Source organism: Neoarius graeffei, chromosome 4 (assembly GCF_027579695.1).
Source record: "Neoarius graeffei isolate fNeoGra1 chromosome 4, fNeoGra1.pri, whole genome shotgun sequence".
NCBI lineage: Eukaryota > Metazoa > Chordata > Actinopteri > Siluriformes > Ariidae > Neoarius > Neoarius graeffei.
This window is the reverse complement of record NC_083572.1, coordinates 51,207,261-51,268,309: the sequence shown is the minus strand read 5'-3', so window position 1 is coordinate 51,268,309 and position 61,049 is coordinate 51,207,261. Positions and strand designations below refer to the sequence as shown.

At 41.7% G+C, this 61,049-nt stretch overlaps 1 protein-coding gene across 1 annotated transcript; it reads left to right on the top strand.

Moving 5' to 3' along the window:
* Nucleotides 1–13,030: 13,030 nt before the first annotated feature.
* On the top strand, nucleotides 13,031–59,411 carry tnnt2b (troponin T type 2b (cardiac)). The gene is made up of 13 exons (XM_060919334.1): nucleotides 13,031–13,147; nucleotides 13,404–13,446; nucleotides 13,595–13,605; nucleotides 40,162–40,188; nucleotides 40,290–40,311; nucleotides 40,401–40,461; nucleotides 40,643–40,759; nucleotides 52,976–53,053; nucleotides 53,129–53,236; nucleotides 53,324–53,436; nucleotides 53,627–53,717; nucleotides 54,319–54,359; nucleotides 58,528–59,411. The coding sequence occupies exons 2-13, from the start codon at nucleotides 13,418–13,420 to the stop codon at nucleotides 58,565–58,567; spliced, it is 738 nt and encodes a 245-aa protein (XP_060775317.1). The 5' UTR covers nucleotides 13,031–13,147; nucleotides 13,404–13,417; the 3' UTR covers nucleotides 58,568–59,411.
* The last annotated feature ends 1,638 nt before the right edge of the window (nucleotides 59,412–61,049 follow it).

Below are 61,049 nucleotides of genomic sequence, written 5' to 3'. Positions count from 1 at the left end.
CTTAGAACAGATATATCACTGATCAGCAATCCTCCCTACAATTATTGCACTTTACTTTCAGCATATTGTATTCAGTCTGTATTTTGCATACCAGAAAGAAAGAATTTTAAAGATTCATCAGTTAAACATGACAGATTAGAAAGATAATAATTTTAATGAAAAAAGGCTACTCCATAAAGGATCTTCGTATAGTTAATGGTTCTAACAATCTCCCTGAACCATTTGCAGAAGGAAAATTCCCTGTTGTAGGGTTATTACTGTAAGGGTTATCCCAGATGGGAAAAATAGAAGCATTTATTACATTTATTAAATTTAAAACTTAATCATTTTTAAATTTTCTTCAATTATAAGGACTACTACTTCTTTATTCTTCAGTTGCTTGGTTTATCTTTGTTTGTTTTTACTGTGATTCAGTTCAGACCACTTTTGTAACTTAATGACATAGCAGCCACAGTCATGCAGTAATTTAACCATTCATATGGGGTTTGGTTGCAGTTGTCTAAACAGCCAGAAGGAGAAGAAGACACTTTTGATAAATAAACTGATAGTTTTATGACATGGCAGAGTAGGCTACTTACTTTTTACATGACTTATTGGCCATTATTCACCAGACCTGAAATTTCCTAATTTATCTTTGGCATAATAATATTTTCTAAATTACTAAATCTTTTCTAAACGTCATTGTGAACAGATTATGTAATAACCACAGTAAAGCACACCATTAACAGGTAAGATTTTATCATGAATTTCTTGCAGTAGTAGCATAATACATGATATAAACATCAATAACAATCTCTAAAATTATATGCACACTAAAAAGTACACGAAATAAAAATCTCTCACTTTATATATATGAATAACCTTGGACTACACACACACTTATGCAATTGGATTCTGGACTTTTTTACCGACAGACCACAGATTGTGCGCATGGGTAAACACACCTCCACCTCCATCACTTTGAACACTGGAGTACCACAGGGTTGTGTGCTCAGCCCCCTCTTGTACTCCCTCTTCACAACCGACTGCAAGCCCATACATGATTCCAACATCATTATAAAGTTTGCAGATGATATAACTGTGAAAGGTCTGATCTCAAATAACAATGAGTTAGCTTACAGGGAAGAGGTCGAGAAACTGGAGTGCTGGAGTCGAGACAACAACCTTGTCTTGAACTCCAAAAAGACAAAAGAACTCCTCATGGATTTCAGGAGACAGAAGCATGGAGGCCACCGCTCCATCAGCATCAGTGACAAGAATGTGGAGGTAGTCCAGAATTTCTAATTTCTTGGCATACGCATCAACCAAGACCTGTCATGGACCACAAACACTTCAAAACTGGCTAAAAAAGGTTTTCAGAGGCTCCATTTCCTGAGGACTCTGAGGAAAGCATAACTGCCTCAATAGCTGATAATGAACGTCTACTTCTTGCTCCTCCTACTCAAGCGAGTAGGACGCGTCTTTGCTTTGCTCCTGCTTTCTTGATCTTTATTTCTATACTTTACTTTCTCATTTAATTTCCACTATTTTTTCATTTTATTTTTCATCTTTATCAGCTTTTAATTTAATTTTAATTTAATTTCCACTATTTTTTCATTTTATTTTTCATCTTTATAAGATAAGTTAGCTTTTAAAACAAAATGCCAGGGGGCAAAATATCCTGCAGAAAATGCATGGAACTAGAACAGAGGATTTCTATCCTGAAATCAAAGATTGATGCTCTGCCAAAGACAGACGAATTAAAAGCGATATCTCAGGAAAGGAGTACAGAAACAGTGGCTGAGAATGCAGAGATTGCACTCTGACAGACCGATGGCATTGCAGATCGAGTGTATGAATTCATCGATCAAGCTGGGCAAAATGTGAGTACAGAAAACTGGCAAATGATGGGTGGCAAGCCCAAAAATAAAAACAGAAGAGTAATTACCTCAACACCAGCTCGTTCTACAAATTACAATAGGATTTACAATCCTATGGAAAATTCACAGCCCATAAGGCTTCAGAACAAATTTGAATGCCTCAGGGATGTGGAAGAGGATTTTTCAAGCGGACAAACACATCGTAAAAAGAGATCGCACCAAGATCGAAGAGCTGTGGGAAGAGGCAAAAAGCAGCTTGTTACACCACCTGATCCCACAACCCTTGTTCTTGGTGATTCCACTGTAAAACATTTAAAAGGTCATGGGATGATTATTTGCTGCCTTCCAAATGCATCCATCTCTGACACCAAAGACAGCATTTTGAAACTCGTGTCCGAGCATAAAACTATCAAACTTATTGTTGTGCATGTGGGAGCAAATGATGTTTTCAGAGAACAGCTGTTTGTCCAAGATGATTTCAGAAAACTTTTTTCTGATCTCTATAAGACTGGAATACAATCTTTTATTAGTGGTCCACTCCCAGCGAGAGGAAGTTTTGCATTTTCTCGACTCTTCAGTCTTAACACCTGGCTTGGAAAAACTTGTTTTTCATTTGGTATGAACTTCATAGACAATTTTAACCTTTTCTGGAATCGCAGAGAATTCTTCAAGCCAAATAGCACTGAACTCAGCTGGATTGGAGCCAAGGTCTTAGTAGATCATTACAGACTTGCAATCTTTTCTCAGCCAGCATTGAGGAAAACAGTTGATAAGATGTCGCAGACGGACATAGTTACAAAAAACAATACCTCTGCAAAGACAAAACAATCATCTTTGCAAGTCGTCATCAAGGACACACAGACATCAGATCTGCCAGACTGCCAAGATTCAAAGACAGACTGCCAAAAATCAGAGACAAACTGCCATACAAAGGACTCACCAATTTCTCGCTCTTCTGACTTCACTACGTCATCTTCATCTTCCACACGCATGGATTTCCCAAATAGTATGCAGAGATTGCTCCCAATGGCTACACTCTCTTTTTCCAGCCCAAATCTGTTGCGACAAGCAGTGTACCCAGTTCATCAAAACTGTGTTCGCCCAGGACTTTCAGCTGGCTCACCATCTAAAAGATACATGTCATCTCCAATCCTTTCACCCTCAAACCAAATGGAACATTTAGAAAGTCTTGTTTGATGTACTCTGGGTCCCTGCAAATGGGTGTAGTTTTGAAAACCAGCTGGGACCCAATATGCCTATGCCATTCTCTATTCCTGTGTTGATAAGAAATAGAAAACATAGAGCACATTTAACCCAGGGGGTAAACCAATCTAATCTCCTTCCTGTTTTAAAACAATATCAGAGTGCACAAGCAGATATTACTTCTAGACTTTCTGTAAAGCTAGCTCTTCTGAACGTTAGATCACTTTTAAACAAGTCATTTTTATTTAATGATCTTATCTGCAAACATAATCTTGATTTTTTGCTTCTAACTGAAACTTGACTGGATCAAGCAAATAGTGCTACCACCCTTATTGAAGCAGCTCCCCCAAATTTTAATTTTTTGAATGTTACCCGACAAGGGAAAGGTGGAGGGATCGCAAATATATTCAAAGTCTCTTTTCAATGTAAACAATCCTCACTTGGTGATTTTACATCCTTTGAACACTTATGTGCACTTGTTACATGCTCTCCTAACATATTGTTATTAACTATTTACAGGCCTCTGAGACATTCAGCCAAAGTCTTTCTGGAAGAGTTTGGTGAACTGTTGTCAGTCATTTGCTTAGAGTTTGATTGTCTTATTATATCTGGGGATTTTAACTTGCATGTAGATAATACTGAAAACACTTATGCCAAAGAACTACTTGCACTTATTGACAACTTCAACCTAGTACAACATGTACAGGGGCCGATCCACTCTCGTGGTCATACCCTTGACCTCGTCATCACAAAGGGTCTTACTGTTTCTACTACTGTTGTTGACCTGGCCTTATCTGATCATTTTTGTGTTTTCTCTGATGTTTCTATGTCTCCTCACATTCAGAACAGCTCAACGACTATGGGTAGGAGAGTCATAAAAGACAACACATGTGCTCTCTTTGAGCAAGCTCTCTCTCAGAACTCAACCAAAATGTCAGGCTCTGTAGATGATTTACTGGAAATTTTTATTTTAAATATGACCCAAATTATGGCACGGTGGTGTAGTGGTTAGCGCTGTCGCCTCACAGCAAGAAGGTCCTGGGTTCGAGCCCTGGGGCCGGCGAGGGCCTTTCTGTGTGGAGTTTGCATGTTCTCCCCGTGTCCGCGTGGGTTTCCTCCGGGTGCTCCGGTTTCCCCCACAGTCCAAAGACATGCAGGTTAGGTTAACTGGTGACTCTAAATTGACCGTAGGTGTGAATGGTTGTCTGTGTCTATGTGTCAGCCCTGTGATGACCTGGCGACTTGTCCAGGGTGTACCCCGCCTTTCGCCCATAGTCAGCTGGGATAGGCTCCAGCTTGCCTGCGACCCTGTAGAAGGATAAAGCGGCTAGAGATAATGAGATGAGATGAGATGACCCAAATTATGGATGATATTGCTCCATTCAAAATCAAAAGAGTCAATGATAAGCAGAAAGCACCATGGAAGCAGTACCCAGCTGTTAAACTGCTAAAGAGAGAATGTAGAAAGACTGAAAGAAAATGGCGCAAATCTAAACTTCACATCCATTATCAAATCCATAAAGAGATGCTTTGTAATTATAATTATGAAATTCGTAAAGCAAGACAGTCTTTCTTCTCCAATATCATAAACAGGAATATGAACAATGCCCGTGTGCTATTTTCAACAGTAGAGAAGCTAACTAATCCCCCACCACAATTAGCACCTGAACTTCTCTCAGTTAATAAATGCAATGAGTTTGCATCCTTCTTCAAAGGTAAAATTGATAAAATACGGCAGAATATTGCTCATAATATATCTCAGCTGCAAAAAATTGAAAAACTGCAATCACCAATGACACAAATAGATAACTTCAACACAATGTCAGAATTTTGTTTAATTGATTATGAGACTCTTGAAAAAAACTGTACAAAATCTCAGTTCCTCAACATCTGAATTGGACATTCTACCTACCAACTTTTTTAAGTCTGTTCTTCATCTTATAATTACAGATGTGCTTCAAATTATAAATACATCCCTAGAGACTGGTGTTGTTCCTGTGTCCCTGAAAAAAGCCGTTGTAAAGCCCCTACTTAAAAAAAAATAATCTGGATCCTTCAGTATTAAATAACTACAGGCCAATATCAAATTTACCATTCATCGGGAAAATCCTTGAAAAAATTGTCTTCAATCAATTAACTGCCTTCTTGATATCAAACAGCCGTTTTGATAATTTTCAGTCAGGTTTTCGTGCCAATCATAGCACTGAAACAGCGCTGATTAAAGTTATAAATGACATACGTCTTAATACTGATGCAGGCAAAACATCGGTCCTGGTATTACTGGACCTCAGTGCAGCTTTTGATACTGTTGATCACAACATACTGCTATATCGACTTGAACACTGGGTTGGATTGACTGGTAAAGTTATCAATTGGTTAAATTCATACTTAAAAGATAGAAGCTTCTTTGTTACCATGGGAAATTGTTCCTCAATGTCAATGTCCTTGACCTGTGGTGTCCCCCAGGGGTCGATTCTTGGACCATTACTTTTCAACCTTTATATGCTCCCACTTGGGCAAATTATCAATAACAATTCAATTTTGTATCACTGCTATGCAGATGACACCCAAATTTATTTTGCTTTATCACCTAATGATTATGCCCCCCTTGAATGTCTCTACCAGTGTATCGATCAAATCAACAACTGGATGTCACAAAATTTTCTTCAGCTGAACTCAGATAAAACAGAAGTAATTCTATTTGGGAAAAAAAGATGAAAGACTCAGGATTACCAGTATTCTTGACACAAAAGGGATTAAAACTAAAGAAATGGTTAAAAATCTTGGTGTTTTCATTGACAGCGAGCTAAACTTTGACAGTCACATGAAAGCAATCACTAAAATGGCATTCTATCACCTAAAAAACATTTCCAAACTAAGAGGACTTATGTCAAAAAATGATCTGGAAAAACTGATACATGCCTTCATCTCTAGTAGGGTTGATTACTGCAATGGCCTTTTCACAGGCCTGCCAAAAAAGACCATCAAACGACTTCAGCTGGTGCAAAATGCAGCGGCTAGGGTTCTCACACGAACAAAAAGAACAGAGCACATTACTCCAATTCTAAGGTCCCTTCACTGGCTTCCAGTAAGCTACAGAATTTACTTTAAAGCATTGCTGCTGGTGTACAAATCTTTAAATGGTACAGGGCCCAGTTACCTCTCTGATATGTTGCAGCGGCCTAACCCAATCAGATCTACCAGATCGCAACAGAAAAATTTACTATTAAAACCTGTTGTTAAAACAAAGTGTGGTGAAGCAGCTTTTAGCTACTATGCAGTGCAGCTATGGAACCAACTGCCAGAGGACATCAAAAATGCTCCTGCTGTTGGCAGCTTCAAATCTAGGTTAAAGACCAAGCTGTTTTCAGATGCGTTCTGTTAAATAATTAATATTGTCTTCTTTACATGTTTTATAATCTGTACTTTTACAGTTTCTGCATGTTTCAAATTTTACTTAACTTTATTCTATTTTATTCTGCTGTTTTTTCTCCCCCATTTGAACTTCTACTTCATTTTATTATTTTATTTCTACTAGTGTTTAATTCTTATTATATTTTTCCCATTTATTTTATGTAATTTTATTCTCTATTGTTTACTGTTTTGCTTTTACTTCTGTAAAGCACATTGAACTGCCACTGTGTATGAAATGTGCTATATAAATAAACTTGCCTTGCCTTACAGGTGCTCCATAGAGTCAATGATCACATACTGCATCACTGTGTGGTACTCGGGCTGCACCTTGGAGGATAAGAAGACCCTGCAGCTCATCATAAAAACAGTTCAGTGGATCACAGGCACTCCATTTCCATCACTGGAAGAAATCCATCACATCTGGTGCACCCGCAGAGCCAAAAACATTATCAAGGACCCAACCCATCCTGGACAGGGAATCTTTACCCACTCACTCACTCACTCACTCACTCACTCACTCACTCACCCACTCACTCACCCACCCACTCACTCACCCACTCACCCACTCACTCAGCTCTGCATGCTCCTGAAGGAAGCGTGGCACCTCTGCATATGGCTCTCCAGGCGGATCTGTTCCTGGCAGCCTCCCAGGCAGTGGTGATGTTGAGGCCAGCAGCCTGCAGGTCGTCGCTTAGCTGGTCGGACCATGTGCATCTGGATCGGCCTCTGGGACGGGACCAGGTGGTGGGGGTCGGTTCCCTCAGTAGGGCGGCTGGTTTACCCCTCTGCCAACTGGAAAGTGCTACAGAACTCTGTACGCCTGCACAACCTGGCTGAAGAATAGTTTTTATCCCACAGCTATCACACTGCTGAACTCGCAGCACTCACTGCCCCCTCCAACTAATCCACAGGTCTGAACAGCACACCTCCACTCACTCACTGCTGCTATACTACTGTGCAATACAGCCCATGGCATTTGACTGATTCTGTATATTACTATATATTACTGTATATTCTGTGCTGTATATTACTATATCAACACTAGTGCAATAACATATTAGTACAATATTCATCTATGTGCAATACTCATGCACTTTATCATATATATACAGTAATCTTACTCCTTCATTTGTACATATTACCTCAAAAATTCTATTTTATCTCAATAACTCTGTTCTACCTCAATAATTTTACTGTATATATTTGTGTTTGTATTACTTTTTATTGAAGTACTTTTATACTTTTTATAAATACTTTTATACTTTAGTAAATTTAACTGAGCATCTGCTGGCTTGTTCTAAACAACATCTCACTGTACCTGTACAGTGACAATAAAGGTATCTTGTGTGTGTGTGTGTGTGTGTGTGTGTGTGTGTGTGTGTGTGTGTGTGTATTTATTTATTTATTTTTCTATAAGTAATATTCTTTCCAGTGTCTAGCTTATTCGCTTGCTTCTTAAGACGTTTCAAAAGAACACTATTCAATGCACATAAAATCCATCAGTGCATCATTTAACCATAGATGTGGGTGTTTCACACCTCCATTAATGCAGCCATTATATCCTTTCTGTAACATTGAGGATTCAGAGGGATCCATGTGCAAGGGTTTATTGGTACAATCATCAAAATTGAGAATAAAATCCAAAACAGTCCAAGGTCAAACAGAGTAAAGGTACACAATAAACAAATCCCAGGAGCAAATCCAAATTGTAGTCCAACCCCAATTCCATAAATTTGGGACACTGTGTAAAACGTAAATAAAAAACAGAATGTAAAGATTTGCAAACCTTGGAAACCCTATATTTCGTTGAAAATAGTACAAAAACAACACATCAAATGTTGAAACTGAGAAATTTTATTGTTTTTTTGAAAAATATATGCTCATGTTGTATTTGATGTCAGCAAACACATTTCAGAAAAGTTGGAACAGGGACAGCAAAAGACTAAAAAAGTTGTGTAAAGCTTGGAGTCAAGAAGCTGGTAGGTGGAAGGTGGTATCTCTAGCTTATATGCTACTACATTCACTTATTTTGCCATCTTGAAAGGACCAATAAAATGAAGATTTAGCCTTTGTGATAAGAGTTTCACCTTCAGGCCCCATGTAGACAACCAGACCAGCTAACCAGATTATAGTGGTATGTGTGGGTGGTGACATTTGCCTGCCTGATTCTTCTGTTGATGTATGGCTCATTGAAGACAGACATGTGCTGATTCCCAGGTGTTTGCACCTTCTTATCCAATTGGGATGTTCAGGGTTCCCCATACCAGGGGAAAAGCAGAGGTTGGTAATCCAGTACACACTGAAATGGACTGAGATCTGCAGATGAGTGGTTAAGTAAGGCTTTGAGCATACTTGGCCCCGGGGAAGGTAGCTGCTTGAATCTAGTTTGATTTTTGAAGCCGTATGTTCTTAGGAACCTCACCATCTTTTGGTTGAAGCATTTGGCTTGGCCATTAGATTGTGAGTGCTACCCTAAGGGCAGACTGACATTGATGTTCAGTTGTGAACAAAAGGCTTGCCATACCTGAGAGGTGAACCATACTCACCAATCGGTCTTTGAAAAGGCCATCATGCCAAAGCATTTCTGTGAAGATGGTCTTCTCTGTCTCCATAGCCATGGGAAATCTGGGGAGACGTAACAAATGGCATGCCTTAGAGAACCTGTTGATTTTGGTTGGTCTCAGGCTGCATCCAGCATCTTTTTACAGAGCACTCTGCCTGTTTTCCCGCGTTTTTTTTTATGTAGTTGAAAATCTCTGAACTTTTCAGAAATGCACTGGTGTCATCACTGTCGCTTGTATTTGGGCAACTAATCATCAATCCTGATATGTTCTCCAGATATTGATGTCATAGAAATGTCACAGCGCCATGCCATTTTCTTTTCCAATGGAGAAAAACGCTGTATGGACACACATCGTAAAGCATTTCACAGTGTTCAGAGTTGAGTGATTTATTTTATCTCCATCAGACACAGCACATTATACATCATATCTATCTCTTTTAATAGCTAAAACTTCTGTCATAAAGCAGCTTGCATGGAAGTAGGCTAAAACTGTGTCATAAACTGAAAAACGGTTTTTATTATCTCTTCTTTTCTTACAATTCACCTTCACTCACTTTCCAAGCTGAAAGGTGTGGAGGGCAGAGAGGGCAACAACGACATTCCAGACTGACAGGCCATTACTTTTTTACAGCAGGGAGAGGGACTATGACAGGTGTGTTGACAACTAAATCATCAACATTCATTGCAAAAGTCATAAGCTTTGAACAAAAATAGTGTCACTCCAAAGTTCTAACAATTTAATAGTCAAACCACATGAAATTTCTGAATGCTATAATCACAATGGGGTGGCACAGTGGTGTAGTGGTTAGCACTGTCGCCTCACAGCAAGAAGGTCCAGGTTTGAGCCCCGTGGCCGGCGAGGGCCTTTCTGTGCGGAGTTTGCATGTTCTCCCCGTGTCCGCGTGGGTTTCCTCTGGGTGTTCTGGTTTCCCCCACAGTCCAAAGACATGCAGGTTAGGTTAACTGGTGACTCTAAATTGACCGTAGGTGTGAATGTGAGTGTGAATGGTTGTCTGTGTCTATATGTCAGCCCTGTGATGACCTGGCGACTTGTCCAGGGTGTACCCCGCCTTTCGCCCATAGTCATGACACAACCCCCACCATGTTTCACAGATGGGATAAGGTTCTTATGCTGGAATGCAGTGTTTTCCTTTCTCCAAACATAACGCTTCTCATTTAAACCAAAAAGTTCTATTTTGGTCTCATCCATCCACAAAACATTTTTCCAATAGCCTTCTGACTTGTCCATATGATCTTTAGCAAACTGCAGATGAGCAGCAATGGTTTTTTTTGGAGAGCAATGGCTTTCTCCTTGCAACCCTGCCATGCACACCATTGTTGTTCAGTGTTCTCCTGATGGTGGACTCATGAACATTAACATTAGCCAATGTGAGAGAGGCTATGGAGGAATGGGCTAAAATTCCTCCAAGCCGGTGTGCAGGACTGATTAACAGATACCGGAAATGTTTAGTTGCAGTTATTGCTGCACAAGGGGGTCACACCAGATACTTAAAGCAAAGGTTCACATACTTTTGCCACTCACAGATATGTAATATTGGATAATTTTCCTCAATAAATAAATGACCAAACATAATATTTTTGTCTCATTTGTTTAACTGGGTTCTCTTTATCTACTTTTAGGACTTGTGTGAAAATCTGATGATGTTTTAGGTTATATTTATGCAGAAATATAGAAAATTGTAAAGGGTTCGCAAACTTTCAAGCACCACTGTACCTCAAAAGTGGTCTCAGACTCCACAGGGTTAAATTAGAAGTGACTCACCTGCATCTGTTCCTAAAACTGGGTGGTCCAACACTTCCTGACACTCTCACTCAAACTCAGGGAAAGTTTGGTGAAGGTATTGACTGATCAAACATGGCAGTTGCTAAGGGCAGTGCTCTTCCAATGAGTAGCACAAGGGCCTAGTGGATTTTATCAGATTTTGTTTGTGCACCAGGTAACAAGATAGCACAATGCATCAAGAAACCCTTTCATGTTTCTGGAAAGCCATCATGTTTACCCGGCTGAACTAGGCATGACTGGGACAGATTTACTTACAGGTTGGGTTACTCATACTAGAGCGTTGATGTGACCTGAATGTGGTTGCATCACTGTCAATAATCCCCCTTCCAGGATGACGTCCCATACAGTAACTTCATATCAAAATGAAAACAATTCAGGTGCAATTTTATTTGTTTTGATAGACTGCTTTGTGGTTAAATTCTTTGCATCAAATCAGGTTTTTTTCTGCAGGATAAAAAGTTGGCTTATCCATGTTTGATCTTAAAAATCTTATCATTTACATCTACTTTATGGTGTTTAAGACTCATCCATCCATCCATTATCTGTAGCTGCTTATCCTGTTCTCCAGGGTCACAGGCAAGCTGGAGTCTATCCCAGCTGACTACAGGCGAAAGACGGGGTACACCCTGGACAAGTTGCCAGGTCATCACAGGGCTGACACAGAGACAAACAACCGTTCACACTCACGGTCAATTTAGAGCCACCAATTAACCTAACCTGCATGTCTTTGGGGGAAACTGGAGCACCCAGAGGAAACCCACGCAGACACGGGGAGAACATGCAAACTCCACACAGAAAGGCCCTCGCTGGCCGCTGGGCTTGAACCCAGGACCTTCTTGCTGTGAGGCGACAGTGCTAACCATTACACCACCGTGCCGCCCGGTGTGTTTAAGATCATAAATGGAAAATTCTAATTATTTGTTTGTCTGCATAATAATACAACATTTATGGATGTTAATTTGTGTCAGCTCAAGAATAACAGGCAAAGTAAAAATATATTTTGCTATAATTGGAGAAGATGAAAGATTAAAAACAATGGCAGTGTTTATTAATAGAAAACCCATGGAGTATTCAGAGATTTAGGCAGGTACAAAAGGTTCCTTCTGATGCCTAATGACAGCAGATAGGATCAGTTAGGCGTGCATTGTTGGATTATGTCAAAGCAGCTGTCACTGAAACACCCTCATCTGGGGATAGAAAGCATTCTCAAACTCTTAGTGCTCACACCGCACATTAACACGAAACAGAGCACTGACCTGAAACCAAAAAATAAACCATATTATAATATGCATAGAATTACATTAGAGGCATTTAGCAGACGCTCTTATACAGAGCGACGTACAATGAGCACACACACATACCCAGGGCCTGGGGAGCAGTTGGGGGTTAGGTGCCTTGCTCAAGGGCACTTCAGACATGGATTTTTCTGTCGGTCCAGTGAATCAAACCAGCAACCCTTTAGGCCCAAGGCTACTTCTCTACCGTTTAGGCCATGGGTGCCCGACATTAAAATGAACAAATTAAAAATTTTGACCATAAGCAGTTATCAATATCTATGTGTATATACTGTACATTTGTTTACATATATACTGCATAAATGCATATTAAAAAGAAAATATTTGGTCCATTGTGCGATAAATGCCAGCACTTTACATGCTTAAAATATTAAAATTCCCTTGTCATTTGATTATTTTCCCCACCTACTTTTGACACCATTTGTGAATCAGGACAGGAATCCATTTGCATTTTTCATGGCAGTTTTTTAGCTTGTAAATTAAATAAAATAAGCCTGTGGTCTAAATACTTCATTCTTCTAGTTTATGAGGCTGCTCTGAGCTGTGGATTGTCATCATCACAGTGTGACAGATCAGAGGTTTTGGAGTGGCGTCAGGCAGCCATGTGGCCTAAGCTCACAATCTCCCAGCCTCCCCTGATAGAACTGATAGAACACCCACAAGCCACATGTACTGTAGTTTCAAATCAGCCATACACACTTCATATCTTCCCCTCCAACCTTCTTCAGAGCAGAGCTGACACAGAGAGCCATGTTAGGTGGATTAGTTCATTGCTGGCCAGTTGTGCCTAAGCTGTATAAATAGACACATTGGATTACTATTGTTCCGTAGTAAGGCATGTGTGCACTCATACTACAAAGTGTTTTACTAACCATGTAAAGCCCTGAAGTTAGTCATGTGATACAAGGACAGTTTATAAACCAGCTCAGATTTGATTCAGAGTTCAGTTTGAATCAGAGGGTATTGTAATCTCTTAAAGGATCCCCAGACTCACAGAACACAAAGGAAGGTAAAACCACATTACATTTTCTTTATTCCAAATGAATGTGGCTTTAACTGCATAAAAACTCGTATTCAACTCCGTACTAATCAAGTATCATTTAAAATATTTGAGGGGTTCAGTTTTTAATGATATAAAAGATTCCATGTTGCAATAATAATTTGTTGTTGTTGTTGTTGTCTTGAGGTAAACAAAAAATTAATGTAATAGTATGTAAATCTGATGAGAAAAAGAAAAGAAAATGATTTGCCTTTATGTGAAACAGGTCTTAATCCAAATATGTCAGATACAGAAGAAGTTCAATATGAGTAAGTATTGATGAACCATTTCAGAATGTTGTTGTAGATCTTAAATATCCATGCAGAATTATTAATTATTAACTATAACCAATAATGAACATTACTATGGTGTGTGACAACTAATCTAAATCTATATTCATTTGTTTCTGATTTTCAGGGAGAATGAGGGTAAGAAGCTGCTGTGCAATATCACTAATACAACATTACATGTTGCAAAATTTATATATTTCTTAATCAGAGCAGAGCACTTTAAATTCAATATGATAAATATTGTTTATGTATTGCATTTACAGTTTAAATAGCACTAAAATACCATCGGGGCAGTTTATCTCTTCTTTTTTTTCCATTTTGCTGGCTTCCTTTAAGCATGGATCATGATCTGGCAGATAGCTTTATAATCCTGCCACAACAGGATCTTCAGATAAAAACAGTAACAGCACCACACCCAATGGCGCACATGTGGACTACACATTTCATAATGTCTGTAGAAAAGACTGAGCTTTTTGCATGGGTGTGGTTTTGTTTGGGCAATGTCAGCTCAGCCCAGTCAGGAACTGCTGCAGCTTTTATAAAAGGAACAAACACTCAGGAATGAAGTATTAGGTTACAATGCGTGATGTATCTTTCTATTGCTGAGCTCAGACTTCTTTCAAGGTGGTACTCTTCAAGAGTTTCTCAAACATAATGAATCATAACAATCCTATCTATGTCACAAAAATCTCTAATTTACATAATAAATAAAACAAAATACTTTTCCCACTCAGCTGTAACAAAACTGTTGTGAACAATTATACACATTTCACACAAGAGTTTTTACACTCTTTTTCACCACCTTTGCTCTTACAACCCCAATTCCAAAAAAGTTGGGACGCTGTACAAACTAAATAAAAACAGAATGCAATGATTTTCAAGTTGTCAGTAATGGTGTTGAGAGTGCCAGCTCTAAGCAAACTTCAAAACATGGCTTCTCAGAACTACAACACCCAAGAACCACAGCGCCCTCTATTAACTGTCTATTAATTATACCTGTCACTCGTTTCCTGGTTCATCAGCCCTTGCTACTTAAGCACCTCTCCCACTCTCACTCAACATGAAGTTCATGAAGTTCATTCAGTGTTCATTCCTGTCGTACCAAGCCTTTACTGCCTGCCTGCTTTATTGTGTTTTTGACCCTAGTTCTGGTATTTTTCTCGTCACTCTCTAGTCCCGCCTGCATTGCTCAGTTTACCGATCGACCCTTGCCTGTCCCTTGACCATGATTCCCGTCTAGCATTTTGGCTTTGTTTCTTGTCTGCTTCTCCCGCTCTCCCCTGCACATACATCTCCCCTGCACATTGATAACATTACCTGGATAGCTTTCTTTAATCTCAGAAATATTGCTAAGATAAGAAATTTAATGTCACTACATGACACAGAAAAACTAGTTCATGCTTTCATTACCTCCAGGTTGGATTATTGTAATGCCTTACTGTCTGGATGTTCCAATAAGTGCATAAACAAGTTCCAGTTAGTTCAAAATGCAGCAGCAAGAGTCCTTACTAGAACTAGAAAATATGACCACATCACCCCTGTCTTATCCACACTGCATTGGCTCCCAATCAAATTTCATATTGATTATAAAATACTACCATTGACCTTCAAAGCACTGATAGCCCTTTTCCACCAAATCAGTTCCAGGGCTGGTTCGGGGCCAGTGCTTAGTTTGGAATCGGGTTTTCTGTTTCCACTGACAAAGAACTGGCTCTGGGCCAGAAAAACTGGTTCCAGGGTAGCACCAGCTCTTTGCTGGGCTAGAGGAAAGAACTGCTTACATCAACGGGGGGGTGGAGTTGTTAAGACCAACGACAATAGCAAGACCATGAGAGGGCGCCATTTTTAAATAAGCGACAAGATATCATGGATGCAGTAAAGCAGCAGTCATCCATTATTGTTGTTGTTGTTGCTGCTTCTTCTCCGTCTTGTTGTTGCTTCGATGTTCGCGCCAAGGTTTATGCAAACGCAGCGACGTAACTGACGTATACAGTGACGTAATGACATTGCTCCCCTTAGCACCCCGAGCTATGGAAAAGCAAACTGGTTCTCAGCTGGTTCGCAAGTTGAACGAGTTGTGAACCAGCACCAGCACTGGGCCCGAACCAGCCCTGGAAATGATTTGGTGGAAAAGGGGTATGAATGGTCTTGCACCATAGTACCTGAGCGAACTTCTGGTCCTTTATGACCCGCCATGCCTACTTAGATCAAAAGGTACAGGCTATCTGCTGGTACCTCATATAGTGAAGGCTACATCAGGGAGCAGAGCCTTTTCTTACAAAGCCCCACAGTTATGGAACAGCCTTCCAAGTAATGTTTGGGAATCAGACACAGTCTCAGCATTTAAGTCTAGGCTGAAAACATATCTGTTTAGTGAAGCCTTTCGTTAATGGTCCTTATGAAGTAAAGGAGTAGATCTGGAGGATCCTCAGACATAGAGTGTTTTGGTAAACTGGGATGTATGGATGCTGTCAATCTCCCACTCGCTTGCTCACTTGAGTTTGTTGACGGTGTAGTGGCTGGCTGCTTTATGTCCCCAGGCTTCCTCATGCCTGTGTTATGTTCTGGCTCTCTCCTTTTAGTTATGCTGTCATAGTTAGTTTTGCCAGAGTCCCTGCTTGTACTCAGCGCAAAATGTATACTGTACCTACTTATTCAGGTGACATTGGGGATACCTAACAACCTGTGTTTTCTCTCTCTTCTCTCCCCCCCCCCCGCAATCTGTCCCTTTGAGTTACATGTCAATCCTGGGATCAAGGTACTGACCTCTTCTGCTCCTTGGACCTGCTTAATCCATCCTGATGCCCTATGTCTGGTTGGAGTCTCATCACATCACTCCTGTAGTGGATGGCCCCATATGGACAGTTGAAAGTCACACTTGGAAGACACTCTGGACACTTACAGTAATTCTTTTGTGGCTGAGGGCTACAGTTGGCTTGCTAACTTTGGGACTGCAGTTGTCATGAACAGTTTTGCACTCAAGTTTCCATTAATGAAGAGTTATAACATCAACGAAACTGACTTAATGTTAAAACTATTAATGTTATAGTCATGTTGTCTGTTGTTGTCCAGGTGAGGATTGGTTCCCTTTTGGATCTGGTTCCTCTCGAGGTTTCTTCCTCGTGTCATCTGGGGGAGTTTTTCCTTGCCACCATCGCCACGGGCTTGCTCATTGGGGATAGATTAGGGATAAAATTGGCTCATGTCTTGGGTCATTCAGAATCTGTAAAGCTGCTTTGGGACAACGTCTATTGTTAAAATTGCTATACAAACAAACTTGACTTGACATCCATAAGCGCCTGCACCCTGACAGGGTACTTTGCCTGAATGGATGCAGCAGAGGAGGCGAAGCAGACTGCTCTGAGCACTCAGGAGCACCTCTTGGGGGAACATCAGCAGGTGCTTGCTGATCTAAACACCAAGATGGCTCAGTTTGCTGCCATGATGTCGCAGGCCCTCCTAACGTGCCCCGAAGCCTCCCCGAGTCTCACGCTGTCACTTCCATGACCGGAGAAATACGCCGGGGGTGTGCTCAGCTGTAAGGGATTTTTGTTTCAGTGCTCCATGTACTTCTCTACAATCCCTAACATCTCCAATGAACGTAAGATTGCAAGGTTTCTTTTATTCTTGACCGGCAAAGTGCTACAGTGGGCCAGCGCAGTGTGAAGGAGTAGAGATGAGCACACTACTTTTTATGATAATTTCCTTGAATTATTCAAGCGTGTGTTTGATCACAAACCCAAGGGAATTGAGGTCAGCAAGAGACTACTGACCATCACACAGGGCTCAAGGAGAGTCACAGACTATGTCTTGGATTTCAGAACTCTTGCAGCAGCCAGTGGATGGAATGAGCTGCTCTAAAGGCTGTGTTTTGTCAAGGGCTCCACCCTGAGGGATTGAGTGAACTGGTGTGCCAAGATGAACACCTCACCTTAGATGCCATGATTGATCTCACTATTCAGCTGGATCATTTGCTCTCCAGTTGCCCATCCCTCAAGGAGGAAGCCAAGCCAGCTTTGACCACTGACTCTCCCACACCCATGGAGGTTTTACAGACCTGTCTGAAATGCTCCGAATGAGAAAGGAGGAGAAGAGAGGGTTTGTGTTTTTACTGCAGGAGCTCCAGTCACCAGATTATTCAGTGTCCAGCCCACCCGTCTCACAACAGCTCTTCTGAGACCACATCCGACCCAGTGAGTCCAGTGAGATCTTCTAAAGCCCAGTCTTTCAAAGTACCTGTATTGCTGAAACTGCCTTCCTCAACCCACATGCTCTCTGCATTTGTTAACTCAGAAGCGGAGGGGAATTTCATCATGCTCAGTCATCCAGAAGTCCAGTTTGCCAACAAACCTTCTGCAGAGTCCACTCAGCATCAGGACATTCGATGGAGGGCCAATAGGGGATGACCTCGTCACCACTTGGACCGCTCCTGTGCACATTCAGGTGGGAGCCCTCCATTCAGAGCCCATCTCACTCTTAGAGATACTACCATTCATCATGACATTATTTTGGGTAATCCATGGCCGCAGCTTATCTCCTGGCAGAATAAGGAGATTCTCCAGTGGTCACCAACTTGCTTCCAGAATAGTCTCCAGCATCCACAGCTAAGTCACTCCTCCACCTCTGTAGAGAGTCCCCAGCCTAACTCCTTGGAAAGGATTCCTGAGTGTTACCTGGACTTAGGCAAGGTCTTCAGTAAGGATAAGGCATGTGGCCTACTACCACACTGCCTATACGACTGTGCCATTGACCTCCTACTGGGCACATCTCCACCATGCAGTCACATCTACCCTCTTTCCCAGATGGAACAGGCTGCAATGGAGGAGTACATGCAAGAGGCCCACAAGCAGGGGTACATACGCCCGTCCATGTCACCGGTGTCAGCGGGATTCTTCTTCATGGACACCCACTACAAGGACATTAGGAGGTCCCCCGACGGCTGAGATCACGTCACAGCTTCATGATGGTTCAAGGCCTAGGTGTAATACCACCAAAAACCTTCAAGATGGAGAGGTGGAAGGAGAATGACTCAAACAACAATGAGTCATTACCTCCCCCTAGCGAGACACTTCCCCCGGGAGCAGACCTACCGAGGAAGGACTGGGTCATGCTCAACAGAGCCAGAAGCAAGGTAGCTAGGACCGGTGACAACATGCTGAGATGGGGTAAATCTACGAATGCAGCCTGTCCCTGCGGGGAAGACCCCCAAACCATACAGCACCTTCTACATAACTGCATACTTGGTCTGACCTGCTCAGACGGCGATCTCCGGGAGGCCAACGAGACAGCCCGTCGCTGGATCCAGAGTTGGAGTGACAAGATATGATGATGATTCTTTGTGGAGAAGAGAGGGGTCAGCCTCTGACCATGCATAGACTTTTGAGGACTCAATCAAATCTCAGTTAAGTACCCATATCCTCTCCCGTTGGTACCCTCGGCTTTGGAACAACTCCATACTGCCGGAGTGTTCTCTAAGTTAGACCTACATAGTGCTTACAACCTGGTCAGAATCAAAGAAGGAAATGAATGGAAAATGGCCTTCAGCACCAGTGCTGGCCATTTTGAGTACTGGGTACTGCCATATGGTCTGTCTGTGTGTTCCAGTGCCTCATTAATGACATGCTTTGGGACATGTCAGGGAGATATGTTGTGGCATACATCAATGATATCCTGATCTACTCCCCAGATGAAGAGAGCCATCTCAGACACGTCAGATCAGTGCTCCAATGCCTGTTAGAGAATCACCTTTATGTCAAAGCTGAGAAGTGCGAATTCCACACACATCAGATCTTCTTTCTGAGGTACATCATTAGTGCAGAGGGGTTCAGTATGGATCCCTCCAAAGCATCTGTGGTTCCTTCCTGGCCAGTACCCACCTCAGTCAAGGAGCTCTAACATTTCCTAGGTTTCACCAACTTTTATCATTGTTTTATTAGAAGTTTCATCACTATCATGGCACCCTGGACTTCCTTGTTGAAGAAGGGACCCAAGCACCTCCACTGGACTCCCACAGCTGAAGAAGCCTTCAATAGGCTCAAGACTGCCTTCTCCACAGTCCCGATCCTTCAACATCCTGACCCTACCTGACCATTCATGGTTGAGGTGGATGCCGCCGAGACTGGTGTAGGAGGGCTCCTCTCACAGTGCTTCAGCGAGAACTCCAAGCTCTGCCCGGTAGTGTTCTTCTCAAAGAAACTTACCTCAGCAGAGAGAAACTATGACATCGGGAACAGAGAACTACTAGCTATCAGACTCAATCTGGAGGAATGGAGGCACTGGCTGGAGGGAGCCACGCACCCCTTCATCATACTTATGGACCATAAGAATCTGGAATATCTCAAGAAGGCTAAAAGACTTAATCCACACCAGGCCCAATGGGAATTGTTTTTCACACGCTTTCACTTCACAAGCTGCCCACCCAACTGCCTATACAACCCCAACCATCTCTGAGGTAAACTCATAACATGGGCACATGCATCTCCTGCCGTTGGTCACCCAAGCAGCCATTGAACACACCAACTGCTGAGGAACAAGGACTGGTGGGAGAATATGCTGACTGAAATAATCCATTTCATCTCATCATGCACTGAGTGCACACAGGCCAAAGTACCTTGAACCCCTCCTGCTGGTAAGCTATGCCCTCTCCCAGTACCTCGGAGATGCTGGTCCCACCTGGTCATCGACTTTATCACTGATCTACCACCATCCCAAGGCAACACCACCAACATGGTCACCATTGACAGATTTTCCAAGGCACTGAGACTCATCCCGTTACCTGGCATCCCCACAGCCTTCCAGACTGCCGAATTGTTATTCCAATATGTATTCAGATACTTTGGCATCCCGAAGAACATAGTCAGTGACCGTGGTCCTCAGTTCATCTCTTGACTATGTACCTGTTTCATGGAGCGGTTAGGAGTCTCAGTGAGCCTCACGTCCAGATATCATCCCCAGTCTATTGGCCAGGTAGAGAGGGCCAACCAGGAAATAGGATGTTTCCTCAGAATTTTTTGCATGCGGAACCAGGGGGACTGGGCCTGATTCATTCCGTGGGCTGAGTATGCACAGAACTGTCTGAAGCACTCAGCAATGCAACTAACACCCTTTCAGTGCATGCTCAGCTACCAACCCCCCTGTTCCCATGGGACAACTCACCGGCACAGGTACAGGCAGTGGAGGAATGGTTCTCTCACAGCCAGGCAATATGGGAGGAGGTTCACCAATGCATCAAGTCAGTCAATGCCAAGTATAAGGAATACACTGACAAACACAGAAGCAGCAACCCAGAATTCTCCCCTGGTGACCGGGTATGGGTTTCTACTAGAGACCACAAAGAGCCTAATACATGCAGGAAGCTACAGGCATGCCACACTGGGCCTTACAAGGTGCTCCAGCATATTAATGAAGTTTCTTGCAGGCTTGAGCTCCCACCACACAGTCGCATAGCACCCACTTTTCATGTATCTTGCCTTAAACCTGCCATCCAGGGACCTCTGTCTGGGAATGCTCCCACCCCAGACCACACTTCACTAAATCCAGGAGGGGAGCCCATCTACCAGGTAAACAAGATCCTAGATTCTAGACGCAAAAGAGGTCAACTAGAGTGCCTGGTAGATTGGGAGGGCTACGGACCAGAGGAACGAAGCTGGGTGGGAGCCAAGGACATTTTGGACCCTCTCCTGACTCAGGACTTCCATAGTCAATACCCCAACAAGCCTGCACCCAGAGGGAGAGGGCATCCTAGGAAGGATGTAGCTCCTGAAGGGAGCTGAAGGTTCTGAAGGTTCATCAGTCCTTGCTACTTAAGCACCTCTCCCACTCTCACTCAATGCGAAGTATCGTTCAGTGTTCATTCCTGTCATACCAAGCCTTTACTGTCTGCCTATTTTATTGTGTTTTTCACCCTCATTCTCGTATCTTTCTCGTCACTCTATAGTCCAACCTGCATTGCCCAGTTTACTGATCAACCGACCCTTGCCTGTCCCTTGACCATGATTTCCATCTAGCATTTTGGCTTTGTTTCCTGTTTACTTCTCCTGCTCTCCCTGCACATACATCCGGAAGTGCCTGCATCCTGACACAAATCATAGAAACCCTATATTTCACTGAAAATACTACAAAAACAAACATATCAAATGTTAAAACTGAGAAATTTTATTGTTTTTTTGAAAAATATATGCTCATTTTGAATTTGATGTCACGTTTCAAAAAAGTTGGGACAGGGGCATGTTTACCACTGTGTTGCATCACCACTACTTTTAACAACACTCTGTAAAAGTTTGGGAACTGAGGAGACCAATTGCTGTAGTTTTGAAATAGAAATGTTGTCCCATTCTTGCCTGATATACAATTTCAGTTGCTCAACAGTTCAGGGTTTTCTTTATCATATTTTGCAGTTCTATAATGCGCAAAATGTTTTAAATGGGAGACAGGTCTGGACTGCAGGCAGGCCAGTTTAGCACCGGGACTCTTACTACAGAGGCATGCAGTTTTATGTGCAGAAAGCAGTTTGGCATTGTCTTGCTGAAAGAAGGAAGGCCTTCCCTGAAAAAAATATTTTGTCTGGATGGTAGCATATTGCTCTGAAACATGTATATATCATTCAGCATTAATGAGGCCTTCCCAGATGTACAAGCCACCCATGTCATGTGCACTAATGCACCCTCATACCATCACAGATGGTGGCTTTTGAACTGTGCACTGATACCAAGTCGGACGGTCTCTCTCTTTCGCCTGGAGGACGTGGTGTCCATGATTTCTAAAAAGAATTTCTTCTTTTGATTTGTCAGACCTCAGGACAATTTTACACTACACCTCAGTCCATCGTAAAAGAGCTCGGGCCCAGAGAAGGTGCCGGTGTTTCTGGATATTGTTTATATCTGGTTTTAACTTGATTTGTGGATGCAGTAATGAACATCATCTGTGAAAAACAGTTTTCTGAAGGGTTCTTGAGTCCATACAGTGATTTCCACTACAGACACGTGTCTGCTTTTAATGCAGTGTTACCTGAGGGCCTGAAGATCACAGGCATCTAATGTCAGTTTTCAGCCTTGTCTCTTACATACAGAGATTTCTCCAGATTCTCTGAGCCTTTCAGTGATATTATGTACCATGATGTGATCCCCAAATTCTTTGCAATTTTACATTAAGGAACGTTATTCTTAAATTGTTGCACTGTTTGCCCCTGCAGTCTTTCATAGAGCAGTGAACCCCTCCCCATCTTTACTTCTGAGAGACTCAGCCTCTCTGGTATGCTCTTTTTTATACCCAATCATGTTACTAACCTGTTGCCAATTAACCAAATTAGGGTTGTTGTTGTTGTTGTTTTTTTTAGCATCACACAACTTTTTCAGTCTTTTGTTGACCCTGTCCCAGTTTTTCTAAAACATGTTGCTGACATTAAATTCAAAATGAGCATATATTTTTCAAACCCCAACCCCCAAATTTCTTAGTTTTAACATTTGATATGTTGTCTTTGCACTATTTTCAATGAAATATAGGGTTTCCAGGATTTGCACATCCTCACATTCTGTTTTTATTTATGTTTTACACAGTGTCCTAACTTTTTTGGAATTGGGGTTGTACAAAGTTGTTCCTTGTTATCCCAAGAATGTTAAAGTCACTAAGCTATCCAGTTGCCATGTTTCTTCCTGGTACACAGTGGTAATGCAGAGCAGAATGCAATTGAAATAATTCTGCGCTGGTTAGTGAGAAAAGCTACTTTGTGTTGGGAGAAAGAGGTGGAGCTAACTGAGGGCCCTAGTGAGAGGCGCCGTTGTTAGGTGCACAATGCTAATCTCACTCCATCTCTGGCTTTCATTTCCATGTAAACAATCTCAGGGCTACTGCCTTCTCTCTCCTGCAGTAAAAGGCTTTCAGCCGAGACTTTTTAACCTTTTGTCTCCAATTTCGTATGACTGGGTCATCTGACCCAATTATTAAGATAAGCACGTAATATTACTTGCAAGTAATATTCAGGGTTTTTTTGTCTGTTCTCTTGCACTTGAATTGATTTTCACACATTTTGTGGCATAATATTACCACTAAATGCACTGTGTGTGTGTGTGTAACTTATTAACCCCGCCGACAGTAGTCGGAGGGGTTATTATTAACCCCGCCGACAGTAGACGGAGGGGTTATTATTTTCACCTGCGTCAGTCTGTGTGTGTGTGTGTATCTGTCTGTCTGTCTGTCTGTCTGTCTGTCTGTCTGTGTGTCTGCAAGATATCTCAAGAACCAATGGATCGATTTGGACCAAATTTTGTACGTGTTGCCAATCACCCAGGAAGGAAACCATTACATTTTGGAGGTCAAAGGTCAAAGGTCAAGGTCATGGCAGAACTTCGAAATTTTCGCCCAATGTATTTTAATAGGGAAAAGGTGGGGTTTGCACTCGTTAGAGTGTCCCTGTCTAGTTTTCACCTGCGTCAGTCTGTGTGTGTGTGTATCTGTCTGTCTGTCTGTGTGTCTGCAAGATATCTCAAGAACCAATGGATCGATTTGGACCAAATTTTGTACATGTGTTGCCAATCACCCAGGAAGGAAACCATTAAATTTTGGAGGTCAAAGGTCAAAGGTCAAGGTCATGGCAGAACTTCGAAATTTTCGCCCAATGTATTTTAATAGGGAAAAGGCGGGGTTTGCACTCGTTAGAGCGTCCCTGTCTAGTTGAAATATGCAGTCACAGATGTATTTCTTCATTAATTAACTTACGTAATTCTGTTGCATTATGTTGTGCTTAATTGTCAGTTTGGTGCATTGTGTCAATAGGTGTATGCATTAGTTGTGTGTGTGTGTGTGTGTGTGTGAGCAGGACTGGCTGTATTGTCTGGCTGTAAAGGATGGCTGCTATCTCACTGTGCTATCTGCTTTTTTGCACGGAGGAGGAGGAGGATGGAGGTAGAGCAGCTTCAGCTAATGCTAATGATGCAGTGGCTTTACTAATTCATACAATGATCAGCAAGCTGTAATGTTCTGAAGATTGTCACAAACAACTGAAAGAATGTACTCATAAATTAATATGATTCTACTGAAATGGAATGCACAGTGCAGGTCACAACCTGGCTGATGAATGGAAAATCTGTGGCACCGATATAGTGGAAGAAATAATGTATCATACTAGGCAAAAGACAGTATGTATGTATGTATGTATGTATGTATGTATGTATGTATGTATGCACACCAATCAGTCATAAGATTAAAACCACTAACAGGTGACATGAATAACATGATTATGTTGTTACAATGGCACCTGTTAAAGGATGGGCTATATTAGACAGCAAGAGAACAATCAGTTCTTATAATTGATGTCTTGGAAGCGAGAAAAATGGGCAAGCATAAGGATCTGAGTGACTTTGACAAGGGCCAAATTGTGATGGCTAGATGACTGGGTCTAAGCATCTCCAAAACGGCAGGTCTTATGGGGTGTTCCCAGTATGTAGTGATTAGTAACTACCAAAACTGGTCCAAGGAAGGACACGCGGTGAACCGGCAACAGGATCATAGGCAATCAAGGCTCATTGACACACATGGGGAGCAAAGGTTAGCCTGCCTGGTTTGATCCCATAGAAGAGCTACTGTAGCACAAATTGCTGAAAAAAATTAATGCTGACTATGATAGAAAGGTGTCAGAACACACAATGCATCACAACTTGCTGCATACGGGGCTGCGTAGATACAGACCTGTCAGAGCGTCCATGCTGATCCTTGTCCACCACTGAAAGCACCTACAATGTGCACACAAGCATCAGAACTTGACCACAGAGCAATGGAAGAAGGTGGCCTGGTCTGACGAATCACATTTTCCATTACATCATATACCTGGGGAAGAGATGGCACCAGGATGCATTATGAGAAGAAGGCAAGCTGGTGAAGACAGTGCGATGCTCTGGGCAATGTTCTGCTGGGAAATTTTGGGTCCTGGCATTCATGTGGATTTTTTTTGACACCACCAACCAGGCTTGTAGTACTTGAGTCCAGGACTTGGACTCGAGTCCGACTCGTGCCCTAAATTTAAGGACTCGTGACTTAACTTGGACTTGAGTACTGATGACTTGGACCATGAGGGGGATCATTAGGCAGGTAGTTTTAATGTTATGGCTGATCTGTGTATGTACTGTATATATGTATACATGTATGTATGTTTGTATGTATGTGCAGTACCAGTCAAAAGTTTGGACACACATTCTAATTCAATGTTTTTCCTTTATTTTTATTAATTAAAAGTCACTTCATGTCTTAAAATAATGATGGATGTCATTTCTCTTTGATTAGTTGAGCAGTTCTTGACATAATATGGATTACTACAGTTGTGGAATAGGGCTATTTACTGTATTTATATTATTTACTATTTACTGTTTGATCTCAAACACGTTAAGAAGGCAAGAAATTCTACTCATTAACTTTTGACTAGGCACACTTGTCAATTGAAAAGCATTCCAGGTGGCTACCTCATGAAGCTGGTTAAGATAATGCCAATAGTGTACAAAGCGTCATCACGGTAAACACTGGCTACTTTGAAGAATCTAAAATATGAAGCATATTTTGTTTTTTTTTACAATTGTTTGTTTACCACATAATTCCATATATGTCTCATATGTTACTTCATAGTTTTGATGTCTTTAGTATTGTTCTACAATGTAGAAAATAGTCAAATTACAGATAACCCCGATTCCAAAAAAGTTGGGACAAAGTACAAATTGCAAATAAAAACGGAATGCAATAATTTACTAATCTCAAAAACTGATATTGTATTCACAATAGAACATAGACAACATATCAAATGTCGAAAGTGAGACATTTTGAAATTTCATGCCAAATATTGGCTCATTTGAAATTTCATGACAGCAACACATCTCAAAAAAGTTGGGACAGGGGCAATAAGAGGCTGGAAAAGTTAAAGGTACAAAAAAGGAACAGCTGGAGGACCAAAGTGCAAGTCATTAGGTCAATTGGCAATAGGTCATTAACATGACTGGGTATAAAAAGAGCATCTTGGAGTGGCAGCGGCTCTCAGAAGTAAAGATGGGAAGAGGATCACCAATCCCCCTAATTCTGCGCCGACAAATAGTGGAGCAGTATCAGAAAGGAGTTCGACAGTGTAAAATTGCAAAGAGTTTGAACATATCATCATCTACAGTGCATAATATCATCAAAAGATTCAGAGAATCTGGAAGAATCTCTGTGCGTAAGGGTCAAGGCCGGAAAACCATACTGGGTGCCCGTGATCTTCGGGCCCTTAGACGGCACTGCATCACATACAGGCATGCTTCTGTATTGGAAATCACAAAATGGGCTCAGGAATATTTCCAGAGAACATTATCTGTGAACACAATTCACCGTGCCATCTGCCATTGCCAGCTAAAACTCTATAGTTCAAAGAAGAAGCCGTACGGTATCTAAGCATGATCCAGAAGCGCAGACATCTTCTCTGGGCCAAGACTCATTTAAAATGGACTGTGGCAAAGTGGAAAAATGTTCTGTGGTCAGACGAATCAAAATTTGAAGTTCTTTATGGAAATCAGGGACGCCGTGTCATTCGGACTAAAGAGGAGAAGGACGACCCAAGTTGTTATCAGTGCTCAGTTCAGAAGCCTGCATCTCTGATGGTATGGGGTTGCATTAGTGCGTGTGGCATGGGCAGCTTACACATCTGGAAAGACACCATCAATGCTGAAAGGTATATCCAGGTTCTAGAGCAACATATGCTCCCATCCAGATGACATCTCTTTCAGGGAAGACCTTGCATTTTCCAACATGACAATGCCAAACCACATACTGCATCAATTACAGCATCATGGCTGCGTAGAAGAAGGGTCCGGGTACTGAACTGGCCAGCCTGCAGTCCAGATCTTTCACCCAAAGAAAACATTTGGCACATCATAAAACGGAAGATATGACAAAAAAGACCCAAGACAGTTGAGCAACTAGAATCCTACATTAGACAAGAATGGGTTAACATTCCTATCCCTAAACTTGAGCAACTTGTCCCCTCAGTCCCCAGACGTTTACCGACTGTTGTAAAGAGAAAAGGGGATGTCTCACAGTGGTAAACATGGCCTTGTCCCAACTTTTTTGAGATGTGTTGTTGTCATGAAATTTAAAATCACCTAATTTTTCTCTTTAAATGATACATTTTCTCAGTTTAAACATTTGATATGTCATCTATGTTCTATTCTGAATAAAATATAGAATTTTGAAACTTCCACATCATTGCATTCCGTTTTTATTTACAATTTGTACTTTGTCCCAACTTTTTTGGAAATGGGGTTGGAAAAACCTATGGATGGGTAGCTGTGTCCAAACTTTTGACTGGTACTGTATGTATGTATGCACTGAACACATTTGGGTTTGAGATTAAAATATGAATATGAGAAGATAGATCAGAATTTCAGCGTTCATTTCCTGATGTTTACATCTAGATATATTAAACAACTTCGACAACATGGCACCTTTGGTGGCAGACCACCCAATTTTTGGTGATCAAAAGTGTTGGACCAGGTTGTCTTACAGTAGATTAAAAAATAATAACACTTAATATTTGGTTGCATATCTCTTGCTTGCAATAATTGCATCAGTTATTGTCATGGCTGTTTATATACTGTACCACCCAGCGCTAATGCTCATTAAACATCTTGCTAACAGCCATTAGCATACTACAGTCTGTGCATCCCGATGGGATTTTTATTGTGGCTGGGGACTTTAATCATGTAAACCTACACACTGTCCTCCCTAAATTCTACCAGCATGTTACATGTCCAACGAGAGGTCAAAACACACTGGACCATGTATACAGTAACATTAGGGAAGGATATAAAGTCTCTGCCCATCCTCACTTAGGCCAGTCTGACCATTTATCCCTCTTTCTCACCCCAGCGTATAGATCTCTCATTAAGAAAATTACAGTGCTCAGCATAAATGAGTACACCCCCTTTGAAAAATAACATTTTAAACAATATCTCAATGAACACAAACAATTTCCAAAATGTTGAAAAGACAAAGTTTAATATAACATCTGTTTAACTTATAACAGGAAAAAGTAAGGTTAATAATATAACTTAGATTACACATTTTTCAGTTTTACTCAAATTAGGGTGGTGCAAAAATGAGTACACCCCACAACAAAAACTACTATATCTAGTACTTTGTATGGCCTCCATGATTTTTAATGACAGCATCAAGTCTTCTAGGCATGGAATGAACAAGTTGGTGACATTTTGCAACATCAATCTTTTTCCATTCTTCAACAATGACCTCTTTTAGTGACTGGATGCTGGATGGTGAGTGATGCTCAACTTGTCTCTTCAGAATTCCCCATAGGTGTTCGATTGGGTTCAGATCAGGAGACATACTTGGCCACTGAATTACTTTCACCCTGTTCTTCTTCAGAAACTCAACAGTGGCCTTAGATGTGTGTTTAGTCATGTTGGAAAAGTGCACGATGACCAAGGGCACGGAGTGATGGTAGCATCTTCTCTTTCAGTATAGAGCAATACATCTGTGAATTCATGATGCCATCAATGAAATGCAGCTCCCCGACACCAGCAGCACTCATGCAGCCCCACATAAGGACACTGCCACCACCATGTTTCACTGTAGGCACGATGCATTTTTCTTTGTATTCCTCACCTTTGCGACGCCATACAGTTTTGAAGCAATCAGTTCCAAAAACATTTATCTTGGTCTCATCACTCCAGAGTATAGAGTCCCAGTAGTCTTCATCTTTGTCAGCATGGGCCCTGGCAAACTCTAGGCGGGCTTTTTTGTGCCTGGGCTTTAGGAGAGGCTTCTTTCGTGGACGGCATCCATGCATGCCATTCCTCTGCAGTGTATGCCGTATTGTGTCACGGGAAATAGTCACCCCAGTTTGGCTTTCTACTTCTTTAGATAACTGCACTGAACTTGCATGCTGATTTTCTTCAACCCTTCTCATCAGAAGACACTCCTGTCGAGGTGTTAACTTCCGTGGACAACCTGGACGTCTCTGTGAGATGGTTGCAGTTCCATTTTTCTTAAATTTTTGTACCACTTTTGGCACAGTATTCTGACTGATAAGTAAAGCTTTGCTGATCTTCTTGTAGCCTTCACCTTTGTGGTGGAAAGAAATTATTTTCTTTGGGGAATTCTGAAGAGACAAGTTGAACATCACTCTCCATCCCGCATCCAGTCAATAAAAGAGGTCATTGTTGAAGAATGGAAAAAAGATTGATGTTGCAAAATGTCACCAACTTGTTCATTCCATGCCTAGAAGACTTGGTGCTGTCATTAAAAATCATGGAGGCCATACAAAGTACTAGATGTAGTAGTTTTTTTTGTGGAATGTACTCATTTTTGCACCACCCTAATTTGAGTAAAACTGAAAAATGTGTAATCTAAGTTATATTATTAACCTTACTTTTTCCCGTTATAAGTTAAACCGATGTTATATTAAACTTTGTCTTTTCAACATTTTGGAAATTGTTTGTGTTCATTGAGATATTGTTTAAAATGTTACTTTTCAAAGGGGGTGTACTCATTTACGCTGAGCACTGTATGCCTAGAGTGAGACACATGAGGATTTGGCCTGAGAATGCAATTCCACAACTGCAGGACTGCTTTGAGCGCACCAATTGGGACATATTTGTACAACAGGATTTGTGTAAGAAGTGTACAGTGTGGCCAGATCCAACCTAAAAAGAGGCATCAAAAAGGCAAAAGCAACCTACAGGAGGAAAATTGAAGGACACTTCAGTGAGGGGAACCCCCCAATGCATCTGGCAGGGAATCCAGCACCTCACAAACTTCAAGGGCTCCACAGATTCAAACACCAGTACCAGCAGGAACCTTGCTGAGGAGCTCAAACATTTCTTTGCATGTTTTGAGGTGACTGGGGCAGAGACAGGGTCCACACTGTTATCACCCATGAGTGACCTGGCACTCACAGTGAGTATGGAGGAGGTGAGGAGAATGCTCCATGGTGTGAACCCCAGGAAGGCTGCAGGTCCCGATGGTATCCCAAAAAGAGTACTGAAGGGCTGCGCAGATCAGCTGACTGAGGTATTCACTTCTATTTTCAACCTCCCTCTGTCCTCCTGTACTGTCCCCAAATGCTTCAAATCTGCCACAATTGTGCCCATCCCTAAGAAACCATCTGTCAGCAGCCTCTCTGACTACAGACCTGTGGCTCTTACCTCGACGGTTATGAAGTGCTTTGAAAGGTTGGTGCTAAAACACATCAAAGCCTCTCTCCCTCTCAGTTTGAATCAGCATCAGTTTGCATACAGAGCCAACAGATTGACAGGAGATGCCATCAATACAGCCCTCCACAGCATGTTGACGCATGTGGAATGACCCAGCTCATATGTAAGAATGTTGTTCGTGGACTTTAGTTCTGCTTTTAATGCTGTCATGCCCAGCAGAATGATGTCCAAACTTTACAGTCTAGGTGTCAGCCATCACATCTGCAGATGGATCAAGGACTTTCTAACAGACCATCCACAGTCAGTTAGGCTGAGGTTCCACCACTCCTCAGTCCTGGCCCTCAGCACTGGTGCCCCCCAGGGCTGTGTACTGAGTCCTTTGCTATACACTCTATACACCCATGACTGTACACCTGTCCATGACAGCAACATCAAGTTCGCGGATGACACTACCATAGTAGGACTGATACATAATAACAATGAGACTGCCTACAGGGATGAAGTCCAGAAACTCACTGCTTGGTGTTCTGACAACAACCTGGTACTCAACTCCTCCAAAACAAAGGAGTTGGTGATAGATTTTCAGAGGAAGAGGGAGGAACCTGCCCCTCTCTACATCAAAGAGGACATTGTGGAGAGGGTCAGCGACTTCAGATTTTTGGGAACACCTATCTCTCACGACCTCACATGGACTATTAACACAACTGCTCTTGTGAAAAAAGCACAGCAGAGACTGTACTTTTTGAGGTCACTGAGAAAAGTCAATCTGTTCCAGAAACTGCTGTTGTCCTTTTACAAATGTCCTGTGGAAAGTATCATCACCCACAACATCTTGGTGTGGTTTAAGAGCTGCACCATGGATGACAAAAAGGCTCTGGAGAGAGTCAGGAAGTCAGCACAGGACATTATACGGACACAGCTGCCCTCACTGATGGACATTTAAAACACTAGATGCTTGCACCGTGCAGAAAAGATCATTAAGGACTGTTTTCACCCAGGAAACAGTCTGTTTATGCTGCTGCCTTCTGGAAGGCGCTATAGGTCCATACAGGCCCGCACCTCCAGACTCATGAACGGTTTTTATCCAAGTGCCATAAAACAACTCAACTCTTAGTTGAAGTGTGTGCAATATTCTGTGCAATATTTCCTGGACTGTGCAATACACATGCTCATCTATTTATTAACTTGTTTTATGTCGATGTCTGCTGATGTGATGTGTGCGGTATATATATATATATAATATCAGCTGGATAGTACAGTGGTAATGCTCACTGACTACGACGCAGGAGATCGGGGTTCGAATCCCGGTCGGGGCAAAACATCATCCAGTAAGGGTCCTTAGGCAAAACCCCTCATGATATATCAGCCTACCTCAGGAATGAGTGAAGACATAACTGATAGAGTCATACCGGCTCAGACGTCGCCCGGGTCAACAAGGTCTGCGTCAGTTGCTAGGGAACCAGGGCAAACTGATGAGAAATGGGCTACTGGAACAAGACATCGATGGACGAGGACAGAAAATACGGATTTGCTGGAATGCTACTATACAAGCAATCCCAGAAAGAGGGGATACATGCAGAGAATGTGGGACCATTGGATACTTCGAAACCCACAATCAAGGCTAACAAAGAAACAGCTATTAGCCCAGTGTTCCAACATCCATAATCGAAATCTGCTATCACAACTAGAGATTAATGAAATACAACAACGATGCTACGGCAAGGGGGAGCCAGGAAGACAGGTCAGCGGGGAGATGTCATCATCCCCACAACCAGAGATTGGGTACCAAGCCCCAACAGCTAACAGCCTCAACACAAGAGCTGCTGACCTGAGAAGGAAGATCGTGACCCAACTGGAAACCTGGAGCCCCTGACAAATACCGAAGCTGAGTTGCCAAGTACCTTCAGAAGATCTACTAGTAGATGTGAATGCTGCTCTGAAGACAATCTCCACAAGAACCATCACTGAGACCAACAAGCTGATACACAGTACAGCAACAGTAATCATGGAGATGCTTGGACACAAGGTGGGCTTGGGACATAACAAACAGTATCCACCATGGAAGAGACGATTAGAGGCCAAGATAAAGGCAGCAAGGAGAGAAGTTAGCCAGCTAGCTGAACTACAGAAAGGGAACATGGTGAATAAAGGGGCGCCCAGGAAGTACAACTCACTCTCCATACCAGAGGCACTCGAAACTGCCAAACAGCGACTAACAGCTCTGGCCACCCGGTTGAGGAGATACACCAAGGAAGGAGAGGCCAGGAGAATAAACAAGCTGTTCTCCACTGAACCAGCCAAGGTGTACTCTCAGTGGCAGGGGAACAACAACCGGTCAGACCCACCAAGAGCTGAGGTGGAAAAATACTGGAAAGACATATGGGAAAGAAAGGCATCACACAACACCGATGCCCAATGGTTAGTGGACCTAAGAGCTGACCACAGCAACCTCCCAGAACAAGAACCAGTAACCATCTCAATGGCAGACGTCCAAGAAAGAGTGTCAAAGATGAAGAGCTGGACAGCACCAGGCCCCGATATGATCCATATGTACTGGCTGAAGAAGCTAACTGCACTCCATGAACGCCTAGCAGCACAGATGAACCAGCTGCTGAGGGATGGAACCCACCCAGAATGGCTAACCCAAGGCAGGACAGTCCTAATCATGAAGGACCCCCAGAAGGGACCCATCCCATCCAACTACCGGCCAATTACCTGTCTCTGCACAACATGGAAGGCCCTGTCAGGCATCATTGCGGCAAAAATGAGTAAGCATGTGGCTCAATACATGAGCGAGGCACAGAAAGGGATTGGCAGTAACACCAGAGAAGCCAAGCACCAGCTACTGGCCAATAGAACAGTCTCCCGAGACTGTAAGAAGAGACAGACCAACCTGTGCACTGCCTGGATTGACTACAAGAAAGCCTACGACTCAATGCCACACACATGGATACTGGAATGTCTGGAACTGTATAAGATCAACAGGAACCTAAGGACCTTCATACAGAACTCAATGGAAATGTGGAAGACAACCCTAGAGGCCAACTCAAAACCCATTGCCCAAGTCAACATCAAGTGCGGCATATACCAAGGAGATGCGCTATCACCACTGCTGTTCTGCATAGGCCTGAACCCCCTCAGTCAGATCATCACGAAGAGTGGCTACGGGTACCGATTCCATAGTGGGGCAACAATCAGCCACCTGCTCTACATGGATGACATCAAGCTGTATGCCAGGAATGAGTGAGAAATAGACTCGCTGATCCACACCACCCGGATCTACAGCGATGACATAGGGATGTCATTCGGATTGGACAAGTGTGGCCGGATGGTCTCAAAGAGAGGCAAGATGATCCGGACTGAAGGGATTGACCTAACAGAGGGCAACATAGGTGATATCCAAGACAGCTACAAGTACCTTGGCATCCCACAGGCTAATGGAAACCATGAAGAGGCCACAAGGAAGTCAACCACAGCCAAATACCTCCAGAGAGTAAGGCAGGTCCTGAAAAGTCAGCTGAATGGTAAAAACAAGGTCCGAGCCATCAACATGTACGCACTACCAGTCATCAGATACCCCGCTGGTATCATAAACTGGCCAAAGGAGGAGATAGAAGCCACAGATATCAAGACTAGAAAGCTCCTCACCATGCATGGAGGGTTCCACCCCAAGTCCAGCACCCTGAGACTATACACTAAGCGGAAAGAGGGAGGCCGAGGGCTAGTGAGCGTCAAGACCACGGTCCAGGATGAAACATCGAAAATCCGAGAATACATCAGAAAGATGGCCCCAAAGGATGAACTGCTAAGTGAATGTCTCAGGCAGCAGAACCCTGATGAGAGTGCAGAGGAGGAGGAGGAACAGACAACCTGGAGAGACAAACCCCTACATGGCATGTACCACCGTCAGATAGAGGAAGTGGCTGATATCAAGAAATCCTACCAGTGGCTGGATAATGCAGGACTGACAGACAGCACAGAGGCACTAATCATGGCAGCACAAGAACAGGCCATAAGCACAAGAGCCATAGAGGCCAGGATCTACCAGAGTAGATCAGACCCAAGATGCAGACTGTGCAAAGAAGCCCCTGAAACAGTCCAGCACATAGTAGCAGGGTGTAAGATGCTAGCTGGATCAGCGTACATGGAGAGGCACAACCAAGTGGCTGGGATAGTATACAGGAACATCTGCAACCAGTATGGAATAGAAATACCCAAGTCCCAATGGGCCATACCACAGAAGGTGGCTGAGAACAACAGGGCCAAGATTCTGTGGGACTTCAGCTTCCAGACTGACAAACAGATCCTGGCTAACCAACCGGACATAGTGATGGTGGACAAAGAGCAGAAGAGGGTGGTGGTGATAGATGTGGCGATCCCAGCTGACGCCAACATCAGGAAGAAGGAACATGAGAAACTTGAGAAGTATCAAGGGTTGAAAGAGCAGCTGGAACGGATGTGGAAGGTCAAGGGTTGCGTGGTCCCCGTGGTAGTGGGGGCACTTGGGGCAGTAACCCCCAAACTGGGAGAGTGGCTCCAGCAAATCCCAGGAACAACATCTGAAGCCTCAGTCCAGAAGAGCGCAGTCCTAGGAACATCGAAGATACTGCGCAGAACCCTCAAACTCCCAGGCCTCTGGTAGAGGACCCGAGCTTGAGGATGACATGGATACCACCCCCCCGCCGGGGGTGAGAAGGAGATTTTATATATATATATATATATATATATATATATATATATATATATATATGGCGGCGCAGTGGTTAGCGCTGTCGCCTCACAGCAAGAAGGTCCTGGGTTCGAGCCCCGGGGCCGGCGAGGGCCTTTCTGTGTGGAGTTTGCATGTTCTCCCCGTGTCTGCGTGGGTTTCCTCCGGGTGCTCCAGTTTCCCCCACAGTCCAAAGACATGCAGGTTAGGTTAACTGGTGACTCTAAATTGACCATACGTGTGAATGGTTGTCTATGTGTCAGCCCTGTGATGACCTGGCGACTTGTCCAGGGTGTACCCCGCCTTTCGCCCGTAGTCAGCTGGGATAGGCTCCAGCTTGCCTGCGACCCTGTAGAAGGATAAAGCGGCTAGAGATAATGAGATGAGATGAGATATATATATATATATATATATATATATGGTATATATATATATATATATATATATACACGGTATATATATATATATATATATATATATATATATATATATATGGTGTATATATATATATATAATATTTTATATTTTATTTAGTGCTGTCAAGCGATTAAAATATTTAATTGCGATTAATGTCGCGACTGTCATAGTTAACTCGCGATTAATCGCAATTTAATCGCACAGTTTTGTCACATGAAAAACCATTGTAATTCTCTTATCAGCATAAAAAAGTGAATTGGGCTTGCTCACCGTTCGAACTACGGGGGTACTCGGGGGATCCGAGATCCCCTGAAACAGACATGAGATCCCTTGAAAACATGATTTCGGAAATGTTGGGGGGTCTCTAAAATATTGGCAAAATGATGTTTATTGACATAGCAATCGTGTGTAATGGGAAGCATTTGCATATCCGAAGTGAGCGCGCAATGGAGAGCCGCGCTCTGAGACAAGCGCAAGCACCCCCCCAAGTGAAAAAAAAGGGACACCCCGAAAATATCGGCATAGTTCGAACACTGGTTGTACCAATGTTTTTTTTTTTTTTATTGCAGAGCATAACACATCTTGTCACAGCCACTGCAAAGTGGGGCTGGAGCCGCCGATGGGAAAACAAAACCTAAGCCGAGCACCGTGGCTCTTCGGGGGAGGGCAGAGGACTCTGGCTGTGCGGGGCGTGGCATCATGTCACAGAGCGTTAATCTCACAATAAAAAAATTATCGCCGTTAAAATTGAGTCAAGTTAACGCGTTAATAACGCGACATTTTTGACAGCACTAATTTTATTAATCTTATTTTATATTAGCCTTTTTTAATTTTAAATGTGTGCTGTTTTTTACATTATATATTACACTTACTTTATATTAGACTTTTACTTTATATTGGATGTACCACTTGAGAAGTTGCACTGAAGTTGTACAGCTGTGCAATGACAATAAAGGCATTTAATCAATCAAGCCAGTGACATCACCAAACTGTCACATTCTTCTTTAGTGATGATTTTCAGGTTTGTACTGCAGCTTCTTTCTGTTGTTATTTGTTTTAAGGGGTTTCTCCCTTTGGTCTTCTCTTCAGGAGGTTAAATACATGCTTAGTGTTATTAAGGTCTGGTGATTGACTTCGCCAGTCTAAAACCTTCCACTTTTTCTCCTGATGAAGTCCTTTGTTGTGTTGGCAGCGTGTTTGGGTCATTGTCTTACTTCATGATGAAGTTTCATTCAATTACACTGGATACATTTCTCTGTAAATTGGTAGATAGACTGTTTCTGTAGATTTCTGAATTCATTCTGCTGCTACCATCATGAAGTACATGATCAACAAAGATTTGTAAGCCCATTCAAGAAGCAAGCCCAAACCATAACACTACCTCCACCGTGCTTGGCCAGTGAGCTTGTATGTTTTGGTTCATGAGCAGATTATTTCTTTCTCCACACTTTGGCTTTTCAATCACTTTGGTAGAGGTTAATTTTGGTACCAGAACTTTTGTGGCTCATCTCTGTATTTCTTTGTAAATTCCAACGTGGCTTTCAGATTCTTACTACTGATGAGTGGTTTGCATCTTGTGGCATGGCTTCAATATTGCTCTCGAAGAATTCTTCAAACAGTAGATTGTGATAATTCTCCCCTGGCCTGTGGAGGTTGTTGATGATGTCACTGAATGTTGTTTTTGTTGGGGTTTTTTTCCACAGGTCTCACAATGTTTTTATCATTTCTGTTGTTTTCCTTGGCCAACCTGTTCAGCGTCTGGTTGTTAGTGCACCAGTGGTTTCTTTCTTTTTCTGGACATTCCAATACTGGCTACCGTATGTCCAATGCTGTGCAATAGCTCTGATAAATTTTCTTTCTTTTTCTCAGCTTCAGAATGGCTTGCTTTTCTCCCATAGACAGCTCTCTGATCTTGATGTTGGTTTAAACAGTCAATCTAACAATGCACATCTGGGCAACAAGAAACACCTCTCAGTCACATGTTCCAATATTTTTGTTCACTTGAAAAATGGATACTGTATGTTCAAACTAAAGGTGCCATGTTCTAAGTTGTTTAACCTATCTAGATGAACAAACCCGATTGCGAAAAAGTTGGGATGCCGTGAAAATGTAAATACATACAGAATGCAATGATTTGCAAATCCTTTTCAACCTATATTCAATTGAACACAATACAGATACAATATGCTTAATGTTCAAACTATTATACTTTATTGTTTTTTATAAATATACACTCATTCTAAATTTGATGCCTGCAACACATTCCAAAAAAGGTGGAACAGGGGCATGTTTACCACTGTGTTACATCACCATTTCTTTTAACAACATAGTAAGCATGTAGGAAATGAAGACACTAATTGTTGAAGTTTTGAACATTAAATTCTTTCCCATTCTTGCTTGATATACAACTTCAGTTGCTCAACAGTCCAGGGTTTTCATTGTAATATTTTGGGAGGCAGGCAGGCCAGTTTAGCACTTACACTCTTTTACTATGAAGCCATGATGTTGTAACATATGTAGAATGTGCCTTGGCATTGTCGCTGAAAAAGATGCTGTCTAGATGACAGCATATGTTGCTCCAAAACCTGTATGTACCTTTCAGCATTAATAGTGCCTTAACACACATGTTTGTTATCCATGCCATGGACAGTGACACACCCCCATACCATCACATATGCTGGCTTTTGAACTTTGTGCTGGTAACAGTCTGGATGGTCCTTTTCCTCTTTAGCCTGGAGGACACACAGTTCATCATTTCCAAAAACATTTTGAAATGCGGACTCATCAGACCACAGCACACTTTTCCACTTTGTGTCAGTTCATCTCAGATGAGCTTGGGCCAAGAGAAGTCAGTGACATTTCTGGATGTTGGTGATATGGCTTTCGCTTTGCGTTTGTAGATGCAACAACGAACTGTTTTTGCCAATAATGGTTTTCCGAAGTGTTCCCAAGCCCATGTAGTAATATCCTTTATACAAATCATACCTGCTTTTGATGCAGTGCTGCCTCAGGGATCAAAGGTCATGGCCATTCAGTGTTGGTTTTCAGCCTTGCCCCTTATGTGCAGAGATGTCTCTGGATTCTCTGAAATTTTTGACAATATTACGGATTGTACATGTTGAAATCCCTAAATTTCTTGTAATTGTACATTGAGAAACATCGTTCTTAAACTGTTGGACTATTTGCGCATGCAGTTTTTGACAAGTGGTGAATGACTGAGTCTCTCTAATTACTGATTAACCTGTTTACCTGTAGAATGTCCCAAACAGAAGTTTTTGAACATTCCACAACTTTCCCAGTCTTTTGTTTCCCCTGTCCCAGCTTTTTTGGAAAGTGTTGCAGGCATCAAATTCAGAATGAGTGCATATTTACTAAACAAACAAACAAACAAACAAACAAACAAATAAATAAATAAAAATAAAGTTTATCAATTTGAACATTAAATATCTTGTCTTTGTATTATATTCAATTGAATATAGGTCAAAAAGGATTTGCAAATCATTGCATTTTGTTTTTATTTATGTTTTACACAGTGTCCCAACTGTTTTGGAATCAGGGTTGTAAATGTCAGGAAATGAAAACTGAAATTCTGATCTCATCTCATTATCTGTAGTCGCTTTATCCTGTTCTACAGGGTCGCAGGCAAGCTGGAGCCTATCCCAGCTGACTACGGGCAAAAGGCGGGGTACACCCTGGACAAGTCGCCAGGTCATCACAGGGCTGACACATAGACACAGACAACCATTCACACTCACATTCACACCTACGGTCAATTTAGAGCCACCAGTTAACCTAACCTGCATGTCTTTGGACTGTGGGGGAAACCGGAGCACCCGGAGGAAACCCACACGGATACGGGGAGAACATGCAAACTCCACACAGAAAGGCCCTCGCCAGCCACGGGGCTCGAACCCGGACCTTCTTGCTGTGAGGCGACAGCGCTAACCACTACACCACCGTGCCGCCCGAAATTCTGATCTATCTTCTCATATTCATCTTTTGATCACAAACCCAAATGTCTTCAGAATATAGCAAAAAAAGTAGAATTCTATCTATCTATCTATCTATCTATCTATCTATCTATCTATCTATCTATCTATCTATCTATCTAGATGTTGATTTATGTGTGTGTCTAACAGCTCAGGACAGCACAGTCAGTGGTAAGAAACCATTTCAGCCTCTAATCTTTCCCCCAGTCAGTCAGAACATTAAAAATTTGTTTTATTGATGATGAAGATCTCTGCCACTTCCTCCTGAATCTGATCATGTGAGCACATTTTTCTTGATCAAAGCTTCTTACAGTATTTTATTACCTCTCTGTTGGGCCAGTCTTGGTCTTGTCCTCACATAGCTTATGAGAAAACTTTACCTAGAGCCTTTCTCTTTCTGTAGGTATGGCCATGGATCATGGAGAGGAAGGTTAGGAAAGCATATGAATTTTATATGTTGATTTTTTTATGGTTACTTTGGTTTTGAGACTTTCTTTTCTATATATTTGTTCTTCATAATCACTGGCACAGAAGAGGCAAAACCAAAGCCAAAGTGAGTGACGATGGGAAAGAAACATTCAAATTTCATACATGTTTTAGGAGGGAAAATATCAGTGTTTATTATTATTCCTTCATTTTCAGAGCTTTTCTGCCACCCATGGTCCCTCCCAAAATACCTGATGGAGAGAAAGTTGACTTTGATGTGAGTACAGGTTGAAGCATGATCGAACACTATTCTTCTGAGTCACAATATGATTGCCAGTTCTCAGTTCCTATGTATAAATGTGTAGAACAAAAATACACCTAAAAAATAAAAAAACCACCTAAAAAATACTATACTACTGTAAAACTAAGAAATAAATGATCTGGTGTTGGTTGTGTAGGATATCCACCGTAAGCGCATGGAGAAGGATCTGACAGAGCTCCAGTCCCTAATTGAGGCACACTTCGAGAGCCGCAAAAAAGAAGAGGAGGAATTAATTGCCCTGTCCAGTAGAATGGTGAGTTACAAAGAGAAGTAGTTCATTGCCAGGAAACAACAGCAAAAATAAAATAAAATAATTAAAGGGGTGTTTACAACAGTTTTGAGAGAAATTACCTTTAACATAAGTGACAAGATGGTGCAGTAATTACAGTGTCTTGCAAAAGTATTCATCCCCCTTGGTGTTTGTCCTGTTTTGTTGCATTACAAGCTGGAATTAAAATGGATTTTGGGGGGCTAGCACCATTTGATTTGCACAACATGCCTACAACTTTAAAGGTGGTACAAATTGTTTTTTTGTTTTGTTTTTTAATTGTGACACAAACAATAATTAAGATGAAAAAACAGAAATCTGGAGTGTGCATAGGTTTTCACCCCCTTTCGTATGAAACCCCTAAATAAGAGCTGGTCCAACCAATTCACTTCATAAGTCACATAATTAGTTGATTAAGATCCACCTGTATACAATCAAAGTGTCACATGATCTGTCACATGATGTCTGTATAAATCAACCTGTTCTGGAAGGACCCTGACTTTGCAACACTACTAAGCAAGCAACATGAAAACCAAGGAGCCTCCAAACAGGTCAGAGACAAAGTTGTGGAGAAGTATAGATCAGAGTTGGGTTATAAAAAAAATATCCCAAACTTTGAATATCCCACAGAGCACCATTAAATCCATTATAGCAAAATGGAAAGAATATGTCACCACTACAAATCTGACAGGAGAAGGCCGCCCACCAAAACTCACAGACCGGGCAAGGAGGGCATTAATCAGAGATGCAACAAAGACCCCAAAGATAACACTGAAGGAGCTGCAAAGATGCACAGTGGAGATGGGAGTATCTGTCCATAGGACCACTTTAAGCCCTACACTCCACAGAGCGGGGCTTTATGGAAGAGTGGCCAAAAAAAAAGTCATTGCTTAAGAAAATATGGTTGGAGTTTGCCCAACAGCATGTGGCAGACTCCTCAAACACCTGGAAGAAGATTCTCTGGTCAAATGAGACTAAAATTGATCTTTTTGGCCATCATGGGGAACGCCATGTGTGGTGCAAACCCTACACCCTGAGAACACCATTCCTACAGTGAAGCATGGTGGTGGCAGCATCATGCTGTGGGGATGTTTTTCATCTGCAGGGACAGGAAAGCTGGTCAGGACTGAAGGACAGATGGATGGCACTAAATACAGGGCAATTCTGGAGGAAAACCTGTTTGAGTCAGCCAGAGGTTTGAAACTTGGATGAAGGTTCACATTCCAGCAGGGCAATGACCCTAAACATACTGCTAAAGCTACACTGGAGTGGTTTAAAGGGAAACATTTAAATGTCTTGTAATGGCCTAACCAAAGCCCAGACCTCAATCCAATGGAGAATCTGTGGTATAACTTGAAGATTTTTGTACACCAATGCAACCCATCTAACTTGAAGGAGTTGGAGCAGTTTTGCCTTGAGGAATGGGCAAAACTCCCAGTGGCTAGATGTGCTAAGCTAATAGAGACATACCCCAAGAGACTTGCAACTGTAATTGCAGCAAAAGGTGGCTCTACAAAGTATTGATTTTGGGGAGGTGAATACTTATGCACACTCCAGATTTCTGTTTTTTCATCTTAATTACTTCACCCGGGATGGAGTCCACCAGGGGGCAAGGTATTGTTTTCAGTCTGGCTTCTTTGTTTCTTTGTTTTTTGTTAATGATATTATGGGAAAATGACTGGACCAATCTTCATGAATCTTTCAGGATAGATGGGCATTGGTCTCAAATAGAACTGCCACCATTTTGAGGGTCATCCAGTCAAGGTCACAAAAAGGTTAAAATTGATTTTGTTGTGGTTACTGCCTCATATCAAGGCGCTAGCCACTATGTCATAGTGCTGTAAGAATGTAAGAGTGTAACAATCGCACGCTGCACATGTGCATACACGTTCTGATTAAAATGGCCACTTAGTGTATACAATTTGGTTTACCATTTGAAATAAATGGACTAGACTAAAGAAATTGCTTTTAGACATATTTATGCTTATTACAGAAGGAAAGTACGTTCCACTGAGCTCTAATGCTGGGCCATTTCCGGGAAATAAGAATTCTGGTCATGGCGACAGCATGTGTATGTCAGCCTTGGTTTGGAAGTTTCAGTTTCAAAAACTGTAAGAGGTAAGAATAGGATAATATAAAGTACAGACACTTGGTATATTTTACTTCTGTGATTTTTAAATTGTTCATTTTTGGATTATGTTTAATTTTTGTGGTTACTGCCTCATAGAGTGTATATACAGTGTAATATATATTTACTGTATGGACATGATATCAGAAAACAATTTTATTTATAAGCAGTAGTCACATGTACCCATAGGGTACCTATTTTTTTCATGATATCTTCCTTTATGTTCATCATAAGTGCTACCAGGGGAGGTTTGTTTTGCCTGGCAATACTTGTTTTTGTTTGTGTCACAATAAAACAACAATTTTCACCTTTACAGTGGTAGGCATGTTGCATAAATCAAATGGTGCTAACCCCCAAAAAATCCATTTTAATTCCAACTTGTAATGCAACAAGACAAACATGAAGGGGGATAAATACTTTTGCAAGACACTGTATTTCATCCTTTTCTTTTTCTGGCAACAATACAAATGTATACAAAGAAAATTCACCAAGATTACTCCCAAATGTCAGTCCTGCGACGTTTGGCACGCGCACCTGAAGGACTCTCAGGTGGGCACCGGATTGTGTGTGCCGAGCGGACTCCCACATGCGCACTGTTAATGACGCACACCTGCACATGATTAAGGAGCAATATGTGCACCTAAGTAAAGACTGTTTAGACACACTCAGTGCAAAGTATTATGCCACGTCAGTTGCGCATTACCAAGTCTTATATTTACCATGTTGTTTTCCTAGTTTTCTGATTCCTGTGCCTGTTACTCATTCCTGTTTTCTTGCTGTCCATGATATGCTGTTTGTGCCTCGCCCAACCTTTTGCTAGTTTTCATGTTTATGAGTTTGCATGCCAATTTTGGATTGTTTTGCCTGTGTGTGTTTCACAATTGCTATTAAACATTCTTCTGCACATACATCCATACATACATTGTGTAAAAACCACAAGTGGAGGCCATCCACATCGAATCTGCTTTAATATCAACAGAGCCTCGATTAAGGTACGTGAATCCTTTCATCATCGCACACCTTCAGCTTGTTCAGTGTCCTGAGTGCAGGATGTTTAGTCATTCTTCCTCCATCGCTAGTGATAGCTTTATTTGTGATAAGTGCAGATTAGTTAGCTCTCTGATGGAGAAGATTGCAGCTTTGTAGGTGCGTATCCAGACTTTAGAGAGGGCTAGTGAGAATGAGAACAGTGTAGTTTCTGCAGGGGAAAGTCTGGATGCCCTAGGTGGAGTTAGTCATCCCCCAACTCTGGCATTAGAGCCCTCACAGTGGGATGAATGGGTGACAACTTGGAGGCATAAGCATAGAGCCAATGCTACCACTGAGGCTCACCCACAGGAGCACCACTCCTCTCCACTTCACGTATCGAACAGGTTTGCCCTCCTCAGTGATGCACCCACTGAGAAACCTGAAAGAGCTCTGGTTATAGGGAACTCTATCATATGGCATGTGAAATTAGCTCAGCCTTTAGAGGCACCAACAGCTTTAGTCAGATGTATGGACCCTTTTCACGTGACGTCACGACAAACGCGGCCGCCATTTTGGACATGTACTACCAGTAGTTTACCACAGCCAGCATTGAGGAACGGCAGCAAAGAAAGTGTTTATTTTCAGCAAGACTTCCATCATGCCACTATATTGTTGTGCACCTGGATGTAGTAACCATCAACAAACAAGGCAAGGTTTATCATTTTATCGGATCCCGACGGAGAAGATGGATAGCGGCCATTAACAGATTGGCAGCCCTCGGCATACCAGCTCTTGTGCAGTGACCACTTTGTTGGAGGTAAGACGAATAAAATTAGCCAGAAAAGGCATTACATTGCTGTTAACATTCTGTGGCGGCGAGTGTGTAACCAAATAGGCTAAAATAACCCATTGTAACTTTGTTCTTCTGTAGTAGCTATTAGCTAACGACATTAGCTAGCGTTGTGTTCCTTTGCTGTTGGTAGACTGTAGGACAGATCAGAGGCAGTGTCCTACAAACCGCGCTTAATTTGAGGGGGAGCAAGCCGGAGCGCGCTCCGGAACCTCGGGCGTTGGCTCCGGCAGCTATTTACACTGGATCCAGTGATCCGACACCTCTCTTGACTATGTAACAAAAAAAAAAAACGATTGTCTTTAGGCTTGCCATCCTTCCACTTGCGAGTGGTAAGTGATCTGCGCTGGGATCACACACACAGCGGCTCAGTCCCGAATCGTGGCTCGTGCACTTCACTCGCGCGCTGTGTGAGCTGCGCAGGGCCGGAGTGCGCACCCTCCAGAGGGCACTCGCTGTTCAGGGTGGAGTGATTTGGAGCGCAGGATGCCTGCGGAGCCGAGCGTATCCGTGTATTGGTGTTGCTGTGTGCAGACGAATCGTGTATTGGTGTTGCTGTGTGCAGACGAATCGTGTATTGGTGTTGCTGTGTGCACACTAATTGCTTTTAAAAACGTTAATCTGATGATCCGCTGATACGGTCTAATGTAAACATGGGCTAAGTGTTCAAAACAAGAGGAACATGTATTTGTCTCTTAAATCCAGGCCGTTCCCTGTAATCTCTAACAACGGTTGGAGAAAGTAATGGCAACTAGTGAGTGCACAAACCATAGAAGGTAAACTGTACACAGCGCCAGGGCAGTGTGATGGTATGTCTACTTTTAGATTGTGTTAGCTTATCAATGAACACACTCGTCACTCGACGAGTTTCACGTCTTTACGACGGATACTTAAATGTGTGTTAGGTATTATTGTTGCAGTCTAAGCAGTCATTGTAGCAGCTAGATGAGCGAGAACCGAAAGGGTCTGTGCCATAAACCGTTATTTCTGTACGGCGTTGCTAATGTGTCGTTACTGTTGTTATTTCTCCCTCTGCTCGCCCTGTAAATGCCCTACGTCGCTGGATAGCGAAGGTGTTTTCTGCATCTCGCTCCTTTTTCTTGTATGTTCTCCGTTTGTCGCCTTCCTCGCATTCAAACCAATTCGAGCCGAAGTCCGCTACATGTCCAAAATGGTGGTCGCGTTTACGAAGGTCACGTGACTGAAAAGGGTCTATACCTGGAGCAAGGGCACTGGACATAGCAGGTAATCTTAGGGTCCTAGGCAAGCACAGGTTCTCAAAAATAGTTATCCACATAGGAGCTAATGATATATGCCTTTGTCAGTCTGAGGTTACTAAGAGTAACTTTGTAGAGGTGTTTAAATTAGTGAAGGCGATGTCCGCTGCTGTAGTACGCTCTGGCCCCATCTTAACGTGGTGTGGCAATATAGCTTACAGCATATTATGGTCACTGAACTACTGGTTGTCCAGGTGGTGCTCTGAAAACAGTGTGGGCTTTATAGATAATTGGACTAATTTTGAGGGCACTGCTGGCCTGTTAGGGCAGGGTGGTATCCATCCCACTCAGGAAGGTGCTGCTCTCATTTCTTGCAGCATAGTTTCAGAACAGGTCTAGTTAACTTCTGACAATCCAGAGCCCACTATAGACTATGCACACCTGCAGTATGTAGTAACAATGACTTCATGAATTTTTTCAATGACAAAATTGAAAATATCTGACAGAAAATTCAAACTACTAATTTAAGGTCAGACAACTTAAGTGACAATTTAAGTAACCCTGTAGTTAACAATATAACTGTATCAGATCAGCAATTAGAATGTTTTACTCCCCTTAGAGAAATCAAACTACTTTCATTAATCTCCGCATCAAAATCCTCAACTTGTATACTAGATCCCTTACCTACACCGCTATTCAAACAGATAATACCTGAAGTAATTGAACTACTTCTAAAAATAATAAAGTCTTCTCTTAGGATTGTCTATGTACCCAAATCCTTTAAACTTGCAGTTATCAAACCCCTGATTAAAAAAACTAACCTTGATCCCTGTCAGCTGTCCAATTATCCACCAATATCAAATATCAAACCTCCCCTTTATCTCCAAGATCCTAGGAAAAGCTGTGGCACAGCAGTTTTGCTCATATTTACATAGAAGTAACATCTATGAAATGTATCAGTCAGGATTTAGACCTCATCATAGCACTGAGACAGCACTGGTTAAAGTAATAAATGACCTATTGTTGGCATCTGATCAGGGCTGTGTCTCACTGCTTGTGTTGCTTGACCTTAGTGCAGCATTTGATACCACTGATAATTCCATTCTTTTGGATAGACTAGAAAATGTTGTGGGAGTTAAGGGAATGGCTCTCTCCTGGCTCAGCTCTTATTTACTGATCGCGATCAGTATGTTGATGTAAATTGTGATTTTTCTAGACATACTGAGGTAAAGCTTGGTGTTATACATGGTTCTGTCTTAGGTCCACTGCTTTTTTTCTTTATATATGTTACCTCTGGGTGATATTATTCGTAAACATGGTATTAGTTTCCACTGTTATGCTGATGACACACAGTTGTATGTTTCTGCAAAACCAGATGAGCGACACCAGCTTAATAGCATTGAGGAATGTGTAAAGGACATTAGACACTGGATGCTTATTAACTTCTTTCTGCTTAACGCTGACAAGACAGAAGTACTTGTACTAGGACCACATGCAGCTAGAAGTAGGTTTTCCGATTACACAATCACTCTGGATGGCCTTTCTGTTTCTTCATGTGCAGCAGTAAAAGACCTTGGGGTGATTATTGACCCCAGTCTTTCATTTGAAGCTCATATTGATAACATTACCCAGATAGCTTTCTTTCATCTCAGAGATATTGCTAAGATAAGAAATTTAATGTCACTACATGATGCAGAAAAACTAGTTCATGCTTTTGTTACCTCCAGGTTGGATTATTGTAATGCCTTACTGTCTGGATGTTCCAATAAGTGCATAAACAAGCTCCAGTTAGTTCAAAATGCAGCAGCAAGGGTCCTTACTAGAACTAGAAAATATGACCACATCACCCCTGTCATATCTGCACTGCATTGGCTCCCAATCAAATTTCGTATTGCTTATAAAGTACTACTATTGACCTTTAAAGCACTGAATGGTCTCGCACCACAGTACCTGACCAAACTTCTGGTCCTTTATGACCCGCCATGTCTACTTAGATCAAAAGGTGCAGACTATCTGCTGGTATCTCATATAGTGAAGGCTACATCAGGGGCAGAGCCTTTTCTTACAAAGCCCCACAGTTATGGAACAGCCTTCCAAGTACTGTTTGGGAATCAGACACAGTTTCAGCGTTTAAGTCTAGGCTGAAAACATATCTGTTTAGTCAAGCCTTTTGTTAATAGTGTTTGAGGTAAAGGAGTAGATCTGGAAGGTCCTCAGACATAGAGTGTTTTGGTAAACTGGGATGTATGGATGCTGTCAGTCCCCCACTCACTTGCTCACTCAAGTTTGTTGATGGTGTAGTGGCTGGCTGCTTTATGTCCTGCGGTGCCCTCATGTCTATGTTACCTTCTGGCTCTCCCCTTTTAGTTATGCTGTCATAGTTAGCTTTGCCAGAGTCCCTGCTTGCACTCAGTGCAAAATGTATACTGTTCCTACTCATCAGGTACATTGGGCATATCTAACAACCTGTGTTTTCTCTCTTTCTCTTTTTCTCCCCTCTCCCCCACTCTGTCTGTCCCTCTGAGTTACATGTCAATCCTGAGATTGAGATGCTGACCTCGTCTGCTCTTTGGACCTGTCTGATGCATCCTGATGCCCTATGTCTGGCTGGAGTCTCATCACATCGCTCCTGTGGAAGATGGCCCCATATGGACAGTTGAAAGTTACACTTGGAAGATGCTCTGGACACTTACAGTAATGCTTTTATGGCTGAGGACTACAGTTGACTTGCTAACTTTAGGACTGCAGTTGTCATGAACAGTTTTGCACTCAAGTTTCCATCAATGAAGAGTTAAAACATTAACGAAACAGACTTCATGTTAAAACTGTTCTAATCATGCTGTCTGTTATTACCCAAAAGAGGGTGGGTTCCCTTTTGAGTCTGGTTCCTCTCGAGGTTTCTTCCTCATGTCATCTGAGGGAGTTTTTCCTTGCCACTGTCACCACAGGCTTGCTCATTGGGGATAGAATAGGGATAAAATTAGCTCATGTTTAAAGTCTTTAAAATTCTGTAAAGCTGCTTTACCACAATGTCTATTGTTAAAAGTGCTATAAAAATAAACTTGACTTGACATCCACCTCCTACCATGTCCCTGACACCAAAATACTCCAACGTAGCTGTCTTTGCACTGAAAGCAGTTGGTAATCAGTCATTTGAGAAGTGATTATTTTGAATATAGGTTTTGGCATTTTTATGAACCTTAAAGTTCATAGGGTAACCAGAATCCAGTGACTTTAAAACTGCTTTTGAAACATGCATGTACAGTGGTGCTTGAAAGTTTGTGAACCTTTTAGAATTTTTTATATTTTTGCATAAATATGACCTAAAACATCATCAAATTTTCACACAAGTCCTAAAAGTAGATAAAGAGAACCCAGTGAAACAAATTAGACAAAAATATTATACTTGGTCATTTATTTATTGAGGAAAATGATCCAATATTACATACCTGTGAGTGGCAAAAGTATGTGAACCTTTGCTTTCAGTATCTGGTGTGACCCCCTTGTGCAGCAATAACTGCAACTAAACATTTCCAGTAACTGTTGATCAGTCCTGCACACCAGCTTGGAGGAATTTTAGCCCATTCCTCCATACAGAACAGCTTCAACTCTGGGATGTTGGTGGGTTTCCTCACATGAACTGCTCACTTCAGGTCCTTCCACAACACTTCGATTGGATTAAGGTCAGGACTTTGACTTGGCCATTCCAAAACATTAACTTTATTCTTCTTTGGTAGAACGACTTGTGTGCTTAGGGTCATTGTCTTGCTGCATGACCCACCTTCTCTTGAGATTCATGGACAGATGTCCTGACATTTTCCTTTAGATTTTGCTGGTATAATTCAGAATTCATTGTTCTGGTATAATTCAGAATTCAATGATAGCAAGCTGTCCTGGCCCAGATGCAGGAAAACAGGCCCAAACCATGATACTACCACCACAATGTTTCACAGATGGGATAAGGTTCTTATGCTGGAATGCAGTGTTTTTCTTTCTCCAAACATAACGCTTCTCATTTAAAGGAAAAGGCAACTTTTGTACAAAATCACCACAAATAGATAGATAAATATATAAAGTAATCGATCATGGAATTTATAGAGAAAGAACAGACCGCATAACAGTATCTTTTAACTTTTAATAATATGGGCTGGCGCTGAGCTCAGCGAAGATGCGTTCCGCCATATTGATCTACTGTGTGACGTCATGCGGCCCACCACTGAAAAGAACTCTTCAGTGCTTCATGGTAATAAGGTAAAAAACCAGTACAATCGCTTCTTCAAAGTTTCACCAAATGGTTTTATTTATGCAACTTAAAGCTCATAATACTGTATAACTTTGGTTGAGTAAAAACACGGAGCAAAAACATGGCTGAATCCTGAATGACTCCTATTTGGATTTGTCCTACCAAGCCTACTGCGCATCCGTGAAGTGGCTCGGCTCGGTTTTCCCTTTCGGGCGCTCTCGTTTTCTGTTAGAATTTGGTAAAGAAAAATATATATATATTATTTACCAGCTTACCGGATCCATGAACATAAATCTGACAGCTGACAAGGTCGGGATATAAACGAATCGAATACAAGCCACCCGCCGGGACTCCTAATCACAGTGATCTGCTTGTAAACACTGTTTTCATGGGCCCAGTGACGTCACAGATCAGAGGGAGGTGCATTAACGAAAGATTCTGATTGGTTTATAGTTGCCCACAATCTCAAAATGGCTGACTCCTCCAACTTTGACTCCTCTGTGTCAATTCATGATTTCAAAGTTAAAAATATTTTTTCATGTTCGATATATAATGAGGGCGGTACAGTGGTGTAGTGGTTAGCGCTGTCGCCTCACAGCAAGAAGGTCTGGGTTCGAGCCCCGTGGCCGGCGAGGGCCTTTTTGTGCGGAGTTTGCATGTTCTCCCCGTGTCCGCGTGGGTTTCCTCCGGGTGCTCCGGTTTCCCCCACAGTCCAAAGACATGCAGGTTAGGTTAACTGGTGACTCTAAATTGACCGTAGGTGTGAATGTGAGTGTGAATGGTTGTCTGTGTCTATGTGTCAGGCCTGTGATGACCTGGCGACTTGTCCAGGGTGTACCCCGCCTTTCGCCCGTAGTCAGCTGGGATAGGCTCCAGCTTGCCTGCGACCCTGTAGAACAGGATAAAGCAGCTAGAGATAATGAGATGAGATATATAATGGAAATAATGAATGGAATTGATTACGTATATGTTTTTCTCCTATTACACACCTGGTTTTGTACAAAAGTTGCCTTTTCCTTTAAACCAAAAAGAAGAACAACAACAATTTTATTCATCACACACTTGTGAAATTCCTCTCTGCATTTAAGCCATCTGAAGCAGTGAACACACACATGCACATACACATGAGCAATGAGCACACACATACCCAGAGCAGTGGGCAGCCATGCTAACAGCACCCGGGGAGCAGTAGGGGGTTAGGTGCCTCGCTCAAGGGCACCTCAGCCCAAGGCCATCCCATATTAACCTACCCACATGTCTTTGAACTGTGGGGGAAACCAGAGCACCTGGAGGAAACCCATGGAGACACGGGAAGAACATGCAAACTCCACACGGAAAGGCCCCCGCCAGCCACTGGGCTCAAACCTAGAACCTTCTTGCTGTGAGGCGACCATGCTAACTACTTACACCACCATGCTGCCAAAGTTCTATTTTGGTCTCATCCGTCCACAAAACATTTTTCCAATAGCCTTCTGGCTTGTCCACGTGATCTTTAGCAAACTGCAGATGAGCAGCAATGTTCTTTTTGGAGAGCAGTGGCTTTCTCTTTGCAACCCTGCCATGCACACCATTGTTGTTCAGTGTTCTCCTGATGCTGGACTCATGAACATTAACATTAGCCAATGTGAGAGAGGCCTTCAGTTGCTTAGAAGTTACCCTGGGGTCCTTTGTGACCTTGCCAACAATTACACGCCTTGCTCTTGGAGTGATCTTTGTTGGTCGACTACTCCTGGGGAGGGTAACAATGGTCTTGAATTTCCTTCATTTGTACACAATCTGTCTGACTGTGGATTGGTGGAGTCCAAACTCTTTAGAGATGGTTTTGTAACCTTTTCCAGTCTGATGAGCATCAACAATGCTTTTTTGAGGTCCTCAGAAATCTCCTTTGTTCGTACCATGATACACTTCCACAAACATGTGTTGTGAAGATCAGACTTTGATAGATCCCTGTTCTTTAAATAAAACAGGGTGCCCACTCACACCTGATTGTCATCCCATTGATTGAAAACACCTGACTCTAATTTCACTTTTAAATTAACTGCTAATCCTAGAGAGTCACATACTTTTGCCACTCACAGATATGTAATGTTGGATCATTTTCCTCAATAAATAAATGACCAAGTATAATATTTTTCTCTCATTTGTTTAACTGGGTTCTCTTTATCTACTTTTAGGATTTTTGTGAAAATCTGATGATGTTTTAGGCCATATTTATGCAGAAATATAGAAAATTCTAAAGGGTTCACAAACTTTCAAGCACCACTGTATGAAATATATATATATATATATATATATATATATATATATATATATATATATATATATATATACATACAGTATATATATATATATATATATATATATCATAAACTACAATAGTTAAAAAGGTTGCTTCAGCAAGTTTTCAACAAGGTGTGGCATTTCGGATTTTCTCCCTTTGTCCACATGAGTTTCCTTCAGGTTCTCTGATTTCTTCCCACCTCCTTAAATAATACCAGTAGGTGGATTAGCTATGCTTAATTGCCCCAGGTGTAACAGAGTATTCAAATATATATGTATGGTGCCTTTTGATGGACTGGCACCCCATCCAGGTTGTGTTCCTGCATCACACCCAGTGATCCTGGGATCAGCTATGGATTCACTGTGACCCTGACCAGGATAAAGCAATTACTGAATATGAACAAATGGATCATTATCATTAATTATTTAGTCACTAACCATTAAATGGCTTTATTATATTGTGGCCAAAATGTTTTCATGTTGATTGACACTTGTATTTTATTCTGAAAATAAGGAAAACCGGCGGACAGAAAGAGCAGAGCAGCAGAGAATCCGTGCAGAAAAAGACAGAGAGCGTCAGAACAAGTTGGCGGTGAGTCATAACTTTAGATCAGTTAAATACTCAAGGATTTATCCACAGAAAACTAATAAACTGTGTATTCTTCAGGAAGAAAAGGCACGGAAAGAGGAGGAAGAAGCAAAGAAAAAAGCTGATGAGGATGCCAAGAAAAAGAAGGTTCTGACAACTTTACAGTTCACTGGATACATACAGAAGGTAATGTTCCTCAATTGTCTCATTCTTGGGTACAACTAAGTGACTTTAACCTGGATTATCTTGATTCTTTTCTTGCTTTGTTAATAGACAGATAAGCGGGGAGCACCGAGGAAACAAACCGAGAGAGAGAAGAAGAAAAAGATTCTTAATGAGCGACGTAAAGAGCTCAATGTTGAAGACCTAAATGCTGAGAACCTCAGGTACAGGACTGCCAGAAAAGATACATACTGCAAATGTCCAATGTGCTTCAACATAAATAATTCACAATTATGCAGATAGTGCGTCTTAAAAAATCCAGTATCTATAAATGCTGTAATGCCGCAGACGACTGAACTACAGTGTTATTTCAGAGACTAGTTCATCCTGTTTATCATGTCTCACATCATGTAGAGAGAAAGCCAACGAACTTTGGAAGTGGATGTACCAACTCGAGGCAGAGAAATTTGAACTGCAATACAAACACATACATCAGAAATATGAGGTAATTTATTGAAAGTATATCTAATATATCTCTGTAAAAGGCATGCAAAGGCACTCAACAAAGTTGTTTGCCATGTAAGGCAGCGATTGTAACTAGAGCCCTGCACTCCCGCGGGAGTCCCGCAGGACTCGCGGGACCCGCCGCAAAGCAGTGCGGCGCGGGGCAAATTTTGAAAGCTCATTGCGGGCGCGGGCGGGACTGGAAGTGCACATATGCGCGCGCGGGCGGGAGCGGGAGTGCACATATGCAGCGCGGGTGGGAGCGGTGATAAGCTGCAGTCCCGCTAACTAAAAATGTGCTTGAAATAAAATTTATAAATTATTAATTTATGTCTATCATATATAATTTGTGCTGGATATTTTATTTGGCATTACAATTTGTAACCTACTTTGCTAACTTTCACATGACTGTCTGTTGACACAGCTACTAAACCATAAATTACACCAGCTGTGGAATTTATACATCAGCCAGACTTGGCAGGACTACCTAGGTCCCTGAATTGCTTCCTACAAACATATTAAAAGAAACATATCTACTTTGTGTAGAGACATAACTGTGTCATATCTGTGTTTCTGTGTCATGTCTCTGATTCTACCTGTAGGTCACTGTTCTGAGAAACAGGGTCAGTGATCATCAGAAAAAGTGAGTACTTGTGATACATAGTGTTTGCATCAATCTTTAATCAACCAAAAAGGTCTCGTAACTCCAAATAGTCCATATTTTTCAGTATCCAAATAAAGTAGTGCATTAATTTCCAGCAGAAGCCAAACACAAATGGGTTTCCTTCAATAAAGTGACAGTTACAATTAAGACCCTGGAAGAGTTGAGGCTCTTCTTCTGTCTCGTCATGTTTGCCATGTTCCTGAACATTCTGTTTGAAGTAGCAGGTGGTGTTCATTATACCACGACCTCTGAACTAGGCCCATTGGGACTAACTATACAAAAGCACTTTGTTAAATAAAGATGTCTCAAAAAAGAAACACACAGAGAGACATTCAACCTGGGGGGATACAATTGAAAGGGAAAGACAGGGAGGAAGGACAGCTGAGAAGCCACACTAAGCCATGTGTGAAGTCAGGCGGTATAATTATACAACACAGTTGTACAAAATAAACCACAGAACTGGCATTCAAAACATCAAGTCCTCTAAATCAGCTGGACACCCAGTCAGTGTCCCTAACACAAAGGTAGTAATGTGCATGAGTCAACTCACAGATGGGTATTTAAAAAAACAAACAAACATGTCTTGACTCATGAAGGCATCATGCTATGTGATACCATCATGAAGACTGCCCATTTAAAAAAAAAAAACTTTTTTTTTTGTTTTGTTTATGCGCCAAATGCACTCAACTCATCAGCTCTGTGTCAGCTTGCAAGCCAACACTAATTTATCAGGTAATGTGTGGAATGAGATTCAAATTTGCAATAAAAGTCCAGCTCTTTTCTTCCCTCACCTAATACTTTATTTGGAAGGAGCTGCTAAAAAAAATGCTCATATTATGCTCCATTTTGGATGACCTTGGTACAAATCCTATCTCCTATTTCAGAGGATTAAAATGTTTCTTTACCCCACTCCCATGGTTCAAATGATCTCTCTCACTGTTTTTTTTTCCTCTCCCAGAAATGTGTCACACATATATCAGAAATGCCAGAGAACTTAAAGTCTCTTGTAGGCAAGCTGATACAGGGCAGATGACGAGTGGGTGTGTGTGTGAGGGAGAGAGAGAGAGTGAAAGCGAGAGAGAAAGAGAATGAACAAGAGAGAGACAGCAGCTATCATCACATGAGTGGATAATGAAAGCTTAAGGGTGTGGTGTAGGAACCTTTCTTTATTTATTTACTTTAATAGATATAAGACAAGAGCTCAGAAGTGAAGCCTTTGACAGTCTTTCATCTGGATGGTGTGCCAGAAATTACTGACACACCATCAGGTAATTATTTTAAATAAATAAATAAATACAATTATTTAACAATCATTCGCAGAAGGTAAATATTTGTGAATAATAACTGAGACAAAGTCGAGGTTATTATTCACTGATATTCACTGACCCTGAGGTGGATAATTGTTTATGTCTCAATACATAGTCAATCAATCAATCAATCAATCAATCAATCAATCAATCAATCAATCATGGCTTTATTTATCACTGATATGTCCAGTGAGGGCAGCACGGTGGTGTAGTGGTTAGCACTGTCGCCTCACAGCAAGAAGGCCGGCGAGGGCCTTTCTGTGTGGAGTTTGCATGTTCTCCTCATGTCCGCGTGGCTTTCCTCCGGGTGCTCCGGTTTCCCCCACAGTCCAAAGACATGCAGGTTAGGTTAACTGGTGACTCTAAATTGACTGTAGGTGTGAATGTGAGTGTGAATGGTTGTTTGTGTCTATGTGTCAGCCCTGTGATGACCTGGCGACTTGTCCAGGGTGTACCTCGTCTCTCACCCATAGTCAGCTGGGATAGGCTCCAGCTTGCCTGTGACCCTGTAGAACAGGATAAGCGGCTACAGATAATGGATGGATGTCCAATGAGTCAAAGACTCGTAAAAAATACATTCAAACTAATAAAAAATCTCATCTCATTATCTCTAGCCGCTTTATCCTGTTCTACAGGGTCACAGGCAAGCTGGAGCTACATAAAGAAACTTTTTCAAATACAACAAAGCCATTATAATTTAAGAGGGGGTAACCTCAGACTAGCACAACCAACAATGAACAGCAAATGGCCTCGCAGATCATTTACCTATCTGGTGACTCATATGTGGAACAATCTCTCTACAGAACTGAGACATCTGGATTCCTTAAGCAAGTTTGAAAGCACCATAAAGAAAACTAATCTTACTAGTGGCACATTGTGCAAATGTAATATTTGTAATCAATAGAGTTAAACTGCATTTAGTTATATTTTTGACTGAACAGCTTTTAAATGTTTTAATTTTTTAAATTTACTATTAGGGCGGCACAGTGGTGTAGTGGTTAGCGCTGTCGCCTCACAGCAAGAGGGTCCGGGTTCGAGCCCCGTGGCCAACGAGGGTCTTTCTGTGCAGAGTTTGCATGTTCTCCCCGTGTCCTCGTGGGTTTCCTCCGGGTGCTCCGGTTTCCCCCACAGTCCAAAGACATGCAGGTTAGGTTAACTGGTGACTCTAAATTGACCGTAGGTGTGAATGTGAGTGTGAATGGTTGTCTATGTGTCAGCCCTGTGATGACCTGGTGACTTGTCCAGGGTGTACCCCGCCTTTCGCCCGTAGCCAGCTGGGATTCACACCTACCTTTAGAGTCACCAGTTAACCTAACCTGCATGTCTTTGGACTGTGGGGGAAACCGGAGCACCCGGAGGAAACCCACGAGGACACGGGGAGAACATGCAAACTCCGCACAGAAAGACCCTCGTTGGCCACGGGGCTCGAACCCGGACCTTCTTGCTGTGAGGCGACAGCACTAACCACTACACCACTGTGCCGCCCTAATAGTAAATTTAAAAAATTAAAACATTTAAAAGCTGTTCAGTCGAAAATATAACTAAATGCAGTTTAACTCTATTGATTACAAATATTACATTTGCACAATGTGCCACTAGTAAGATTAGTTTTCTTTATGGTGCTTTCAAACTTGCTTAAGGAATCCAGATGTCTCAGTTCTGTAGAGAGATTGTTCCACATATGAGTCACCAGATAGGTAAATGATCTGCGAGGCCATTTGCTGTTCAATGTTGGTTGTGCTAGTCTGAGGTTACCCCCTCTTAAATTATAATGGCTTTGTTGTATTTGAAAAAGTTTCTTTATGTAGTACGGACCACAGGTAGAGACTAAGGCTTGATAAACCAAGAACAAGGAATGGCATGACCATCAGTGTTCAAGTGTCTGTAGATTGACCATGTCTAAAGCATCTTTATATGAAGAGTCATAACACAGGTGATTATTTAAAAAAAAAATTAAAAACAGTATTTTAAAAAATAATTTATTTCAAACTTCAGAAATAGCATGCAAATGTAGTAAAGGTGCAGTGCAGAGTTGTATCACTTATCTCTGCCAACTCACATAAAATCCTTTGTTTTGCAAATGATAAAATAAACCACCTTACCTTTGAATAGTTTTAGACCAAACTTTGAAGCGTCTTTCGTGCTTTTAGGAACAGCATTTTCTTTCATCATTTGTAATTCTTCCTCACTTACGGTGACAAAGTGATTGGTCGCCATTTTGCCGAGTCGCTTAAGGTGATTATTGAGAAATAGTCAGAATCTCTTGACCAGTCAGTGGGCCCAATTTTCTATCATCATCACCATATTTATATAAATAATAAACATTCTGTTTAATAATGTTAAACACTACAAAACTGTATTTTTCTTTTCTTTTTTTAATTACACTTTTTCATTTGATATATTGTATTTCATATACATAGTTTTTCTCCAAAAGATGTACAAAATACAAACTTGGACAAAACATATTGCAGGGTGTGCTGTACATCAAACCATTCTTCAAAAACAGCATTCATATTCATGTTTGTTTTTTTGTTTTGTTTTTTAAATGGGAGATTATGTGTGTTGTGTTTTTCTAATATTCTTAATATGCACTAATAGGAGCACAATTTCATTGTACGTGTTGCAATGACAGTAAAGGCTTATCTTATCTGTATTGCACAGTTTATTAGCGGGAAATTTAATGTCATTAAAGATGATAGATTATAGTATCTTTGATCGCACAATGAAGAAACCCAGTTCTTCTTTACTAGCATTTTTTTAAAGGCCTGATCTAGAGTTTGGACAATGCTCTTAAAAAATGTATTATATTTTCTTCTTGCTACATCTGTCTGTTCTTTTAGTACCAAAGGACCCAGGAGCAAGAGAGGTTTGAGAAAATAGAAGGCCAACACCAGTGGAACATTTTAACATGTCAGCGTGGCAAACATAGCCTTCAACCATGACCTTCTTGAGGGCAGACACAATGGTGACATGGCACAATTATGATGAAAAAATACTTTTGGAAGGAAGCTGCATGACTGCATTTGATTCCAAGCAATGTATAGTACTAGTCAAAAGTTTGGACACACCTACTCTTTCACAGGCTTTTTTGTCTTTTGACAATTTTTCTACATTGTAGAACAATACTGAAGACATCAAAACTATGAAATAACATATGGAACATATCTGGAATCATGTGCTAAACAAAAAAGTGTTAAAAAAACAAAACATGCTTCATATTTTAGATTCTTCAAAGTAGCCAGCGTTTACCTTGATGACTCTTTGTACACTATTGGCATTATCTTAACCAGCTTCATGAGGTAGTCACCTGGAATGCTTTTCAATTAACAGGTGCCTCGTCAAAAGTTAATTAGTGGAATTTCTTGCCTTCTTAATGTGTTTGAGATCAAACAGTAAATAGTAAATAATAAAAATACAGTAAATAGCCCTCTTCCACAACTGTAGTAATCCATATTATGTCAAGAACTGCTCAGTTAAGTAAAGAGAAACGACATCCATCATTACTTTAAGTCATGAAGTGACTTTTAATTAATAAAAATAAAGAAAAACCACATAAGCCAGTTTTTTTTTTTTAAAGGGGGTTTTACCTAAAGCTAAATAACTTGTACAGCTTCTGATTGTAAGGACTTCAGTAGTTCAACAAATGTGCTCATCGTCACATGAGCAACTGCACATTCATAACCACAGGTGCACATTATAAAACAATAAATCATGATGAATGGTGTCATGTCTGGTTCTCAGTTACAACAACAACAACTCGCTAAGTTCTGTGGAATTTTAAAATACATGCTCAGTTATCAGTGAGACAAAATGGTGCTTTTTCAAAGTATTTTCAAAGACTCATACACAACCAACTTGTATATCAGTGGATCACCCAGTGGACTAGGACAGGACATCTGAACTTATTTTATTGTTACTATTATGGACTTTTTGTTGTAGGTATTAATGTAAAAAAATAGATTTTCATCTGTTCTAAGGATGACCCTCACATGCTCATTTCAAACAGGAATCTACATAAGATTAGATAGTTTTTATTGTCACTGCATATAAAACACATTGAAGCTTTGTTTGCAGCAACTCTCCAAATAGCAGCATTTTGTGATTCAAAGGTGCATAATAGATAGATAGATAGATAGATAGATAGATAGATAGATAGATAGATAGATAGATAGATAGATAGATAGATAGATAGATAGTCAATCAAAGGAACAGTCAAATAAAAACAATATATAAAATCACTCTATTAAAAATAGAGCAGCATGATGGTGTATTGCACTTGAGGTGTATTGTACTTGTCCATCAGGTGTGTGTGTGTGTATGCATGTCTATGATTTCAGAAGTGAGTTCACAACTCTTGGGAAGAAGCTGTTTTTCAGTTATCATTCAGATGGTTCTCAGCCTGCCTGATCTGATGGGTCAAAGGCAGGCTTTGACCCATCAGATCCACTGATGGATCTGTGGCAAATCATTTACTACTTGCTCATGATAACACTTGCTAGGATTATTTTATAGCACATAATGTTATCTTTGAAAAATTGTGTGATTTGTAAGCAGATACCGTGAGCCACATCTCTGACTGCTCCCATCTCAAATGCCAACTCCCAAAATTTGTCATTGAGTTGCGTTACAACCAGCACAGCAACCTTCTCTCACAGAATCTCATGCATATCACATAGTTCTTAATCAATTAATGCATGACAGACCGTATCATCTGGCCAGTATCATTACCCCGATCACAATTCACAGTCAACTAATTATTAATCATGTGTTCAACCCCACCTACTGCCTTAGCCAGATTCTTTTCCATGCAGAAGAAAAGAGCAGAGCTATTCTGTTATATATTCATACAGAGGACTAAACAAGGTCACCATCAAGTACCATTATCCACTGCCCTTAGGTGGTGTTTACATTAGACCGTATCAACGGATCATCAGATTAACATTTTTAAAACGATTCACGTGCACACAGCAACGCCAATACACAATTCGCGTGCACACAGCAACGCCAATACACGGATACGCTAATCACATGACTAATTAGACGGCACGTAAGTTGAAATGTGTCAGTGCGGCTCCTCCTCAGCGGCTGCACTCCAAATCACTCCGCCCTGAACAGCAAGTGCCCTCTGGAGGGTGCGCACTCTGGCCCTGCGCAGCTCACAGAGCGCACGAGTGAAGTGCATGAGCAGTGATTCGGGACTGAGCCGCTGTGTGTGTGATCCCAGTGCATATCGGGCATGCGCAAGTCACTCACCACTTGCAAGTGGAAGGATGGCAAGCCTAAAGACAATCATAACTACACAATGGGCAGTATTTGCATCTTACCATGAACAACATTAAGAATGACAAAGCAAAGCATTATA

Excerpts from the sequence above, each read along its gene's own strand:
- tnnt2b (XM_060919334.1), top strand. The coding sequence starts at position 13,418 with ATGTCAGATACAGAAGAAGTTCAATATGA. Across the intron at positions 40,312-40,400 it reads GAGGCAAAACCAAAGCCAAA|AGCTTTTCTGCCACCCATGG; the intron begins GTGAGTGACGAT and ends CTTCATTTTCAG. Across the intron at positions 53,054-53,128 it reads AGCGTCAGAACAAGTTGGCG|GAAGAAAAGGCACGGAAAGA; the intron begins GTGAGTCATAAC and ends TGTATTCTTCAG.